The 72089-nt window shown below is 43.1% G+C and overlaps 2 protein-coding genes and 1 non-coding gene across 6 annotated transcripts; all 3 read left to right on the forward strand.

The window, feature by feature from the left end:
• The first annotated feature begins 10051 nt into the window (after positions 1-10051).
• On the forward strand, positions 10052-38124 carry LOC147444371 (uncharacterized). 4 transcript variants are annotated; one of them, XM_086527011.1, is made up of 5 exons: positions 10067-10410; positions 25765-25844; positions 25925-29295; positions 35611-35795; positions 37674-38124. In XM_086527011.1, the coding sequence occupies exons 2-3, from the start codon at positions 25782-25784 to the stop codon at positions 28196-28198; spliced, it is 2337 nt and encodes a 778-aa protein (XP_086383137.1). In that variant the 5' UTR covers positions 10067-10410; positions 25765-25781; the 3' UTR covers positions 28199-29295; positions 35611-35795; positions 37674-38124. The 4 variants fall into 4 exon arrangements, 3 of the variants coding, with proteins under 3 accessions (XP_086383138.1, XP_086383137.1, XP_086383136.1); XM_086527012.1 differs by lacking the exon at positions 37674-38124 and having other exon boundaries at positions 10066-10410; positions 25964-29295; positions 35611-35895; XM_086527010.1 differs by lacking the exon at positions 37674-38124 and having other exon boundaries at positions 35611-35895.
• Positions 38125-39156: 1032 nt separating this feature from the next.
• Positions 39157-39945, forward strand: LOC147444372 (uncharacterized). Its single transcript, XM_086527838.1, has 2 exons — positions 39157-39280; positions 39421-39945. Exon 2 carries the CDS (start codon positions 39436-39438, stop codon positions 39847-39849), a length of 414 nt encoding a protein of 137 aa, XP_086383964.1. The 5' UTR covers positions 39157-39280; positions 39421-39435; the 3' UTR covers positions 39850-39945.
• A 122-nt stretch (positions 39946-40067) lies between these two features.
• Positions 40068-40138, forward strand: TRNAG-GCC (transfer RNA glycine (anticodon GCC)). Its single transcript has one exon. It is a non-coding gene; the product is annotated as a tRNA-Gly (tRNA).
• Positions 40139-72089: the final 31951 nt, after the last annotated feature.

Here is a 72089-nt window from a genome sequence, read left to right on the forward strand (position 1 = left end):
AAGTGCCAAGGGAGAAAAAGCTAGAATATTGGTTAAGTTAGCAGACCGGCCACAGTAGGGATCCAAAGGAGGGAAAATAGGGATCCAAAGGGGGGGCCATCTGCAAAAGAGCCATGTGAAACAACGGGCTAAAAAGACCCTAAGGTTCAGCCCATTAAGACTTCCAAAATGCTAAGGTTCCAAAATTCAAAGGTTGTGTCCAAAGGTCAACCTTAGGGAAAATTGGATGCTTAGTGTGTGTGCCCAAAAAGTCTTTCTGCATCCCTACATGGGAGGGGGCGAGCCCCAAAGCTAGGGGATGAGAGAGAAAACCACACACACACACACAGGCTCCCTTTACACAAAGGGAATGAGGGACACATGTCAGCTCCCTAGGCCAGATGCCCACAAGGTGTGCCCAATTCCTATTGGAAGACCCTTGAAGTGGACCAATGAGAATTAAGCTAGAGTAAATCTAGTTTAATTAATTTAAAAACATTTAATAAAAGAAACCAATAAGAATTAAGTGTCCTAGAAGACTATTGGGCAGTCTCCCAAGGGTCCAATGAGCATTCAGGAGCCCCATGGCTTGCCTGATTCCTATTGGCCAGAAGGCAAAGGGGTCCAATGAGAGTTTAGTTTAATTATTTAATTACCTAAAGCTCTCACAAAAGGGGAAAGGGGGACACATGTCAGAAGGCTATCACTTATGCTGCTTAATCCCTATTGGCTTGACCTGGGGAGGTCCAATGAGGCAAAAGCCAGCCTAACTTAGCAGCTAGGGCTCGCCCAAGAGAGAGAGGGGGCTGATTTTTGCTTGGCATTGACACACACACTCTCACACTTGACCATGTGTGAAGGAAAAACACTCTATCTCCTCCCAAGCTTTAATGGAGAGCTCATCACCTACTCCAAGCTTGTGAGATAGAAGCCTACATCAACACTCTCTTGGCATGTGGATGCAAATCCAACCAAGAGCCAAGCTTCAATGCATGCTCATCTTCTCTACCAAGCTAATTACTAAGCTAAGCTATGCTAATATGAGTGATTATGTGAGGAGATGTACTTCTTTCTCGTAAGATACTTCTTTTTCCTCTCAATCTACTCTCATACCCTGCTAGCTCTCACCATCTTCGAAGGTGTGTGAGGTCTTGGGTCTGAGAACGGGGATAATTCAAGTTGTGTTTGATTAAGTGTTTTGCTTGGTGTATGAAGCTTCCATCTTCATTGCACTAGCTAGTCTTGAAGGAACACAAAGAATTGTATTGTACAATGTCTCTCTTGATGGGAGAAACCATAATACAAAGCCTTTTGGAGGGGGGACCGGCTCCATGCAAATCCGGTCCTCAACTGTTGTCAATAGTTTAATTGCTCTCTCTTTTGAAAGTATTGTCGATGCTATCTAACTAGGTGTTATGCTTTTTGTTGCTCTCTCCACCCAAGCACTCTTGTAATTATCATTAGGAATCTATTCTAATGAAATGCCCACTATGTTCATGCTAATTTCCGCTACAAATAAGATTCTAGGCCATTAAATGTTACATTGGTATCAGAGCTCAAGGTTTCTCTTTTCTTGCTCAAGAAGGGAGGTCCTCAAGCTAGCTACAAATGGTTGGTATTATTAATTGCCTGTGAGTAAGTAGAATAGGGATTTTTCAGCCTTGCAGTGCGCCTGCCTTTGTGCAGTTAACGGGGCATCACCGTCGAGAGCTATGGTCTTAATAGTGGAGTCCTACGGGGCTTGCCTACGGCTTAACCACTATTGAGCTATTAGAAGCTTGACAGGAGCCGGTGCTGTTTTGGTGTCGAAAGACCCTCTCTTCTATTCCTTGCAATTAATGGTATTCGAGCCGCGGGTACAGTAGCTTGAGTGCTTTTTCTAAAGGGGTAAAGAGGAGTAGCAACTAGGGCTTGAAGTGCCAAAGTACACCTAAAAAGTTTACACCTAAAAATTGTTAGAATGGCTGACAATATTAAAGAGAGTGAAGTTAATGTTGATAACTTTGATTTTGCTCATGAGCAAGCTACTAATGATGCTTCAATGCTTGTTAATTATCTTGTTTCTAGGCTTCAACAAGCCATGGGCAATCCATCTCTCCAAAGTGAAGTGCAACGGCAGCTCCGTGCTCACGGGATTCTCCAAGCTCATCACCATGACGAGAGAACACCTAGGAAGCCTCCTTGTGAGACTACCAAAAGAGGTCTCTCTCCGATTCGGGAAGAAGAAGAGAATCCATATGAAGGGCTCAAGAACTTACTTCTTGATGATGCATCTCCTTCCCAAAGGAGAACTCAAGAGCCTCCACCGAAGGAACGAGAAAGAAGCGAGTCTCCCGCCACCTCGGCGGAGATGGCTCCACGAAGACGGCGGGCTAAACGCTCTCCATCACCACCAAAGCGGAGAAGACCATCACACTCTTCTCCACGCCATAATTCAAAGAGGGATGATAAAAAGCAAGAGAAGAAAAAGGCGAGAAAGAGGACACCCTCTTCTCCATCTTCTTTATCCTCTTCCTCTTATGAAAGCTATGGTGAAGACGACAAAGATCAAGACAAGAAAAAGGCGAGAAAGAGGTCACCCTCTTCTCCACCTTCTTCAAATTCTTCATCTTCTGAAGAAAGTGATGGTGCAACTTTTGAACCATCAAAAAGAAGAGGCCATAGGAAATCCTATGCCGCATGGAAGAGGTCGTCCAAGCTGAAGAAATTCAAAGAGGGAGGGAAGAGCATCTCTTTCCTTACCTATGATGGTACCTTTGGTGCTACAGACAAAGTTTTGGCCTTTATCCAGCAATTCGATGCGGCGTTTGGAGATGAGGGCTTCACGGAGTCCTCTAAGCTACGCCATGTAGCTATGCACTTTCAAAAGTCCGCCAGACAATGGTGGTCTAGCCTACGAGCCAACGGTGAAGCTCCACGAACATGGAAGGCTTTAAGAGCTTCCATTATGAAGCAGTTTTTGGCCACCGATGCCAAAGACAAAGTACTCACCGAATGGCGAAGCTTAAAGCTCTCTCCCAATGAATCCATCCACAAATATGTAGACAAGTTTTGGGACTTACAACTCAAAGCCACTGTCTTCAAAAGGTTGGATTTTGGAGAGCAAAAGCAACAATTTTGTGCGGGCTTAACCGAAGAAATGGCGGAGTATGTCAACTCCCAAAGGCCACGTACCATATCGGCGGTAATACATCATACTATGGTGGCCTCGCGAATCAATTTCCAAACGGGGGGTAAAAGAAATAATAAGCCCCCGGAAAACAAGGGTTCCAATGAGCCTAAGGGGAAGGACAATGTCCAAAAGTCTCCTAAGGGCAATTCCAACAAAGCTAAAGAGAAGGGAGTTTACAAAGGAAAGAATAAACTCTCTCCTGAAGAGCTTGAGCGTTATCGTAAAGATAACCGGTGTTTCAAGTGCGGCGAACAAGGGCATGCGTACCGCGCTTGTCCCCAAAAGAACAACCGCCAAGATCCTCCTAGAGCTTCTTTGGTTGAAATCCAAGAGGAGGAGATTCATCAAACTCACCACAAAGGATCTCCTCTATGCCATGCTTGGGGAAAGGTAAGAGAACATGATGCTTTTATTCTCTTTGACCCTGGTTCTACTCACAATTTCATATCTATGGAGTTAGCCACCAAGCTAGGCATACAATCCTACGAGATGGGAGATATCCTACCCGCAGACAGTGCCTTCAAGGGGCAAGAAGCTTCAGTCACTCCCTTAATCGGGAAATTGAGGCTTCATGTCCAAGGCTATGTGGACAAAGAGGATTTCTTTATCTCTCCTCTCAAGCATGAGGATGTAATCCTAGGGGCACCATGGTTTGACCGTCTGGCTGCCCATGTTAAATTTCCTGAAAGGAGAATCTCCTTTAAGTTCAGGGAAAAGGACATGTATATAGATGCTAGGGAGATGGGTAACACCATCCCCATTGTACATACACCAGCTTTCAACAAGTCAATAAAGAGCTCTATTTCCGTGTACATGATTTTTGTTAAAGATTCTCAAAATGAACCTAATGCTTTAGCAAAAGAAAATAAAAGCAACCAAAAGGAATTAGAGTTATCCAATTTTCTCAAGGGGTTTCAAGATGTCTTTATTGACGACATCCCTTGTGAGCTACCTCCTAAACGAGGTAATGACGACCATGCAATTGAACTTCTTCCAGGAAGTTCACCGCCTAACAAACCTCCTTATAGAGTTTCTCAAGCTCAACAAGAGGAGATTATGCGGCAAGTGCATGAGTTAATTGAGAAGGGCATGGTTAGGCCTAGCTCATCTCCATTTTGCTCACCTGTGCTATTAGTGCAAAAGAAAGACGGCACATATCGTATGTGTGTCGACTATAGAGCACTAAATAGGATCACTATCAAGAATAGGTTTCCCGTTCCACGGGTAGAAGACCTATTTGATAAGCTACAAGGATCGACCTACTTCAGTAGGATTGACCTAAAAAGTGGCTATCATCAAATAAGGATAGTTGATCAAGACATTGTAAAGACCGCATTTCGTACTACATTTGGTCTTTACGAATACATTGTCATGCCTTTTGGCTTGACTAATGCACCAGCCACATTTAACCGCTTGATGGAGAAGCTGTTCAGACCTCATCGAACCTTCACTGGAGTGTTCTTTGATGATATTATCATCTACTCTAATTCATTAGAGGAACACAAGCAACACCTCCAGGTAATATTTCAAGTTTTAAGAGAGAATAAACTTTATGTTAATCGAAAGAAAAGTGAATTTTTCTTGCAAGAGATTCAATATTTAGGTCACATTATCTCTCAAGATGGAATCCAAATGGATCCATCCAAGTTAGAGGTAATAAAAGGATGGCCTAAACCAAGGAATCTTCATGAACTAAGAAGCTTTATAGGTATGTGTGCATACTATAGACGCTTCATAGAAAAGTTCTCACAAATTGCGGGACCATTACATGACCTAACAAAGAAAAATGTTAGGTATACGTGGTCTGCTAAGGAGAACAATGCTTTCGAAAAGCTTAAAGAAAAGCTTATCTCTCAACCTGTGCTTACACTACCGGATCTCTCAAAACCATTTGAGGTCCAATGTGATGCTTGTGGTGATTGCCTTGGGGCTGTTTTGCTCCAAGAAGGGCACGCCATAGGCTATGAGAGTCGAAGGCTCGACCCTGTTGAGCAAGCTCTAGGCATATACGAAAAAGAACTCCTTGCAGTTCTACATGCCTTAGACTCATGGAAGCACTATTTATTGGGGACTCCTTTCATTCTGCGAACGGATCACCAAAGTCTTAAGTACTTCATGACGCAGACCAAGCTCTCCGACAAACAAATGAGGTGGGCAAATTTCCTTTCGCAATTTCATTTTCATATTGCTCACATTGCTGGCAAGCATAATCAAGTAGCCGATGCACTCTCAAGACGACCGAGAGTGAATGCGGTTTCCATAGCAACTCACAATGATCTATCTTCAATGATAGATGAGTATGCTATTGATCCCGATTTTAGAGATGTGATTTCAGCCCTTGCATTAGGGAAGAAAGAAGAACCATTTACTTTACAAGATGGTTATCTTCTCTATGGCAATAGACTATGCGTTACTAACTCACTACGTGAGAAAGTAATGTATGAATCTCATGCTCCCCCATATGCGGGGCATAGAGGGATTCAGTCTACCCTAAAGGGAATTGAAACATATTTCTATTGGCCTACCATGAAAGTGAACATACATGAGTATGTTTCCAAATGTGTGGTATGTCAAAAGACAAAATTTGATAGAGGGAAGCAACTTGGATTGCTTCAACCCTTGCCAATCCCTAATTCACCGTGGGAGAGCATATCCATGGATTTTATCTTTGGATTGCCTAAGTCTATCCATGGGAATACGGGAATATGGACGATAGTAGACAGGTTTAGTAAACAAGCTCATTTTATACCTGTCAAAAAGACTATCAAAGCCCATCAAATGGCAACCCTCTTCATTTCACAAATTTTTAAGTACCATGGCTTGCCAATGTCCATAGTGTCGGATAGAGATCCTAGAATGACCAGTAATTTCTGGAAGGGTCTCTTTGAGAATTTAGGAACAAGGCTAAACTTCTCTTCGGCCTATCATCCACAAACTGATGGCCAAAGTGAAATAGCTAACCTAACTATTCTCGATCTACTAAAAGCCTATGTAACGGAAGTAGATCAAAGATCCCAATGGGAGAAGTACTTACCCTTAGTAGAGTATGCTTACAATAACACTGTACATACTTCTACAGGAAAAGCACCTTTCGAGGTAATTGAGGGAAGATCAAAAAGTCCCTTACTACTTAAGGTACATGGGAAGATCTTCGCTGCAGATGAGTATAGCCGAGACCTACAAGAATCTTTCCAAAAGATTAAGGATGCTATCTCTATCTCACAGCAAAGGCAAAAGGCTGCTGCTGACAAGCACAGAAGAGCCCAAGCCTTTAAAGAAAACGATTGGGTCTTGTTAAAGTTTCCCAAGGCTCGATTAAGGCACACGACGGGCAAGAATCCTACGGGCCACCAAAAGTACTATGCTAAACTAGCAAAAAGGTACTATGGTCCCTTCCAGATTCTTAGGCCAATTAATGAGATGGCCTATCAACTTAAGTTGCCCAATCATTGGCTCATACACAATGCTTTTCATGTGAGCCTTTTAAAGCCTTACAAAGGAGAGCCACCTCAAGAACCAACTATTGAAGACCCACCGGAGATCGAGGACCACGAGGAGGTGCTGCAGCCCGAGTCCATTCTCCGACAGGAAGACAAGGTATTAAGAGGCGGTAAGACTATCAGACGATATCTTATTAAGTTTAAGAATTATCCTTTTGAAGATGCTAGATGGATGCAAGGCATACAATTAAAGGATAACCTAAACCTTGTCAATGCTTACAATGCTTCCCAAGAGTAAGCAAATGTACAAAATGTTAAAAATGAACAAAAATTTTTGTCTTATAAGACTCTCTTTTTCTTGATTTGTGCACAAAAATGAAGTAGTATGCATGCTTAGATCAAGTTTGTGGGACGACGTCTCCCAAACACCAAGTAGAGCTTGTCACTCTACTATGGAAGACTGATAGGACTAATGTGCAGACATGCTTGCGGCAGCCTCAGGCTCTCAAGCACCAAATGGACTAGTCATCCATTATGGAATGATGTCGTAGGGTAACATAGGGATCCTCTACCCGCTAAGAAAAGGACTCATGCATATGCTTTATCTTCTCTATACCATAGTCGAGGACGACTATGATTTCAAGAGAGAGGTAATGTCATAATAATCAATATCTAATTCTCCTAAATGATTTTCTCATATTAAACTGATCATTTAATGTGGGGAAGTGCCAAGGGAGAAAAAGCTAGAATATTGGTTAAGTTAGCAGACCGGCCACAGTAGGGATCCAAAGGAGGGAAAATAGGGATCCAAAGGGGGGGCCATCTGCAAAAGAGCCATGTGAAACAACGGGCTAAAAAGACCCTAAGGTTCAGCCCATTAAGACTTCCAAAATGCTAAGGTTCCAAAATTCAAAGGTTGTGTCCAAAGGTCAACCTTAGGGAAAATTGGATGCTTAGTGTGTGTGCCCAAAAAGTCTTTCTGCATCCCTACATGGGAGGGGGCGAGCCCCAAAGCTAGGGGATGAGAGAGAAAACCACACACACACACACAGGCTCCCTTTACACAAAGGGAATGAGGGACACATGTCAGCTCCCTAGGCCAGATGCCCACAAGGTGTGCCCAATTCCTATTGGAAGACCCTTGAAGTGGACCAATGAGAATTAAGCTAGAGTAAATCTAGTTTAATTAATTTAAAAACATTTAATAAAAGAAACCAATAAGAATTAAGTGTCCTAGAAGACTATTGGGCAGTCTCCCAAGGGGTCCAATGAGCATTCAGGAGCCCCATGGCTTGCCTGATTCCTATTGGCCAGAAGGCAAAGGGGTCCAATGAGAGTTTAGTTTAATTATTTAATTACCTAAAGCTCTCACAAAAGGGGAAAGGGGGACACATGTCAGAAGGCTATCACTTATGCTGCTTAATCCCTATTGGCTTGACCTGGGGAGGTCCAATGAGGCAAAAGCCAGCCTAACTTAGCAGCTAGGGCTCGCCCAAGAGAGAGAGGGGGCTGATTTTTGCTTGGCATTGACACACACACTCTCACACTTGACCATGTGTGAAGGAAAAACACTCTATCTCCTCCCAAGCTTTAATGGAGAGCTCATCACCTACTCCAAGCTTGTGAGATAGAAGCCTACATCAACACTCTCTTGGCATGTGGATGCAAATCCAACCAAGAGCCAAGCTTCAATGCATGCTCATCTTCTCTACCAAGCTAATTACTAAGCTAAGCTATGCTAATATGAGTGATTATGTGAGGAGATGTACTTCTTTCTCGTAAGATACTTCTTTTTCCTCTCAATCTACTCTCATACCCTGCTAGCTCTCACCATCTTCGAAGGTGTGTGAGGTCTTGGGTCTGAGAACGGGGATAATTCAAGTTGTGTTTGATTAAGTGTTTTGCTTGGTGTATGAAGCTTCCATCTTCATTGCACTAGCTAGTCTTGAAGGAACACAAAGAATTGTATTGTACAATGTCTCTCTTGATGGGAGAAACCATAATACAAAGCCTTTTGGAGGGGGGACCGGCTCCATGCAAATCCGGTCCTCAACTGTTGTCAATAGTTTAATTGCTCTCTCTTTTGAAAGTATTGTCGATGCTATCTAACTAGGTGTTATGCTTTTTGTTGCTCTCTCCACCCAAGCACTCTTGTAATTATCATTAGGAATCTATTCTAATGAAATGCCCACTATGTTCATGCTAATTTCCGCTACAAATAAGATTCTAGGCCATTAAATGTTACAAGTTTGAACCTTTTGTCTTCCACGATCTCAAAGGTTTATACATGTCGTCTCCTCTAGGCTCCCCTCCTCAAACATGCATTAATTATGTGCTTTGATCGTATATATAGTCCAGGACTTTAGCAGACCATCGCGAGCCTTCATCACCTTGTTTTTGCTTTGAGTTCACCCTATTTTCACTTTGGGTTCACACTGTGTTCATTCAAATTCGGTTTAATTTGAGAAAGGACGATGCATACTGATGACACACCAATGTTAGACAAGGGTGGATGGGTGATGTCAAGCTACTGTGGATGCTCACCTTCAATTTTTGCTTTCAAGTGGAGGATAACATTATCTTTGTTGAGCTGGGAGGCCAAGTCATGTCCACAAAACTGTGCTTTGCATTTGAGGTGTGTCCAACTCCGCCTAGTTAAATTCTTGACGCTCTGATTGGGTTGCTATACTAAAGGTTTCGAGTGACTTGGAGCGTTGTGTTGCCTTGTGTGACTAGGACAACCAAGCTCCACTACATCAACTCCGTGTAATAGAGAAGTATGACAACACCCTCATAACGGGAGTGTCAATTAGTCTAAAGGTACAGTGTTGCAAAAGATGGGGGTTAAGTGTATTTTTCACTCACTAAAATTGCCAAATCCCAACTAGATTCCGAGCTTGCCTTCAAGAAAGCTGGTGAAATTTTACATGTTCCCAAGTAAACACAGGCAAAGGCTCCAAACTTTAACCTAAAAAAAACCAGGAGATTTTTTTCTTTGGTATGTTTTGCGCCATGGCTAGTGCTCTAAGAGCTAGTTCACATGCATGCCGGGTTTGCAACTGGTTGGCAACCAGTTGCAAACTTTTCTTGTTCTCATGAGAGGTTGCGGTGAAAATACTCGCAATTGGTTGGCAACCAGTTGCAGCCCTGCTCCAAGGGGAGGGGGTGGAGCGGGTAGGGAACCGTAGAAGCGACAAGTGCTTTGTTGACTTTCTCAAGCCTGCGAAGGGAAGACACCAACCAGGTCGTGCACTTTTCGAGGCTAGTGTACTGAGAATAGGAAATTCCTCAAGCTCACGTGAACACAGAAGTTGCCAACAGCTAGTTGCACAAAAGTTCGCAACCTCGCGTTCATATGAACAAGCACCTAAGTTCTTCAAATTTCAGGAGGACAATGTAGGCCCCTTACCCTTTTCGTGATATGAACACAATTCTCGGACGCCTTTTTACTCGCAGCAGAAGTAGCGTACTGGTTTGTCCACGCCATAGCCAAGGAAGAAAAGAAAAAAGATCAACGAAGATTCTCTCTCTCTCTCTCTCTCTCTCTCTCTCTCTCGCTCACACACACACACACACACACACTGCCGCCGCTTTGGTCTTGAAAGTACACAGAGATACTCTTGTACCATTGCACAGAGTTGCACGCACAAGACCTAACTTCTCTCTCTCTCTCTCTCTCTCTCTCTCGCGCGCGCGCGCGCGCGCACACACACACACACACACACACACACACACACACACTCACTAGGAGTCATTGAAACAACGTCTGTCTACAGCATTTAAACATTGTCCACACTTCGAGCCAGACAGCATCTTCAGGTAAGCAACTGCTGCATTCATTCTTTGCAAACGACAAAATTCTATTCAATTGGTGGCAGCTGTGGTAAGATAGCATATATATAAATGTGACACTGGGAGTTATGCGCAGAAAGTAGAGAGTATGTTCTAGAGATACTTGTCCATGAGGAGCATGGATGCTATTGTTATGCCGAGGGAGGAGAAAGGTTTGGGTATCATTGACCTGGAGATGTCCAAGCTCATTGTCAGAGGTGTGGATGCCCTTGAAGGCGGACTTTTTGATATAGTTTCATTGATGCTCCCCCATGTACAGCTCTTGCATCTACCTTCATCAATTCTGCGTAATTGAGATAAGATATGGTATGATTCGTCAGCAGGCCGTATGTTGGGAGGAGGTTGAGAGACAACCATTGCTCTGAAATGCTTATGAAAGAGCTCAGAATGGCCTTCAGCTACGTGAGAGGACTCATATTGATTGGGTTGATGGGATGCAAGCCTTGCTCTATCTATGTCTTACTTGTCCAAGGCTATGCTGATATATACTAAGTTTACTGGTTGGTAGTTTGAAGTTCGGAGAGGGATTGCTATTCGTATGGTTGAGATTGAGACAACTATCCCATATGATTGGCATGTAGCGATTCGTGGTGAGATGACTGTTGCTCTATGATGGCTGGTAGGGGTATGTTGATAGTCACAACCATCCTCCTCGACACGGTTTAGGGCTCCTTGGCCAACGCCACAACCATCCTATCTGACACGGTAGAGTTCCTTGGTCTTCTCAGCCTTCGAGGGTCGATGTCACTACAGATTGAGATTTTAGGGGTTGGAGCCTCCTTTACCATTCTTCTAAAAGATGAAAACGCCATCACGAAGTTGCACTACTTTTAAACTAACAAGAATACTGCAACAAACCAAGGTTTGTCATAGAAAATGTAGACATAGGTTGAGTTTTCACCACTCAACCAACAAGATCCTTGTCTTAACTTGAGACAACAATACTGTCCACATACAAGATAATGATTAAATTATCACTATCTAAAGAAGCATATAGAGGTTAGCATCAGCATCGAACAAATAGAATAGGATCAGCGACAGGACTTACAGGTTGATGTATAAATCCCCTATCCAATAATTTACCTAGTTGACGCTCTAGCCACAGTTATCGGGGAACAGAGTTTATAGGGCCTGGAACGCCGGAACAGGCTGCAGAAGTAGGGAACGTCCTGGAATGTCTGGGCGTTCCGACAGGCAGGCACTCACTGGAATGGCGGGTTCGGAACGGACCGGAACACCTCGGAACGGTTAGTTAACGGCCAGTTCTCAACGGGCAGAAACGGGCAGATTCTCAGAGTCTTCTTTCTGGTAGTCCTTATAAATTGCCCCCCCTCACCCCTTTCATTCACACGTGCAACAAGCTGTCAAGCTCTCTCTCTCCCCCTTGCTATCAAGTTCTCTCTCCCTTGAGACTTGCTCTCAAGCTTTACCCTCAAGCCTCAAGCTCTCAAGCTCTCTCCCTTGGGCTTGCCCTCAAGGCTTGAACGGAGTCAAGCCTCTCTCTCAACTTTCAAGCCCTCTCTCTCAAGCTCTCTCTCTGGTATATGTCACCTTCGGTTTTTATTGTAGCTCCTTGGGCCTTGCTGGCCAAAATTAATCGAAAAGTGTATTTTGCTCAACGTTATGGTTCAACTTTCAAGTCTTATCTTTGACTTCTACTCTTGCAATTATTTGAGAGCCCTAATCTGTAATTGCGTGTGTTATTGTGTATAGGCATTGTGTATGTACCATGACTGCGGCGCCGCACATCACATTCAACTTTTCAAATCATAATAAGGTCGAATTGTCTTCAAATCGTGTTTTTTGTGGGTACTAGAGTCAAAGGACTCTAGTACTACTTGTATTTAAACACATAACGCTAAAAATTGCATTATTTGGGTGTTTTTTAAGCCTCTTGTCCCGTGTTGTTCGCCTTCCGGGCCCGTTCCCGTTCCCCCGTTTCGTAGGGAGGCCCGACGGCGTTCCCGTTCGGCGTTCTGGGTAACTATGGCTCTAGCACCTCATTAACGATATGGAAACTTATTTACAAGTTGTGCTCCTTACACAAGGTCTATCACATGATCCTCATACTTCTCGAGAGAAAGTGTAGGTTGGAGATCATCCTTGAGAAACAAGTGCTCAAACTTAGCAAACAACTTACTATAAATATCCAAGTTCTTCGAGGTGGAGTTAACATAGATGATCGGCATTTAGACTTCTCGGTGTAGCTCTCTTTTTGACTTGATGTGGATTTGGGAGATGAGAGGGAGAGAGGAAATACCACTCTCAAGGACAAGTTGAGACACATTATCTTTGATGAAAAGCGTGAGCCTATCCCAATCGATAATGGGTTTAAACCTATGGGACCACTGTATGGCCAAAATGACATCGATTCTTGTAAGGTCTAAGACTACAAATTGAGGAGTAAATTGTGCTTGTCGAATGACTAAGTTTGACATCATTACATGAGCATGAGAGAGAGAGAGAGAGAGAGAGAGAGAGAGAGACGCCTAAAACCTTGCACCAGAAGAATGGGAATAAATATAGTGTAAAGACGTGCATGCTTCACCAGTCCTCTTGTTCCAAATTAATAAGCCGTCTACTATTTGCAAGACTTTCTAAAGCTTGACAAGTCGCCTTATCTTCCTGCACTTTATCTCTCAACTGGTACATGTACCAGGAACCATAATCCTTTATGACTGCTTAGATCCGCATGACAAAACGATACCAGGCCACATCCACATCGATAAACATATGGGAGACAAGTGGAGGAATCACGGCTTCAATCAAGTTTTGGAATGCCTTGTGTGAAAGATATGTTATTAATATGCAGCAACCGCTTACGGGGAAGCGAGGAATCTGCATCCAATGCCTCAAAATGGACCAAGAGCCAAAGAGGAAAATGATCAGATAGAGTAAAGAAACGATCAGTCCTCATATCACATGAAAACATATCATATTGCGGAGTGCCCAGTACATACCACTGATCCAATCGTGCTCTATATCCAAAGTGAGCATCATGATTAAAAGTATAACCCCGCTCCGAAGAGTAAGTACTCACCCACAAATCCAAAGCACGTGTGTTACTGACCATAGCATCCTAAGAACGTTCAGAGCTCAACATATGCGAGTGGCCAATTGTATTGTCCGTGTTTGCAGGTGCATTATTAAAATCCCCGCACCTAAATGCATGCGAACGCAAGGGGTATTTGACCAAATCTTGCCAAAGATAGTTCTTTGTGCCGAGGCAGTATAAGCATAAACACTAGCAAATTCTAGAATATCCCTTGCACGAGACATTGAACAACCGTCCAACGCCCCTCTGGGTCATTATGGGCCAAAACCGGCTGCAATTCATGTTGTACCATCATTAAAACACCCGAAAAACAGCTAGTACCAGCATAAGCTGTAAGGATTCTAGGTACTAATCCTTAATTAAGTACTTAAACTCATGATTAAGACTTAAGAAACTTGAACTGAACTCAGAAACAAGACTCAGAAGACTCTGTGTTTGATTGATTGAATGACTGCTTGAAACTGAATACAATAGGCTCCTTATATAGGAGACGAAGAGACACAAATGAAAAGACACGTCTCCTGGTGAAGAGGCATGACTTTATACGTAAAAACACATCCTTTCGGCGAAGAGCTACAACCATTGGGCGAAGAGTCGCACCCGTAGAGCGAAGGGACGTGACCAGTCATCGAAGGAGTGTGGCTTTTGGCGAAGAGACGTCTTTTGGGCGAAGGGGGGTGACCATCCAAGCGCAGGGGTTCTCCTTGGCATGGCACTTTGCGCAAATAGCCACATATTGAACAGGCTGCCCCTTCGAGCTCGCACCTCTTCCTGATGGCGTGCCCCTTTGTGCTCGCACCCTTGGGGGTATCAAGTAACACGTCTCCAGCAGCAGCAAACGGGAACGTTTTCTCTCTCAAGCGGCAACTCGTCAAATGCCTTACGCTGGACTGTTTTGGTTTACGTAAAGAAAACCCAGCAGCGTTTCAGTTTGTTTTCACGCTACTTGATAACCCCTAATTTAAGTGGCCATTAAACCCAATGTGGGTGCCCAACTTGGCTGGCCAACCCAATTAATAAAAAAAGACCATTTGAAAGCACCCCTTCAAATACACCAGCAAACGAGATGCAGCGCTAGAAACTTCTCCACGCCTGGCTGCTAAAATTTTACACACTGGCTACTGAAATGTCCCTTCGCGTGCATTCAGTATGTCAATACCAATACCCAACATTAGTAGCAACAGTACCGATTAGCATCAGCATTAGCATCATTGTAGTAGCATTGTGCAAGAATAAAGAAAGTACTTGCTCTGGCAACAGAGCAAGGGGCCCTTGAGGGTTGGGAACCGACATCCCTCTCTCTCTCTCTCTCTCTCTCTCTCTCTCTCTCTCTCTCTTTCTTTCTTTCAGTTCAGTTCAGTTCTTTCAAGTGAAGTAAAGTGTCGCTTGTGTTTGTGTGCGGAGTACTAGATCCGAGCAAATCCTTATTCTCTTCCGCTGCACGTGACACCTCATGATCATAAGTTGCTGGTTGAAGCGTGGGATAGAGTGGTTCACTCATATAAAGATGCCCTGCTTGGGTCGACATCTGTGTCGTTGCCGATGCATCAAAATCCACCCCAAGGAACGCATATGGAATCCGCTTTATTGATTGTTAAGTATGGAGGTGGATGTGCCTATGGGAAATTCTACTTGATGATTGTGCCTCGTGATTCTCTTGTAAATATTGTACAGATGCATTCTCCTCTTAGATGTTTTACGCGTAATCTGGCATTATGTACATACATATAAGGCAGATATAGTGGTATTATAGGAGCATAATCAGCATAACATCGTTGGTCAATCATCGTATTATGCAGGATTCTGGATTGCTTATGTCACGATTGTGACTATGTTGCAGTATTACATACACTCCTAGTTGCAGATACGCAAAGTGTAATGCCAAGGAGAACCCCTGTGCTTTGATGGTCACACCCCTTCGCCCAAAAGACGTGTCTCTTCGCCAAAAACCACACTCCTTGGACGACTGGTCACACCCCTACGCTCTACGGGTGTTGCTAATTGGACTATTTTCTTATTTTTAATGATTAAATCTCTTTTTTAGGATATTTTATTATGTGCACTAAGAACTGTTAAAAAGATTGTAGCTACAGGAACTGCCATCAGGAACGGACAATTCTGATGTGTCATTTGATGGGTGACGGTAAACATCGCGAAGGAGTTTCCGTAAGTTCGGTGGAAAGGGCCGGGTTACGAGTGCCTCTGATGCGTCACATGATGGGTGACGGGTGCATCAGTAAGGGGGCATCGCGTAGGCTAAGGAGGAAATCCGAACTGAGTAAGAAAGTACGCGTAAGAACGCAAGCACAAGAATAAAGATGGGTTCAATGAAGCTTTTTGCGAAAAGCAGGAACAGTCGCGGGAGGACAGATGTTTTCCCGCGAGGAGTCTGTGTCTGCATTGCATCTGTGTCGTGTCCTGCACCCGGAGACGCTTGGAATGTGTCCGTGTAGCATTGTTTCCATTAACTAAGTGAGTTTTTAAAGTTTGAACAGGTTCACACTTTATTTTATTAAAGTGGCCAGTCACTTTTAAGTGACCAGGCCTTTATTAATAAAATAAAGCAAGTCTCTAAAAAGCGAGCGCTAATAGCTATGCAGGGGGCTGAAAGCTGCGATTTTTCTCTCTCCTCTCTCTAAAAAGCGCCAGCTGCAGCGATCCTTCTCTCTCCTCTCTCTAGGGCGCCAGGGCCCTGCTTTTTCGGCCCTATTGCCGCCGGGTGTCAGACCCTATAAAAAGGGTAGCCAGCGTTTCAGTTTGGAGAAGCCGGAAGCAGCAAGAAGTGCAAGCGTTGGGATTCTGGACCAGAGATTGGCGACGGAATTTGCAAGTGCTCGTGTGACGACTGAGTACGGAGGTTGATTCTTCGAGCAAGGAGCGACAGGTATAAGGTGTTGATACGCATTGAGAATTGCTGCTTTGTGTGGTTTGTTTTGCAGGAATCTCCCGTCTCACGGGAAGGCCCTTCATGGGAAGTACGGCTTCACGCCTAAGTTCCTTACGGGAAAGTACGGCTTCGCGCCTAAGTCCCTCACGGGAAGGAACGGCCTTGGGCGCACGACCTTCGGGTCTAAGACTACAGAACGGAGGGGTTTCCTCGGGTTCTCGTGCTTGTATAAGAATTCTCCCTGAATAAAAGAATACTCTTAACGGGGGGGGGGGGGGGGGGGGGGGGGGGGACCAGCCCATCTTCTGGTCCCCAATACTGTGTCGATCTTCTCCCTTCTCTCATGTTTTCAAAGAATTGTAATTTTCAGATTTTCTAAGTGCTCGTGTACGCTCCCGTTTTGTGACAGTGGTATCAGAGCTCGGACTCCTCTCTTTCTCTGAAAAGAAGGACGATTCCGGGAAGAACGGGAAGAACCATGTTGAGCCAAGGGAGAAGCGTTGAAGAGGAACTTCAACAAATGCAAGCTCAGCTTGCGGAGTTGCAACAAATTTTACTGTTGCCGGACGTCCAAAAGCTCTTGGGCGGAATGAAGAAAACGAATGGAACTGATGCAGTCAAGCATCCAGACAACATTGTTGGCGTGAGACCACAGGAGGCAAGAGAAGAAGAACGTGCCGAGGTGCACAAAGGATCTTCGGATCGGAATGAACAGCCTACTTCAAGGAAAGGCTAGGAAAAAGCGCTCTCTCTGCTAAACGAGAGCAAGGACATCTCTATCTCATCTCCATCTTACTCTCCTGATTATACTTCTACTTCTTGATCATCTCGTCAGAAGAAGGAAGCAGCTACTACCGCCATTACCATACATCAACCTAAAGATAAGCCTCGATTCAAGAAGCAAGGTTGCAAGTCTCAACATCGCATGAGAGTCTTCAAATCAGGCGACAAGGACATCAAGTTCGAAACCTACAACGGACGGAGAGACATCTCCAAAGCACTGTCCTTCATTAGACAGTTTGAAGTCGCCTTTACCAATGGGCACTTCACAGAAAAATCCAAATTACGCCATGTGGGGATGCACCTCAAGGAAACGGCAAGTAATTGGTGGTTAGCCAAGATTCTGGAAGGTTCTCAGGCCAGAACTTGGGAGAGCTTCAAATCTGAATTTTATGAACAATTTCTTCCGCCTGACTTCAAGCAGGACATATGGAAGGAATGGGACTGACTTGCCCAGAAGGAACATGAAAGAGTAACGACTTATGTGGACAAGTATTGGTGGGTTCTTCTGAAGGTCACTCCCTTCATGAAGATTGCCGACGAGGAAAAGAAAAGAAAGTTCGAAGCGGGTCTCCAACCGCAGCTTCGAAAGAGTATGAAGGTGTATCCGCATGATACTCTTTAGAGGATGATGGAGTCAGCAATCATTGCTGAGGATTTGCACTCAACTGGGACGCCCAGAAAGATGGAGCATAGCACTTACCGTGCAAGACAAAGAGGGGTCTACGATGACCAAGGGGGCCAAGGAAGAAAACGTCCTCCATTGAGGGACGATGATCATTCTAAGAAGCCAGAGGGCACTGGCAAGCAAACTAAGTACCTTTCTCCTACTCAACTTCAAACTTTCAGAGAGGAAGGAAGATGCTTCTACTGTGGCGAGAAAGGACATATGAAACCGGATTGCCCGCTAAAGCAGCAACGGCAAGAACTAGCCTCTACAAGGCAAGAGAAAGCAAGGAAGGAACCCGCACCACCAAGCTCGAACTCAATTCCAGATGTTCAAGGAAACACAGAAACAGAGAAAGGGAAGCGTCAACTTCTGAAGGGCTGGGGGTCTTTGAACAACCAACGAGTACTGATTCTTGATGATCCAGGATCCACGGATAACTTCATCTCCCTGGATACTGCAGAACGTTTGTGCCTTACACCGGCTCAGCTTGGCACACCGGTTACATCCGGATCGGCATTTGAGGGGTTGACAACCAATGCAACTCCCGTGCAAGGACAACTCAATCTTCGGATTGGCGAGTACAAGGACCGCGAATCATTTTTGATGGCATCCATCGAGGGATGTGATATCATCTTGGGAATGCCATGGCACTTCCACATGACACCTATTCCCGATTATGTGGAAAAGACCCTCACTTTTGATCATGGGGGTAAGAAAATAAAGATTCATGCTGATGCAGGAGATTGGCAGTTCCCAATTGTAAGCCATATCTCCATTAAGAAAGAAATGAAGAAGTGTGTTTCTGCTTACTTGATTTTTGCACGTGAGAAGAGTAGGGACTCTCTCTCTAGTTTGGAAATTAAGCGTCTTCAGTTTATTGAAAAGTACAAGGATTGTTTCACGGAAACACTTCCTGATGAACTCCCTCCGGTACGCCTGGAAGATCACCGCATAGATCTCATACCGGGTAGCTCGCCTCCCAATCAACCCCCTTATCGGGTGAGTCTTGCTCAGCAAGAGGAAATTTTGAAGCAAGTCAACGAGCTTCTAAAGAAAGGGTTAGTACGGCCAAGTGCTTCACCCTACTGCTCTCCAGTTCTAATGGTGCAGAAGAAAGATGGCACGTTTCGAATGTGCATAGACTATCGGTCTTTAAACAAGATCACAATCAAGAATCGCTTTCCAATCCCTCGGATTGATGATATACTTGATAAGTTGCAGGGTGCAAGTGTCTTTAGTCGCATAGACTTAAAGAGTGGGTATCATCAGATACGGATCGCCCCTGAGGATGTCCATAAGACTGCTTCCGCACAACCTTCGGACTATATGAATTCTTGGTAATGCCTTTCGGCTTGACCAATGCTCCTGCGACGTTCAATCGCATGATGGATTGCATTTTTAGCCCGTATCGAGCTTTTACGGGAGTATTCTTTGACGACTTACTCATCTTCTCTAAGTCAGAAGAGGAACATCGGAAGCACTTGGACTTAGTGTTTCAAGAATTGCGAAAGTATGAGTTGCATGTGAATGCAAAGAAGAGCGAGTTCTTTCTCTCAGAGATACACTATCTCGGCCATATAGTCTCTCACAATCAAGTGAGTATGGATCCTGCCAAGATCAGAGTGGTAGAAGATTGGCCTATTCCCACTACGGTACATGATGTACGTAGCTTTCTGGGATTATGTTCATATTATCGAAGGTTTGTCTGAGGATTTGCTCATGTAGCAGGACCACTTCATGACTTGACAAAGAAGAAGATTCCTTTCAGATGGGGATCGAGACAACAAGGAGCTCTTGATCGGCTCAAGTACTTGCTAAGCCATGGACCTATTTTGATAGTGCCTGACTTAAGGAAACCATTTGAGGTTCACTGCGATGCTTCAGGTGATTGCATCGGAGCAGTGTTAAACCAAGAAGGCCATGCAGTGGCTTATGAAAGCAGACGGCTTAAGGATGCAGAGTTGCATGCATCAATCTACGAAAAGGAACTCACGGCTGTGATTCACGCCTTATCCAACTGGAAGCACTATCTTCTAGGAGCGGATTTTGTGATCAAGACTGATCACCAGAGTTTGCGGTATTTTCTTACGCAAAGGAAACTATCTGAGAAGCAGATGAGGTGGGCAAACTTTTTGTCTATGTTTCACTTCCAGATCCTTCACACGGTTGGGAGTAAGAATGTGGTCGCAGACGCATTGTCTTGGCGGCCAAGGGTGAACGCTATCACTTCGGTGTATCACCAAGAATTAGAAGCACTACCGGATTTGTATCCGAATGATCCAGACTTCTCCACCGTTTGGGGAAAGCTACATCGTGGAGAGAATGAGTTTCCCTGTTCCATCCGGGACGGTTATCTCTACCACCATCAGGCCCTATGTGTGGCGGAACCATTAAGAAAGAAGATCATGGATGAAGCACACGCTTCGCCTTAGGCGGGTCATCGGGGTATTCTCCCTACGACCTTAGCAATGGAAAGATATTTCTTTTGGCCTAGCCTTAAAGCAGACATTGATAAGTATGTCAGGGAATGCTAGGTTTGCCAAAAAGTGAAGTATGATCGGCATAAGACGCTTGGGTTGCTACAACCTTTGCCTGTGCCTAATGAACCTTGGGAAAGTATTGCCATGGACTTTATCATGGACCTCCCTAGAACTCAGACTGGAAATGACGCGATCTGGACCATTGTGGACAGGTTTAGCAAGCAAGCACACTTTATACCAGTCAAGAAAACGATAAAAGCAGACCATATGGCTAGGGTCTTCCTGGCACAGATCTTTAAGCATCATGGAATGCCTAAGTCAATTGTGAGTGATCGAGATCCTCGCATGACGGGAAATTTTTGGCGTGCCCTGATGGATAATCTTGGTACAAAGCTGAATTTTTCATCTGTCTACCATCCTCAAACTGACGGGCAAAGTGAGATAGCCAATTCCACAGTATTGGATATGTTAAAAGCTTACGTGTCAGACTGGCAATCTGATTGGGAGAAATATTTGCCTCTTGTCGAGTATGCGTATAACAATACCATACACTCATTGACGGGGAAAGCACCTTTTGAGATTCTCTATGGTAAGCCTTTGCTTCCACCCATCCTTTTAACTAAGGATAAGATCTTTGCAGCAGATGAATTTGTCCGGGATTTGGACACCGCCTACGGGCAAGTTAGGAGAGCTATTCTACGCTCTCAAGAAAAGCATAAGAAAGCTGCAGACAAGCACAAAAGGAATCTAGACTTAACAGTCGGACAGTTAGTCTTACTCAAGTTTGAGAAGGCAAGACTTAAGAAACAAGCGTCTTATAAGGGGAAAGTGGTAAAACTTTCTACCTGTTATTATGGGCCGTTTAAGATTACTGAGCGAGTGAATGATGTCGCTTTCCGATTAGAGCTACCGCCTAATTGGAAGATCCATAATGCTTTCCATGTGAGTTTACTCCGGCCGCATGTGGGACCGCCTCCGAGCCAGCCTAGCGCTGAGGAACCTCCTGAGGTTGAGGAAACAGAAGAAATACTCCAATCGGAGCAGATAGTAAGTCATCAGGAGTGGTCTCTCAAATCCGGAAAGATAACACGGAAGTATTTGGTTACGTTTAAGAACTATTCGAATCTAGATGCTCATTGGATGACGCAGGAGGAATTAGCAGCTTATCCCCAGAAACTGGAGGTATATGTCCAAGCACTACAGTTGACCTCAACTGTTTAGAAGCCAGAGGGATGTTGCTAATTGGACTATTTTCTTATTTTTAATGATTAAATCTCTTTTTTAGGATATTTTATTATGTGCACTAAGAACTGTTAAAAAGATTGTAGCTACATGAACTGCCATCAGGAACGGACAACTCTGATGTGTCATTTGATGGGTGACGGTAAACATCGTGAAGGAGTTTCCGTAAGTTCTGTGGAAAGGGCCGGGTTACGAGTGCCTCTGATGCGTCACATGATGGGTGACGGGTGCATCAGTAAGGGGGCATCCCGTAGGCTAAGGAGGAAATCCGAACTGAGTAAGAAAGTACGCGTAAGAACGCAAGCACAAGAATAAAGATGGGTTCAATGAAGCTTTTTGCGAAAAGCAGGAACAGTCGCGGGAGGACAGATGTTTTCCCGCGAGGAGTCTGTGTCTGCATTGCATCTGTGTCGTGTCCTGCACCCAGGGATACCTGGAATGTGTCCGTGTAGCATTGTTTCCATTAACTAAGTGAGTTTTTAAAGTTTGAACAGGTTCACACTTTATTTTATTAAAGTGGCCGGTCACTTTTAAGTGACCAGGCCTTTATTAATAAAATAAAGCAAGTCTCTAAAAAGCTAGGGCTAATAGCTACACAGAGGGCTGAAAGCTGCGATCTTTCTCTCTCCTCTCTCTAAAAAGCGCCAGCTGCAGCGATCCTTCTCTCTCCTCTCTCTAGGGCGCCAGGGCCCTGCTTTTTCGGCCCTATTCTCGCCGGGTGTCAGACCCTATAAAAAGGGTAGCCAGCGTTTCAGTTTGGAGAAGCCGGAAGCAGCAGGAAGTGCAAGCGCTGGGATTCTGGAGCAGAGACTGGTGACGGAATTTGCAAGTGCTCGCGTGATGACTGAGTACGGAGGTTGATTCTCCGAGCAAGGAGCGATAGGTATAAGGTGTTGATACGCATCGAGAATTGCTACTTTGTGTGGTTTGTTTTGCAGGAATCTCGCGTCTCACGGGAAGGCCCTTCACGGGAAGTACTGCTTCACGCCTAAGTTCCTTACGGGAAAGTACGGCTTCGTGCCTAAGTCCCTCACGGGAAGGAACGGCCTTGTGCCCAAGCCCTTTACGGGAAAGCACGACCTTCGGGTCTAAGACTACAGAACGGAGGGGTTTCCTCGGGTTCTCGTGCTTGTATAAGAATTCTCCCTGAATAAAAGAATACTCTTAACGGAGGGGGACTAGCCCATCTTCTGGTCCCCAATACTGTGTCGATCTTCTCCCTTCTCTCATGTTTTCAAAGAATTATAATTTTCAGATTTTCTAAGTGCTCGTGTACGCTCCCGTTTTGTGACAATGGGTGCGACTCTTCGCCCAATGGTTGTAGCTCTTCGCCGAAAGGATGTGTCTTTATGTCTAAAGTCATGTCTCTTCACCAAGAGACGCGTTTTTTCATTTGTGTCTCTTCGTCTCCTATATAAGGAGCTTATTGTATTGTGTTTCAAGCAGTCATTCAATCAATCAAACACAGAGTCTTCTAAGTCTTGTTTCTGAGTGCAATTCAAGTTTCTTAAGTCTTAATCATGAGTTTAAGTACTTAATTAAGGATTAGTACCTAGAATCCTTACAATGGTATCAGAGCAAATTTTTTTCCCGGGACCCAAAGGTTGTGAGCCTCTCACCCTCGCCGCTACCCTCTCCCCCCCTTCCCGGAGTTACATGGAAGCAGAAGAAAGATGGAAAATACACAACCCAGCATGAGGTAACCCGAAACCTTCTCTTCTAAATAAATAAGTAAAGCAAGAGTAGGAGATGTGTGTTGAGGCATACCGGCTGCAATTCTGGAGTATGCCTCTCCATCAAGTGGGGCCTCTTCGCGTGGGGGACTATGTTGAAGACGATGATGTCGACGACTGGGTTGTATGTCGAAGATGGGGAGGTCGACGACGAGGTCTATGTCGAAGACGATGAAGTCGACGACGAGGTACTAAGGGTCTTTGTGGTGACGATAAATTTGATGACGGTACTTTGTCGAAGACGGTGAAGTTGACGACGGTTCTGTGTCGAAGATGGTGATGTCTACGACGGGTACTGTTGGTTTATGTCGACAATGACGACGATGGTGATTGACGATGACGACGATGGTGTCCTCGTCAAGTCCGGGACTGCGATGACGATGACGAAGGTGTTGTCGTCAAGATAGGGATCTGCGATGATGATAACGAAGGTGTCGTTGTCAAGATAGGGACTTCGATGACGATGACGATGTCGATAACGACGATGGTGTCGACGACGACGGAGTCAAGGCTGAAAACTGAAAACGCTAGCTAGATTCTCTGCTACAAATCTGCTACTGTGGCGGTACTGCGGGGCTGATCTACAACCGCTTCGCTGGGTGGGGCTGAAATGCAAAAATGCGAGCTGATCTGCCTGAAATCTGAAAATGCTAGGCTGATCCTGTACTAGATGGGGAATTTGGTGAGGATCTGCAACCAAAGGATGCGGGTTCTCACGAGGCTAAGGCTTAAAACTGAAAACACCACGCTGATCTGGGTCTTCTTCTTCTTGAGAAAACACTAGGGCTCCTATTGAGGTGCTGCCTGCCTGTTGGGTGCTTGCCTCCTTGTGTCCCTGCTTCTTCCGAGTGCCCAATAGGTTTCTTTTATAGATCTTTAGCAATTTGCCCTACCTACTTTTCCAACAAACTTACAAAAAGAATTCCAAAATCACTTTTAATAAAATGACTTATAAGAGGTGGTTCATGCGGTAAAATGCTTGCATGATGAAATGAATGTTCTTGTGCAAGAGAGGGTATGCAAGTGTGACTGGCATGGGTATGCACGTCCTGCTAGAGGCTCAGAAAGGTGTCGGGCTCAATCCTAAGCTAAGACTCATGCTAGACTATGGTAGAAGTGTGTCCACGTGGTGCAAGTGAAGTGCGCACGTGACATGAGATGCAGATGCTTCCACGACTTCTCCCATCCAAAGCAGGTACATAATTTCTTGAGACAAGTGAAACACGAGACTTGCAGTCTTCTTTGGAGTTTTCCAACCATCAGTGGAATCTCCCATTTTGGCTTTACCTTTGGTATCAGCCTTTGCAGCAGGATGCACATTAGCCAAGCTCTTAATTTGGTCTTTACCTTGTTTGACGTGCATGTTTTCATTAGAATCCCCCATGGTTGGCCTCACAGATGAAGAGAAGGGAAAGGCAACACGAGTTCCAACTGTAGGAATAGCAGAGGGTGGCAATTTCAACAAAGACTCTCGGCATTCGGATTGCATACGGCCAAATTAAAACATGCACCTACAAACTTTCCCATTTGAGTTTAAATGGCCTTTTGCCTTCCATTAGATCACCAAGAGTCAACCGTAATTCCTGACAGCGTCAGCTTATGCATATCCCACAACACACAAAATCAATTGGAATTAGTATCCAAGTTTGGGGGGGATATCACTTTGGACAACTGAGCAGCCAAAAGAGGCAAGAAATGCTTCCAAGTCCGTGGAAATCCGACTATTTCCACCCAAACTGGGCACCTATGTCGAATTAAACTATGATGATCTTTAGTAAGCGCCTATGGCAATAAATGTGTCATTTGCATGTAACAAAGGCGACATTTCCAAAATCGCGAACGAGCGTCCATGTCTGCCAGTAACACCTCATAAAACCCACAGGCACCAAAATACACCCCTCGGACTGCTTGTCTTTTCAACAAGAAATCAACCCATTGACCTACATCTTTTGCCGAGAGCATTTTGCCAAGGAAAGACAGAATAACTGCATTCAACGCGTATTGTGCAACAGGATCCATAAGCTGCTGAAGTGGTTATTGCTAACCTTCCCGGGCATTCCGAGCATCCGCAAAATCCTCCGACAAGCACTTTTTACTGATGCAACACACACACACACACACACACACACACACACACACACACACACACACACACACACACAAACCCTAGCTGGCGCACGCAACCTGCAGCAGCAGCGTGAGATGCAAACTGGCAGACGAAGGCGAATCTGCAGGTCAGGCAGGGCTACAACAGAAAGCAGCACGTGCAGAAGCTGAAAAGGGCTGCTCCCCGGCGATAGGAGGCTCAGCAGAGGAGCTTGCTGGCGACAGGAAGCTTGCGCAGAGTCCCCCCGCCCCCCCCCCCCCCCCCCCCCCCCCCCCCAACACACACACACACACACACACACACACACACACACAGAGAGAGAGAGAGAGAGAGAGAGAGAGAGTTGTTGCAATTTATGGCTGGGTAGGGTCCTCTGTAATCACCATGTTTAGAGACGCAACTTTCAAGCAAGATGGGGGGAGTTCTGAAACAGCATCTGTTCTTGAGGTATATGTTTACCTTTGTGTTTTATTATTCAAATTGAAAACCAAAGCAGTCTTCAGTGAATCAGATGGTCTAATCCGCAGAAGCAATCAAGAAGTGATGTCGAACTCCATTTTACTCAGGATGAACTGGCAAAGAGATCAGATGAATTTGCAGAAATGGCAAACGCACAGGCTAAAGGTGAATTGAAGTATTTCCAAAGGCTTGTAGATGACCTGAACTTTAGACTGAAGGAGGCTATAGAAGCTTCCAAGAAAGACAGGCTACGAGCAAATAGAATGGAGATTGCAAGCTTTACAGCTGCAGAGGATTGGAAAGTGGAGCTGGAAGCTATGCAAAGACAGTATGAAGAAGAAAATTCACGCCTACAAAAGGAAAACAAAGTCTTGAAATACGAGATGTTTGAAGCAAACAAAGCAAAAGAAGTAGCATTGAGAATGGCTAGAGATGCTTTGCTGGCAGGTGAAGATGCAACCAAACAAATGGAGTCTTTGTCTGTTGAGCTTGAGAAAGCCATGGAAGCTACAGCAGTATCGAGACAGGAGACAATGGAATGTAGGCAAGTTCTTGATGAGCTTGCAAAGCAGAAATCAGATTTGTCAGAAGCATATGCAGCTTGTCAAAAATCTGCTCAGGCAGGGGTTGCGATCTTGACAGAGAAAGAGGCAGAGCTGAAAAAACATATGGCAGCTTTATTTCAAGCTAAACAACAAGCAGAGCTGCTCAGGTGGGAACTTTTTGAATCCAGAAAAATCGAGACGACGCTGTGTGAGGTGAGTAATGAACTAGAGGTGCTCAAAAATCAACATTTAATGGCTAAGCAGATAGAAGAGCAACAGGCCAAGGTTGTCGTGGATGCAGACGCTAAGCTTCAGGAAGCCCAGCTTGAAGTCGGCAAGGCAAGAGCGGCTAAGAATGATGTTGCTACTTTGTTAACCTCAGCACAGACTGAGCTTCAGGAGAATCGACAAAAGTGGATGATGGCAAGCACAGAGGTTAGTGCTCTGACTGCAAACATCGAGTCTATGAAGAAAGAAATAGAAGCTCAACAGATGCAAATAAGGACATTGCAAAGAAGGGATGCGGAATCAGAAGCGAAGCTTTTGGAGGTTTCAGAGAAGCTTGCGGATTCCCTAGCCAGAGAACAAAAGAAAAACGAGGCTCTGAATCATCTTGCCTGCTCTTCAACAGCAGCAAAATTAGAATCCCAATTGCTTAGGCAGCACATCTATGAGGCAGTTTTTGAAGCTCAATTTAGTGAAGTGGAGATAATCAAGGAATTGATGTCTTTACACACAATACTGCAAAGTTCCGAGTGTATAGCTTCAAAAGCACGAGTTGATCTTCAAGATATTTTTAATGAGCTTTGCTCTGAAAGGGAGCTTGCCGTTTTGGGTTTGTCCCTTAAAGACAGCAGTACAGAGTGTGCTTCAGGATCAAAAATTATGATGGTGATCACCGAAAATGGCATGGCGGAATCTCATGAGTCAATTGAAGTGGAAGCCCTACCTGCCTCATTAGAAGTAGCTTTGGCTGCCTGCAAGCCAGCTGCCTTTAGAATTGCATTAAATCTGAAGGTGATTGGAGCACAACTTGACAGGATTAGAGAAGAGGCTGAAGTTATTTTAGCAGCAACAAGCGAGCCTAGTTATTACCATCATGAAAAAGAACAAGCTAGACAGGAGGCTCTCGCTCAACCAGATCATGGAAGGGGAGAAAATTTAACTACTGCAAAAACTAATCAGTTTCAAGGTAATCTCAACCAAGAGAAAGCATGGGATGAAAATGGTGAGGTCCAGGGGAAATTTCGTGAGTTGTCTGAACCGTGGGAGATTGTAGATTCAGGCTCTGAAGCGACCGTGACAATCAAGAAAGAGGAATTCGATGCTTTAAAACTCAGGTTGCATGAATTCATGGAATTGACGTCTTGCAATGAATCCCACTTACTCTCTCTTAGGACCTCAAACCAGAGGCTGTCAACACAGTTGGATGCAACGAACATGGAAATCAAGGCTCTAAGGCTATCTGAACAGAGCACGTTCCAGCAATATGATAAATTACAACAACGGAACATGTTTTTAGAAGCAGAAATGCGGAGCCTTAAGGGCAAGGGCGAGAAACGTTTGAAATCTTGGGAAGTCGGACACAAGGCATTTGGGGTTGATGCAAATACACTTCACAACCCACAGCTTCAAAGGAAGCAGCACACATCTTCACAGCTTTCAGTAAGCAAGGATTTATCGTCATCTGAAAAGGAGGAAGAAGAGAGCACTGAGTTCCTCTCTCTCTCTTCCAAGAAGAAGAAGAAGGCTCTATATCTTCGAATTGGTACCTTCTTAACAAAGAAGATGAATTGACTTTGTAGCATTGTGTTACTATCACCTGTAGGCTACACTTCCGTGTTTACGGAATCAAGTATGTTCTCCTAGCACGCCAATCTTGGGCATCAAAGTCAAACTAATCTTAAGCCAGGCATGCACTTGTATATACCTCAAAGGAAGTTTTGAATGTAGGTTCAATCAGAGGACTGAGGGCCATTTAGAACATTAGTAATGAATCTTGAGCATGCCTTTTTACAGTGCCAAGTTATGAATCAAACCAAGAAACTCTAGTAACTGAAAAATATTCATATATTTTGTATGGTGTTGGTGCCGTTTTGTGCAGATAAGCTGGCTCTAGAACGATAGTAGACTTGCAATAAACCTTCCCTGTTTAATGCAAGTTTTAGATGAGTTATGCAGGCCCAGCCAGAACGTATATATGGTAATTTATTTTGAGAGTTGATGCTCATGATAAGCCTGGTCACACCTTAAAGTGCTGCCCCCTATGGTTTAGAATCTAGATGCAGAAATGGGCAGCCTTGCACATCAAAAGCCCACAAAGAATTATTTAAATCTACCTCTCTAGCTGTTGGGGCATGTGTGCCAAGCTAGGGCACCTAGCCCATGTGAAGCACCATGTGAAGCCAAGTAAAGTGCCGTAAACACCACCTACCCACTTTGACTAGGCTAATCATGATTTGTATTAACCACAAGAATCTAGTGATGGATGAGTAACTAGCCCCTTGACTCTCAACAAAAGCTGTTTATTCATGCATGAAGTTACAACAACTGCACTTTTTTCTTGGACTCTTGAGTCATGATATCAAAGATGGAGTCTCGCCCCTCAATCTATGCCACATCTTCATAAAGAATAGGGAACAAGGAGATTGAGGGTGCCGGGTGTTCAGCCTCGCTGACTAGATTGGATGATTGGACGGTCAAGATCGTTCCCACTGGCGACTCGCAAGTCCGTAATACCTATTTTCAACCGTAGATCCTCCATTTGCTCAACCAAATTTACTTGCAACTTCTGTGCAGCAACAAGCATCTGACTCTTCTACCTCGATTATTGACAAGCCTCTTTCTCTCATCAGCTCCTCATTGAGTAGCTTGTGCATCCAGGAGCACAACAGGTAAGTCCTCCACTGCTCTGGTATGTTCATTTTATCATGACTGGATGTATTTTTGGCCATTCTGTCTTTCTTTTTCTCTGCTATGTTGTGTCTTTTTCACTCAGGTGTTACTTAGCAAGCCCTTGCGAACTGCTTTGTTAGCTCTAGTCTTTCTTGGAAAAAGAAGATATGCACTTTTGTATTATTTACCTTTCAGTCCGTGAGTGTGTGAGAGTATTGAGTATTTCACATTAGGTAGAGGAACCCATAAGAAATACTAAATGTATTTGATCCAAAGATAAATAGTTGTTGGATGGCTTGCTGCTGCTGACCTGCTTCACCTGCGCGCGCCCCAACCCCCCCCCCCCCCCCTCTTCCCCTTCGCCCGCTGCCCATCAGCCCGCTTCCCCGTCCTCTCGCCAGCGCTGCCCCCTGCCTCCACTCCCGCGCGCCCTCCCAGCCCCACCCCCCCCCAAGCCCCCAGCCCGCGTGTGTTATCTGCAAGATCATCGGCACCCGACCTAGCAGAGGGGAAGTGCGTGATCTCCTTCAGGCAAGCCTTTTAGTAGAGGTGGGAAAGATCATCGATGTTTAGCTTCTCAGGCACGGCTATTACCAGATTGAGTTTGAGACTTCCGAGATGGCATCCAACTTCCAAGTCATTGCGATGAGCCCCTTGGCCATTCAAGCAGTCAAAGCTCATTTTCGACAGTGGCGCCATGGCTTCGATCTGGCTACCGATGCTGTTGTCGAGGAGGCAGACCTACCCATCTCAATCTACTCCCTGGTAGTACCTCCCGCTACTTTCTAGGGTAGGCTCCGACATTGGGACTGTCTTGGAGTCACGTCACACGGCAGCTTCTATCACTGCCAAGGCAACAGACATACCTACAGTACGCGTTCTGGCTCGAGACACCCACACCCTCCCGAAGTTCGTTTTACTACCTTGGGTGAGTGGTGGTTGGCTCTATGAGAATGTGGAGTATTCGGGCCTCCCAAATCAGTGCCTCATTTGTCAATAGATGGGCTATCTTGCGAAGGCCTATCCACGGAGGAGGCCCGACCTATGGCACAGACCCATACCCAGCCTCCTAAGGCTGGCCAGGCCCAGTAGGCAGAGACACAAGGAGTTCAGGCAGATTCTTCCTCCGAGACTGGTGCACAGGCGAAGGAGGGCTGGCAGCAGGTTCGTGGTAGGCGTCGTAAGGGACCACCACGTCAATTCGGCGCCCCTTGTGGTCGACCTACACTAGGCGAGCAACAGTGGGTTCCCATAGGAAACTGTTTCGACCCCTTGCAGCAAGACGAGTCCACGTATACCCCTTCCACCTCAGTTTCGCCACCGACAACCCCTCGTCCCACTCCGCCCACCACCCCTACCCCCCTGCCTCCATCATCTCTACCTCCCCTCATTCCCTCACTTAGCGTCCCCTCCCCTCCCATTCCACCCACTAGCCCCCTTGCTCAGTCATCCACTCCCTCTCCTGCCTCAAAGCCGGCTCAGGGGACAGGACCTTCATCGACAGCTAGGAGGTCTCTTGGCAACACTTTTGCCACGTGCCGCCTGGCGAGAGAGGAGCAACTATTCCTGTGGACGCCCCTATTGGTGCAGACATTACCTTTTGCAGCAGTCCCTCGAGGACTGACTAGTTTCGACATCCGTCGCCGGTGGGACTTCTTCGCTTACGACTTCACAGATTCCTTAACAATTCCTCTCCCGACTTTGAGGCGGCTTGCTTCAGAGTCCACGGACTGTTTCTAGCAGCTAGAGGGGCAAAAGTCCTGAACACAGCGGTTGGTTTCTCCTTCCCACTGTGTGGCAGGGATGAGACTGAGTGGACTCTAGACTCAGTGATGGACTAGCTGCAGGCTCAGGCTCTTGAGTTCTCTCATCACACGGGAGATTTGGGGGTGACAGATTTGATGTAGACTTTGTGGCCGTTGGCCAAGTTCTTTGTGACACCACTGGATACAACAGGTTGTAGGCACATTGTGGTACACTTTTTTGCTGACACGCAAAGTACACCCTGCTATATATATGTACATGAGGACTCCTGGACAGAGGATGTAGCCCGACGGATGGCACGCTCTTCCTGGGCCTTGGTTGTGGACAGACTCTGCAATCACGACTATCTCGGGGTCGCTTGGATTACTCCCCAATTAACCCAACCTGGAAGATAGCGAGGTTGGCTGCTGTTGCAACATCGTTTTATCTCACTGACTCCATGAGTAGGTGGATCCTAGTTTTAGCGTTAGAGGGGTCGCTTACGTCAGGAGCTTCAGCGATGCTGTGTGGGCGGTATGATTGATATTCTTATGCTTCAGGAGCACCATCTTTGTGAGAGCCGCATTCGGCGATGTGGTCAGATTTTGCGTGGCCGTTGTGAGACATTTTGGTCCGTTTCTTTTGAGCCTGGAGGCATTCAGGGAGGGGTATAATGACTATTGCGAACTCATGGCAGCAGGCCATTGTGGGTAGAGGTATTATTGTGCCAGGCAAGGCCTAGTGGATTACTATGGAGGTTCATGGTTGCCTCGTGGGCTTCCTGAACATTTATGCGCCCAATGTGGCAAGTGCACGAGCTGAGTTTTGGTCACATATTGTAGAGTCCTTGCTGCATGGAGAGCAGTGGTGTGTCGGGGGAGACTTCAACATGTTGGAGGACCCCTCAGATAGGATTGGAGGTAGCCATGCTACAATGCATGGGGCAGAGTTGGCAGCATGGGAGTGTTTATGTATGACCTTGAGGATTTCAAATGTTTGGCATCATGCATGCTTTCTGCGGTCCCCAAACAACTTGTCTTTCTCTCGCTCTGACCGTAGAGTAGGAGGAGTGAATCTATCTCGGATAGATTGCTTCTATGCCAATGATCACATCTGTGGCATGGGAGCGTTTATGTATGACCTTGAGGATTTCAAATGTTTGGCATCATGCATGCTTTCTGCGGTCCCCAAACAACTTGTCTTTCTCTCGGTCTGACAGCAGAGTAGGAGAAGTGAATCTATCTTGGATAGATTGCTTCTATGCCAGTGATCACATCTGTGACATGGGAGGATCTGTTCACCTTCTGGCAGGGACTACATTTTCAGATCATGCGTCCGTTATTCTTACCGTGACTTACAGACAAAGGAGTGGGAGCACGATGCTGCACATCCCTGAGAGGATCTTGTTGGATCCAAAGCTCAGAGAGGGGGTGGTGGCACTTTGGACAGAGAGTTTGGGCACCGAGGGAACCCCTATTGGTAGAGTGGCCTCTCGACTTGCTGAGCTTAGTCGCTTCTTCCTCCAAGAGTCCGCAGCTCGCTTGGCTGCAGCCAGGGAGGAGGAGAAGCGTCTCCAATGGGGCATTGATTCCTTACAACAGATGCAATTGGAGGAGCACATGCAATAGGCTCAACAAGAGCTGACCACCATTGAGGAGCGGCGTTTCCCTTTCATCGGCAGGTATCTCAATGGACCCAAGTGGTGCGACAGAGTTACTAGGAGGTGGGCGACAGAGTTACTAGGGAGTTCATTGAGACTATGGGGCCCCACCATGCGCACACCAGTGTCAGCCAGTTGAGGAGACCCGATCGGTCAGTTGCGTCAGAGTCTGAGGATATGCGTGCAATTGGTACTGACTTTTACCGTTATTTGCTGTCAGCTGAGCCACAGTTAAAGCATCAGGATGCATGTAGAGAGCAGGTTCGGGCACATATGCCTTGCCTAGTTACTGAGGAGATGCGTCAGAGACTAGAGCTGCCTCTCCAGCCAGAGGAGCTCCATGAGGACCTCAGGGCACTCCCCTGAGGTAGCTGTCTAGGGGAGGATGGTTTGACTCCCGAGTCCCAGCTTCTTTTGGGAGTACTGGGACATGCTTTGTTCGGATCTTTGTAGCGCATGGAGAGATGCATGATAGCATGAGTGGGGGCTTGATATACCTTATTCCCAAGAAGGGAGGCTCCTTGGATGAGATTCGGCAGTGGCGACCCATTGCCATTTCAACTCAGCCTACAAAATCTTAGCCAAGGCTCTGAGTTTGAGGATTCAACCGTTACTTGAGAGCGTTATACATGGGACCCAGATAGGTTTTGTCAAGAAGTGTAGTATCCTTGACAACATTTTCATCGTTTGGGGGGCGTCTACCCTCGTGCATCTCCGAGGAGAGGATCTGGTGATACTCTTTCTCGATTTTGAGAAGGCTTACATTAGTGTTGACTGGGATTTCTTGGAGAGCACTCTACATAGGATGGGGTTCTTATATGCTTGGATCAAAGGTGTGTCAGTCCTCTACAGATGTGCGCACAGTCAGGTGCTCTTGGTAGGGGGAAGAGGGGCACGCTTCATACTCACGCGCTCGGTTAGACAGGGTTGCCTTGTTGCTCCCTTCCTCTTTCTCTTCTATGATGAGGTGATGAGCAGATTTTTGACTTCACAGGAGCTTGGCTTGCGTGGTTTAGAGCTCCCTATTAGGGGAGAAGAGCTACTTGACACTGAGTTTGGTGACGACTCAGCCATGTACATGGAGGGCCATGAGGCCAATTTGCAGAGGTGTGAGCAGGCTCCTGAGGTGTTTTATTGTGCACCAGGAGCACTGATCAACTGGAGGAAGACGGTGCTGGAGGAAGACGGTGGCTTTCTGGGTTGGCAGTGCTCCTACGCGAAGGCAGAGAAGTTCAATCGCTATGTGGCTCCGATCAATTACTGGGTGGTCAAAACGACCAATATGTCAACTTTTTGGCCGACACAGGTAAACTTATGGAGGTAGATGGAAAAGCCATTCAGAGTGATGGTTATATTGTCTTGTGGGTGACTACCATGGGTCTATACCTTGCTCTTTCCTTTAAGGGTGAATCTGGGCTTATCCTGGATTCATCTAGGTATATTGCAGAAGCGCTCACATTACAGGGTATTCACGGCTTACAAAAGGAGGTTCGTAGCCACATTCAGAGATCAATGGACAGGAACATATTCATTGCATAGACCTAGGATCGCATGAGAATTCAAAACAGAAAGGTGCAAGATCTCAAAAGTGTGGTCAAAATTTTACATGTGCAGCTTAAAGAGGCCAATGATCTTGCATATGTTCATGAGCTTCCCTGAGTAGTCGATCAAGTGTGTCCCTCCTGCGCACACATGCGGATCCCAAAGCGGTTTCGCAGTCAGATTCCTTACCCACTACTGGCACTGTCACTACGAGTACTTTTAGTGTTACTGCTGTGGCAGTTCCAGAATAGGCATTGATAGATACTCACTTGGTTTCCCAGCTACAAAGAAGCCCGCAACCACAGAGTTTCCACATTTCGCTTCGGCTCATCTTAGTTTGGGGGATCATTAATAGCCTCGTTCTCCCAGCCACCCTCGTCCCATTATGCTTTGTTTTATGGCAGTTTTCTAGGCTATCCGCCACCCGCTCCACTTGCCCCTCACATTGCCTCTCCTTCACCTGCTGCTCACGGGGTCAGCGTGCCGTATCCGATGTACCCTCATCTAGGGTTTGGCCACTATCCTCCACCATATGCGTGGCTCCCATCCCCGTACCCGCCGTTCTATTCGCCCTGCCACGATCAGAGCATCAACAGTTCAACGAGCTCAACACTACTACATCATTCTCGAGTGTACATATCACCAAGGTTGTTGCAGAGTCACTAGATAGCTATACCACCACTCTTCGGGACGGTGAGTGTTCTTGTGGCGGGGGGCAACTTGTAGCAAGCTACATTGTCACTTGCATGGGACAGGCAGTTACAATTGTTCTTGGGTTCGGTGGACTCTAGCATGGGCAGTGGCACGTGGTTGACACAGGAAGTGGTGGTCTAGAGGACACTGTGGCCAATTTACCACCACACCTTAGTTCGGCGATAGGCGCAGCAGGACTGTGAGATATTTGTGTTAGCCATTGGCTGGCCTTTATGGTCGTATATATGCTCAGTTGGTTTTAGTCGTTGTATGCATCCTAGATGTCTTATGAGTCAATGAGTCTAGAATATCGTGCTAAGTCTAGCACTTGCACATCTGCACTCTTCCTGCACAATTGGAGCCTTGACAACTCCATTGTACCTATGAATCGTGGGCTTGGAGCTGAGTGTGCTGCCAGCCAGAGTCTGGACTCTGTAGTGGTTCCGTGAGTTAGTCGAGTTCCATCAAATTTGGAGTCTACTGTTGCGTCATTTGGGTTTGCTTTGTTCCATTCCTCTATATAGTTTTCATTCTGTTGGAGTGAGGTTTCTTGCACATGGCACTGAGGAGCACCCACAGTAGTGAGCATAACACACTTTCCTTGATACAACACAAAATAGCACGCGAAATAGAATGGATGAAATTACAACCACCACCCCTTTCTGATTTCTTGCAGTTGGAGACTCAGGCACAGCAGGACAGCTTGCTGGAAGTAGTAGCTATATGTGATAGTAAGAGGCAGCGAGACAACCCAGCTCAGAAAAAGCAGCACTTGTTGAAGTTGTTGCTTGTGGTCCTGACTTGATAGATAAAGATTTACAACAACAGCAGTATAGATCAAATAAGTCTACATTCATTTGGGTAGTATCTCAGTTTTCTTGTTTCTTGATTGCATACTGGAAGCACGTTGTCTCATTTTTGTAATTGAACTCCTTTAATGTGAAAGATTTTGTCTGTGTCATCAGGAAATTTTATCCTTGTTGCATCCTGGAAGCAAGTTGACTGGCTGTTGTGATTGAAATGTAATGTGAATCACTTTAATTTGCTGTCGGTATTCGTTAGCTTTGCATTTGCAGCTGCTGGTGATGGTGAGACACTATTTTGTAGTCGTTAATATTATGGTCGCTTCCTCAGTGAAAACCTGTCTTGCTCTAGCTTGTGGTTGTGCACATGCTGGCTTGTCATACTCATTTAAGTTCCAGGTCTCGCATTTCTGGTTTCAGAAGATCAGAGAGAGTTTGCCAATTGACCATGTGCTGATGTTACACAGAAAAATGATGCGTGAAATGTCCCACAATCTCCGAAGGCTTTCTTATTTTGCAGCAGGCTTACGAAGTCCTTATCTAACTTCCAAGAGATGCAGGTTTTGCACATGGGGGGTTGAATCTGCGACCAGCTCTCAACAGCATCCAAAAGCTTAATACCGATGAAGGATGATGCAAAAAGTGCTCTCTGAGAAAGTAGCTTTTGCGCTAACCATTGCAGTTGGCTTATTGTAGAAAAATGACTACTAGGTTTGTGAAATGTTACTCAGTCGTAGTTCATTGCCACCGCTGTCTAAAGGTACGCTTTTTCTTACTGCGGTCTCATCCAGATCAAGAAATTTGGGTTTGCACTTGAGGGCACCTTCCAAAAGGAATCAAGCCTCCAAGAGTGCCTGTTGTAGTAATAAGGACATTGTTGAAAATGCCAACCGAGGCGGCAGGGGCAGGTGTGTGGAGGCTGTACCCCCCGACGGTTTTGATTTTCCAGTCTCAAAAGAAGTAGGATGAAGATTTGCTGCTGGAAATGTGAGTATGGGATTCAAGGATCATTTTGTTACATGTCTCTTTTCTTTATGCAGCAAAAGGTTCAATACAAGTGGGGTGCAAAAATGTCTTTTGATAACCAGCTCTTTGTCTAAATATTACTGTTGATGTGTCACAGCAGATGACTAATCGATTGTAGTTCAATGCAACAACCATCTAAAGGTAGCACAGTAGGCTCAAGTTATCCAGGGACCAGAACAAAGAGATCCAATTCTTGCACATGTGGGACTAAACCCATGCCCAGGCCCAACAGGAATCCAATCTAGTATAGTGATGAGGATTTTTTTGAAAGGCGAAGCCCCAGCAGCATAGATGCAAGAGCAGGTGAGGTATCTAATGAAAATTTACCAATGGAGAAGTGATGTTCCATGCTTCTCCCTTATCAACAAAAAATCTCAGTACTCATGAAACACCAAAAACTTGTTCTCTGATAAAGCAGCTCTTTGTCCAGCCTTCATTATTTACATGGAACGGAAACAGGAATGAGACTGGCAAGACCATCAAAGACGGAAACGGCTTGCTCTTTGCCATGGAATGGATTAGAAACAGCTTCTTATAGCTATGTTTTGGATGTAACCTTGTTGTTCATTAAGAAATGGCTGAAAGGGAGAAATCGGTGATTTTGGAAACAGAGTTTCCGATCCGATAGGCCCCGGAAGCTGTGTTACCTTGGTATCATGTATTTGGTGTATAACAGACGTACGAATGATCCCAATGTAACATAAATGGAAAGCCAGCTGGTGAAATAATTTGCTGCTCGAAATGTGAATAATTGATGTAAAATCGTGAATACTCCTGAAACATAAGAAAGATGTTTCTTGATAAACCAACTCTTTATCTAATCATTTCGTCGAACCATTACTGTTGGTTTATTACATTTAGATGGGACAGCTTGCACTGCAATGTAATATGGCTTTTTTTTTGTCGACAGATGCCAAGCAATGGAGCATGGAGTTGTTTTGGTGAAGGATGGGCAAGGAAATCAATACAAATGCTCCTCTTCCTTGAATCCTGTGAACAAGAGCTAGGTAGAAGAAAAAAGAGGAGAAAGGTGATGAGCAGAAAAGAATAGAAGATGTAACATACTGCTCGATCACAGTCGATTGCCACAACCATCTAAAGGCATTCTTCATTTCACAGTAATCATCAGAGCTGCCACATAGGGCTATGTAGTAGTCTGCGAGCACATAACAAAAATGCAGCAATTTTGAGGGAACATTTCTAGTCAACACAAATTTTACATCTAAAGATATATCGGGTTTTGTCTTTCCATTGGGCTTTTTGGCATGGTATAACATGCCTCACAGGAGAAGGGAGAAAGGCATACAATTATTTGTTTGCAATTGGTTATTAGTGAATGTGTCCCTTAATAAAGGGCCTTATTTGACTTCCTTTGCACTCAATTTAGAATGCCTTCGTGAAGCTTCACCTTGTTGCAAGGCTATCATTGATAATGTTTTGGAAATTTGTACCAAGTTGTTGCTTCAAAATTTGAATCTAAAGAAGCACTTGTGTCAGAAAGTTAATCCATTAACCAATAGGTCTTACGCTTCTTTTGGATCGGAATGTGCACTAAAATGGGTCAAATGTTCTTGCCTACTAATCTGCGCCTCCGTACTTTCAAACCAACCCTCCTATAATGTAACAGAGCATATGCAGCACCTATCCTAGAAAGAAATGTAAAGGTCTAGTTTGCTGTTCTATGATGCCAACCAAATCCTATTTCCAAGGATGATTTTTATAACCTTCAGGTAAGTGACAAAAAATTGTAGTAGAATTACTACTGAAAGAAGTGTGCTTGTCTCTATTATAGCCTAGAGCCATTATGTATTTAAATCGACAACATTGTAGTCACCCTACAGTATGGCAAATGTAGAAACATCATTTGAATGATCAAGAAAGATTTGTTGATTGGATCTTTGTGATTTCTCCTTTTCTTGAACTCACATGCTAAGCCACAATCATATCCTTAACCAAAGATATGCAATAAAAGTTGATGGTCGGTGGCACGAATGTCCAACACGCATATGGAAAATTCATCTTCCTATTTGTTGCAGTGCCTCCAATAGTAGCTTGCCAAACGCAAGATTCCAGATGCACAGTGTCCATGTTGTCGACGAGTGGAGGATACTAATGCGCGTTTGCCATTAGTTCTGTCCTTCTCGGGCATTGCCTCAAGTTGCCTTCCATATCGGATTCCTCATTTGCTCTGTTTTGGGAAGTGGTACCATCTGTGTTTGTTGGTCTTTCTGCTTGTTATAAGTTATAATTCCCTTCTGCTTGTTCAATCTAGCATATTGGTTTTGAGACAACCCAGGGCTCAGATTATGTATGATGGATTGCGTTGGATTTCATGTATGTGCGGGTGCATCGGCGAGAGGTGGGTTTTTTGTCTGCATGGATTAGCTTTGAGAGAATTTTCTGTGTGGATTATTGCAGCCTGTTTTAAAAATTCAGGGCTGTCAACGGCTTCTATCCGAAACCGAGCTGTTATGTTGGGCAACTCGTCTGTTGGCAGAGTTACCAAAGGAGTTGAAGGTATTGTAAGGATTGGAACTTTGATGAAGATTGATTTGGTTTGTTTCAGTGTGCTTACGGTTTTAGATCTGTTGTGTGTGTGCGCGCGTTGCTTGGACTCGACTCTGCCGAATTAGCCCTTCTTCTTTTTGTCGTGGTAGGGACCGATATACTTCATGTGGGGTACCGATTGGGAAGACCAGCCGATCGTCAATGCCAAAGGTCTGAATGCAAAGCTAGCAGACATGGCGTTTGACTGGAAGGCAGTGCAGCAGCTTACAGCCCCTAAAAGCGTGCTGGAAACCTATTTTTTGAGCCTAGTGTCGAAAAGTGAGGAGGGTACCGGTGTTGTCTCGAAGCATGCTTGCGGTACGGAAAGGAGCAACCTGAGGAATGACGAAAGGTTAAGCTGCTGCCAGACAACTGAAGATCCTGTGATGGCAATCATGGCTTCAAATAAGAAGCACCGTGAAGATGCTTCTGCACTTTTGAGCAGTGCCAAAAAACCCAAATGTGCTGGCAAGCAGAAGCCAATTTCATGCACGAGGAAAACCTCTTCTTCCATTACTGCATATTTTGGGAGGTCATAAGGCGGCAGGAATAGTTGTGGTTTGGAACTTGCATACAGAGATGTATTTGGACAACTCTTGCATATTAATTTATTCTCCCTCTTATCTGTCACAAGAATGAAAATGTTGGTGTCATTGTTTGTTGTCTGGTATGAGGAGGAGACGAATGCTATGTGGAAGGGAGGTGGAGGTGAAGATACTATATGGGTTAATAAAATAGAAGCCTTTCAATCACAAGCGCACTGGTGGTCTAGTGGTAGAATAGTACCCTGCCACGGTACAGACCCGGGTTCGATTCCCGGCCAGTGCATGGGTTTTTTTCGCTGTTGCAGCCTGCGCATTGCATTTTTGCTCACGCGTCTTCGCTTCTTCCATCGTGCCTCTTTGCTCTAGGGATATGATACTTTATCAGCCTCGATTTCTAATCTCTCTTACGAACCTCTAAAATTAAAGACAAAAGTAGTGCCAGTTAGTCTCCATTTAGAGAATGCAAATTCAAGATTAGTGAGAATTTGGAACAACGATCAATCAAAATGGAGCCAAAATCAACGATTTTTGTGCAGCGATTACTTTTACACGCACCTTAACTAAATTTAGGGAAAAAATGTTAACATCACACACATGAATCGAGCCTCATGGTCTCATGCCATAATTTCAAGCGCTCGTCTCTACTTCCCCTGAACCTCTTGCAATGTTTTGCCTCATACACATCGTATGAAATGAAATCCCATTGGCAACCCTGAAATTTTAATAAGCCTCACTCAATAGCCGATCGCATAAGGATGCCGCTTCCCCCTTTGAGAATATCAACCGCTTCTTGCATTAATGTCTTCTCCTTCTTCCACTCTTTCACTTTGGTATCCCACGCTTGTGCTTCGACTTCTACATTGGCTTGGTGTTCGTTTCTTTATCTATTCTTTGTTTCCGCTTTGGTGATAAATGCTCCTAAGCACCATTGATGTTGTTATCCATGATATACTTGTTTGGGTTGTGATATGCTTTAATGAATTTTTAAGTTGGGCAAGGTTTGTGTCCCGTGATCTATCATATTGGCCTACATATTCGATCAAATCACAGTGCATGCATAAAATGTACAATGGATCTATCACCAAAATTTAGTCATCAACCCGCATTGTAGAAACTAGCATAGAATAGTCCTGCATACTCGGTGCTCCCCCCCCCCCCCCCACACACACACGTGCTATGCACCTATAAATGCATTCGTTTTATTATTAACGATGCTTCATGGAATAGTATACACCACAATCTTCACATGTTGAGCTACATTTGTAACTTGGGGTACGTGCAATTATGATCCAATGCATTGTGTAGATCTGCTTCAGCCAGCACCAGTTGGTTAATAAACACATATATTCTTGCACTCAAGGCACAACCTCTTCTTTGCCGATGAAATCTAGGCATCAACTATTGGATTCATTTTCACACCTCATTTGTTCCAATTTGACCATCATCCCCATGCATCTTGATTTTAGAAATTTCATGCTTGTGCTCTACCCCGACACCTCCCTTATGGAACTCTCCCTCTCAAGGATATTGCAAGGCCAATCTTTTTGGCTACCTTAACTAAGATGGTTGTTCGAAACTTTGTTTACACTCCAATGCATATCATTGATCTATCACTCTTCCTTGATGTTGGCATGAGGATTTTGATGATACTTGTGCTTGCAGTATTCATTGGCATAGCGATATCTTTTCTTCTCTCTATTTGAATCTGCTAGATTTGGACATCCTTCAAATGATGATGCTAAACCCCTTAGCTTGAACTAGCTATAAATTGTACACATCTACGATTGATATTCAATGTACGCTACACGTGGCCTTGTTGTTGACATTTGTGCATCAGATTAATCATATTGCGTTGTTACTTTTTCGTTCAATCACCACTGATTCTCTTTGAAACACTAGTACATGAGTTTGAAGGGTGTGACTACTATGCTCATCCTTAAAAATGGAACCTTTCTTGGCCTCTATTCTTGCTTGCAATTGCATTTTACTCAGAGATGCTACGTGGATCTTTCTTCCATGTCCGTCACTTTTCCATGATACCTTTTGCGTTCATATACATTTACTTATCAGTGGGGAGTGGTGTGAGTGCCTTACAACAAAGGGTTCCACTTCTTCACAATTCTTGTCCCTTGGGCCGATTTGTCAATGCTTCAACCTCTCTAACAAGGACCTTTGGCAAGGTGACTTCCTTGTCCATAAGACATTTCCTTGTGCTTTGAAAAATGGGATTTCCCATATATGTGGCTTCTATGAGCCAGCTTCCATGCTTACACTCTTTTAGATTTGTCCTTGGGGTGTTTATGCCATTGTTGCTTCCACACGTGCCATTACAGTACCCATAGTGTGATGCTCACCTCCCACCAACTAAAGTGTGAGACCATTGTAGGAATGTTCTTGTCCATCTAATTACCCTTTTGCCACTATTGTTAAATAGGTGAGCCTCTAATGTTGCAGCTTCCTTTGATGGAGCCAAGCACCATTTCTTACAAATTCTCTTGTGGGTTTCTTGAGGGGATCACTCTTAAATATTTTTATATGTGGCCCAACATAATTTTCTTCCAATCAAAGAGTCACAATTGCACCCATTCGACAAGAACACTATTTTCTCACCACCATTTACATGTCTCATTGTATCCCAATTGACTTGGGCCTTCTTAACCATGAATCCAAAAAAAGTTGGCTTCTCATAGACATGCTTCCCCATCACTTTGTTATGGCACCCCAAACAACAATTGTGCAACCATGTCCTTCTCCATTGTACACGTGGCAATGGTGAGATGGTCTTGCATGTTATGTTGTGTGCATCAAAGAATCCATTGTTGTGATTTACATTTAAGCGGCAAGAACATCAAAGGATTTTACATGGATATGTTTTGAATATTAAGGACATATGTGAAATTCTTGCATCTATTGGTGTCATGATTGATGACGATTTTGAGAGAGAGAGAGAGAGAGAGAGAGAGAGAGAGAGAGAGAGAGAGAGAGAGAGAGGTGAAGGAAGTAACTCAATAACTCTAGAGGAAAATGATACAAGATGATCAGTGAGTGAACCTTCACTGCATTGATATAGTGTGCCAAGTATAGGCATGGAAACACCTCAAAAAATACTCAATACAAAAGATCCTCAAATCTAGGAACAAGTAATAAAAGGGGAAAAATGTATTGTGCAAACCCTATATGTGCCTAGAATCCCTACCATAAGGGTGAAAGGGCGGCCACCCCGCAAAAAGGGTCTGTATGCACATGAGCAAAGACATGATCAAGAGTGAAATCATATGGAAGGTGAACACAAATCTCAAATTATAGATCTGGTAGAGTAAGGAGTCATGTGCAAAAATTGACTTAAAATAGTTACGTCGCTTGCCATTGTGCATACATGATAAAAATTGTGAAAATGAAGAGCCTACTTACTTTGAGGATGCTATTGGGGATGCATCTGGGATCAAGCTATGGATATGGATGAGGTGGTGGATGCCCTTGATGCTAATGAGACATGGATTTGGTTCCATAGTCAATGGAAACAATGTGATTGGATGTAAATGGGTTTACAAGGTGAAACATAATGCAAATGGCTCAGCGAGTAGGTACAAGGCTAGATTGGTAGCAAAGGGATATTCTCATACTTACGAGATCCATCATAAGGGGACATTCAATTCCATGGCCAAGATAGATGCTATATGTATCGTTATTGCAGAGAATGTAGCAAAAGGTTTGGTTTTGCGGTGGAATATCTTAACTCTAGGTGTACATGGACAAATCGTAGGGAGATGAAGGTGATATGAGGTATCATGTATATGTAAAGTGAAGAAATCACTTTACACGTTGAAGCAAGCACCTAGAGTTTAGCACGGGAGGAATATTGAATACCTGGTAACTATTGGCTTTTGTATGGATGATGTGAATCACTCTTTCTATATGAGGGAGAATGAGGTAGATATTTTGATCATATGCATTAGTGTCTATGATTTGATTGTTAGTGGCAACCATGAGCATGAAATTGAGCATTAAAAATCATGAGTTTGACATGAAGGATTTGGAAGAGATGCACTACTTTTTGCAATCATATGCATTGATGTGGATGATTTGATTGTTAGTGGCAATCACGAGGTTGAAATTGAGCATAAAAAATCATGAATGACATGAAGGATTTGGGAGAGATGCACTACTTCTTGGGCACTGAAATACAAAAAAGGAGGGCATATGGGTGTCGCAAAGAAATCATGAGTGTCATGAAGGATTTGGGAGAGATGCACTACTTCTTGGGCACTGAAATTATACAAAAGAAGGAGGGATCATGAGGTTGAAATTGGGCATAAAAAATCATGAGTGACGTGAAGGATTTGGGAGAGATGCACTACTTCTTGGGCACTGAAATACAAAAAAGGAGGGCATATGGGTGTCGCAAAGAAATCATGAGTGACGTGAAGGATTTGGGAGAGATGCACTACTTCTTGGGCAGTGAAATTATACAAAAGAAGGAGGGCATATGGGTGTTGCAAAAAGAAGTATACCCTTAGATTAGAATTTGAAGGTGTAAGTTGATGTGGGTAATGTGCTTGGAAATGCAACCATGTACAAGAAGATTTTGGGTAGCCTAGTCTACTTGACATGCTCATGACAAGATTTTAAGTTATAGTTTTGGGCTTGAGAACTAGTTTATGTAGCTTCCTAGGAAGCCAGTTTGGATGTGGTATGGTGCAAATTGTGGTATGTAAGTAGTACTTCTTTAATTATGCTTTCACAAAGGTGCATCTTTATGGTTACAAAAGGATAGATTGGGCTCCTAGACTATTTGGTGGGTGATCTATCATCACGTTTTCACTTGGGAGTGTTCCTATCATATGGAGTAGCAAGAAGAAACCCACAATTGCTTTGTCAGGTACAAAGGCTGACTATAGGGGTGATGGAGTGGTAGCATATATATAGATGCTACTCAAAGAGTTGAAAATATAGGTTCAAAGGTCAATTTCATATACAGAGACAACCTTAGCAGCATAAAATTGGCATGGAATCCAATATTCAATGCAAGGACAAAGCACATTAAAGTGCACTACCACGTCATCAGAGGCAAGGTCTTGGTTGTTGAGATAGACATTAACACATGAGGACGGATGAGTAGGTTGCATCTTCAAGAAGGCCTTGGGAGTAGAGAAGCTCAAGCAGTTTGAAGCCAAGCTTGGAGTACAAGAGATGGAGTTGACCTTGAGGGGGAGGTTGAGATATCAAGCTAAAAAAATGGTACACCTTGATGACTTCTTGCCAATAGTTATCCATATCATGAGGTAGAGGACATGAGGATTATTGTCAGTGGTACTTCATCTGAACTTCACTCACTTGGTCTACCTATTGAAACTGATGGCCACTTAACTTGCCAACTCATTCACTTGCGATTTCACATTGACCATGGTACATGGTTTATGATTATGTTGTATTGTCCACTTATGTCTTCTATAGACCTTGTCAAAATTTTGTATAATGAAGAATAAGAAGAAGTAGCTTTTAGACCCTATCTCCATTGTGTGCTCTCTTGATTGTGTGTGTGTGTTCTTGTTGCAAGATCTCAAGCTCTCTCCTTGTTATAGTGAAAATCTGGTTGTTTCATTTTTTTAAATTTCCCTTGAATATAAAGTTAGATTTTAAGGGTTCTCCCCTTGAGTTGATTGCAACATATACTCAAAGTTAAGTTGTTATTCATGCACGATTATCATACAAGTTGTTTAGTCCTCTCTTGCACTTTTTTTTCTTTACACACATACACACGCATGGGGACACCTCACTCAAGAGTGGAGCTCAGTTCTTGACTTAAAAATCTCTCCCCGAAGCATTGAGCATACCTAGAGTCTAGATTGGATTCCATCTTTGCCATAGAACACATACTCATACGGCTCTTAGTCATTAGTATCCAATCCAAGTCAATGTGAGCCATCACTACTTTGACACTCGATGCGGCAAACGCATAACTAACGCCATATCTCCGTTGCATAAGGGTATAGGGCCTAAACAGGTGCCTTCACTTGCCAATAACACACCTATTTTTGCATCTTTGCCATCTCCTCATTTCATACACTCCGTTTGAGATCGCTATTCTTGTGGAGCCCACTATGCAAAAGACACCTCGAGAGATCCCTACAGAGACCCTTGAATAGACCACTAGCCATTATAACAAAGATGTGCTAGAGGGGTATTCAGGTATAAATAAGCACAATGGTGCCATATTCATGGACGAGAATGGAAAACAAATTGTTTCTTGCATGCATGAGCTTGTACAACACATCTTTTGGCATAGCATTATGGAACACCAAAAGAATCAAGTCAAGTGAAAGAAGAAGGAAATTAATGCTATACTTTACACTATGAGTGTCCTATACCTATCCACCTTTGATTGCTTTTCCACCAAGATGATGTTTGAGAGGATGTGATAGCACTTAAAGCACATGCATTCAAATTCTCATCAAGCCCAATAAGAGGGATTAGGCAAGCCAAATTGGCTTGACAAAGATGATTGGTGGACCATCAAAGATGAGGCATGTGACTCCCTTGCATCATGCATTAGCTTTTACAATATATCTTTTTGAATATGATTATGGAGCATTGAAAGAATCAAGACAAGTCAAAGAAGAAGCAAGTTATTGCTATCCTTCACTCCGAGTTCGTTTTTCCTTACCCCTTTTGATTGCTTCTCCACCAAGATGATGATGGGGTTGATGCAAGAGCAATTAAATCACAAGCATTTGGATGCTCAATACCCTGAATAAGAGTGAATGGTCAAGACAAATTGGCTCAAAAAAGAGGATTGGAGGACCATCAAAGAGGTATGTGACTCCCTTGATAGATAGAGCCAGTAGAGGATGCCATGAGGGTGCAAGTGGAAGTGAGTTCTTTGAATCACCTTGAGAGTGATGATTGGTCAACATTTAAGGAGGATTTTGTAAGCACCTCTCCATAACTTTTAAAATTTGTGAATTTTGTAACTATTCGTTCTAATTTTTAATACTTACATAACAGTAATCCATTAATGGGAGACAAAGATCAAAGCTTGAATGAGTGTAAGGCACCAAGAAATAGAGGCCTCCATCTGCTCTTCTATAAGTTGGTATCATGGGGTGGATTAGTGAGTTATTTGATCTTATAAATTATTCTATTTTAATGCCCATTTCTTTATCAGTGTTGCTTGCTAATTGTTGTTTGTTATCACTTGTTTATTTGCAAGAAGCGTTCATGGCCAAGCTGATGTGCGATGAGCTATCATCACCCAAGTAGCGCTTTGATAGCTATTAGGTTTTGTATTTATATGTAGATATAATTATTAGGGATTACATTATCTTCACACAACACATTCACATTTTCAAAGTATTGAAACATACTAAGTGTTTGAAGTCTCATTCTTGTAGTCCTCTTGGTGTTTCATTGTTAAGTTGTGGTGTTTCAAAAGTGTACAATTGCAAAACGTTTCATTTTGCTCAATGAGGGGTGGCCTCTTGTGCTCTACATTTTATGAGTTTAAGCTCTACCTCCCCTAAGAATGATAATGACGCTCATACCCTTTGTGATACCAAAACGACCATATAGATGGCTTGACAACAATTCTAATTTGATGCTCTTACTAATGAAGGGGAAAATTTTGATCGAATTTTAATAAAAAATGGTAGCATCATAATGTAGAAGCCCCCCAATGTAGGGAAGGAGTGGATGGCCACCATACCCAGCCACAAGTGTAAGAGGACCTTATACAAGAAACGAAAGAAAGCAGTGCCAAGGAGGGGGCAATGTGTTGCAGCACCTCATCTAAGGCATGCTCAATGAGCAAGTCACTATACTAAGGAATTTGTATAGATCAAGCACTTCCAAAAGAGTACATAGCTCCTTATTTTTGAATTTGTGTTTGCTTGTACAATCAAAGAATTTCTACAAATCTATTGTTTAGAGTTTAGAATGTAGTCGTGGCACCCCAAGCCATCCAAGAAGCTGTAGAGGCATACCTAGTTGGGCCTTTTTGAAGAATAAAATCTTTGCATTATCCATGCAAAGAAAATCACCATAATGGCCAAGGATATGTAGCTAGCATAATGGTTGCATTAGCGGAGAGACTAGATCCTGACTCATATTTTTTTGTAAATAATCCTTTCTATTGAAGATTGTATATATTTTTGTATGTGTCCATCTTTGTAGTCAATACAACAAGTGGTTAGAACCCATTTGCAAGTCTCAATCTCTAGTCAAAATTGTTTTAATAAATGTTTGAAGTGAATGTCACATTAGTGTTAATGAGTTAAATGAGTTGTTAATGTTGGTTGTGGATGACTTTTTAAGGATATTGTTGGTTCACCAGATGCCAAAAAACCTGCAACTAGCTGCATGTAGTATATGTGAATGCAGTGTTAGAATGTTAGGTAGACACATACAAACACAACTTGGGCAAAAACCAAGATGAGTATAATGATGAAATGCACAACTACTTTGATACAATAACTCTCAAGATATACAATCTCTAGACTAGCTCACGATATGAGTGACAATATGGCTAATTACACAAGGTATGTAGCCATGAGATAGGGTAGATAAAGTCAAGAATCTTGTCTCTATAGCCCAAAGTTTTTGCGTATGTGTATGTTCTTTTGGTCTTGTGTATTGTACCCATTGTGTGATGCTGTTAAGTTCTTTGTTTAATGTCTCGACATGACATGCAATTAATAGCATCCTTCTTTGGTGTCACCACTACTGCGGATACCTACTTTGAATTTTCCACTATGTAGATGAAACCTACAGATAGTAGCTTTTTGACCTCCTTCAAAAGTGCCACCTCCTTTACAACACCCAACCTTCATAGCTTTGAGAGAGAGAGAGAGAGAGAGAGAGAGAGAGAGAGAGAGAGAGAGAGAGAGAGAGAGAGAGAGAGAGAGAGAGAGAGAGAGGGTATTCCCATAGCATACCATGGCTAGGGAAATCCCAACATAGCACAACACACAACTCTACCAAACAAACAACAACTCATCCAAACGCCACACACACAATTTGGAAAATATAGGGGCACCACTTAGTTTTGTGGGTCATGAAAAGAACGTGGAGAGAGAGAGGGAGAGAGAGGGAGAGAGAGAGAGAGAAATGAGAGTGAGAAGAAACTATGCCAATTTAGACCAAACCAACAAGTGTGTTTTCCACTACAAGGAAAAACGAAAAAGAGAAGGAGATATCACACTTCTTTTCTTAACATACACATCTCAAAGCTCAAACCTAGCAAAAACAATGATTCAATCTCCTTAACACAAGACCACAAAACACATGTAGAAGGGATGAAGATGATAAAAAGGATGTTTGGTCCCAAAATGAATAAGAAGAAGAAGGGTAGTGCAAAGTCCCAAAGTAGGGATAAAGAATCAAAAACCAAAGCCAAAGGATGCAGGCAATAAAAGTGACATCAAGAAACTGATTTTGGAAAAATTGAACGAGATTGGTGCACCTAGTTTTCAACTCCACCAAAATCTTATTATCATTCTATATGCTTGAACATGATTATGATAATTGTTATCATCCTAATTATATGCGAAAAACTCCAACCCTTATTTTGGCAAAGATGAATGTTGGTGCTAATATGGTAGCTCCTCAGTAAATCAGGGTTAGATTTCAAGAATTGGGGCCACTAAGAAGGTTTCATAGTAGTAATTGGACGAATGCATAGGGGATTCCATAACAATTAGGCCAAGTGTTTCCTTGTATATTGTGGTACAATGGGGCATAGACAAGGGCCAACATGTAAAGCAAGGTGTAAACATAATGGCTAAAAGAGCGGAGCTTAATTGTTTGGATCATTGGAACCTGATAAAAATGAACTTTGTAATTAGATCTTTGAGAGACAAGGACTAAGTTCTTGATTCAAAGTTGTCTATGGGGAAGGGAACAAGCAATCAATCCTTGCATGCATTATTATCCAATGAACTATTTCAAGCATTATTGGATACACCCATATTCATTGAAGTTGGGCAACTATTGCGATTCATACTTGAATTTGCACAAAATATTTGGAATAAACTGATGGATCGTTATAAGGACAATCAATATGTTTAGGATACTACAGTTATTGATGCGCAAGTGGATTTACCTCAAGTACATTGCGAGGATGTTTCCCTTGTAGATGTTGCCTACAAAATTCAAGCAATCAACATCTTTGTTGGGAAAATATTTTTACTCGCTAAAGTAGTATGTAGGAAATTGAAGATATCAAAATGGAAGCTTGCACCTTACCCTAAAAATTGAGTGACCACAAAAGAGTTCAACCATTGAGAATTGTGAAAGATCGAGAAATTGGTGTTTTAGGGTTAATGTTTTTGGTGAAATTTGTTCTTATCCCATGATTTTGGGGAGACAATTGCTTGCATGTCTTAGACATCTTAATTTTTCCGGTTTATTGAATGTGTGGAAATATGACATGGTTGCTTCACTGTCATCCTTGGAGGAACCAGCTAATGCATACATGTGAACACTATATTTTGGCCATTCTAAGTTTCCAAAGGATGGTTCCAGGCGTAGCTACTTGCAAATTGTGGGCGCCCTCTATTTTGATAGAGGGAGAAAGTTGATGGCAAAAGAGCTTGACTATGTTTTGACTTGTCATGGGATACAAAACCAATCTACGGATACCTTGAGGATAATGTGGTTTCTAAAAGGAAAATAGGTCCTCTATTGAGACAACGGCATGCTATATTGTCAAAACTATAGCTAGCCACATGCATTTTGGAGAGAGGCTATCATATGTGTTGCATATGTTTAAATAGTTTCCACTATGGCCTTGCACTATCACTTTATCTTCCTCTCTCTTTCCACTCTTTCACTCTCTCCTCATTCTCCTCCTTGTGGACTCTGCTCTCTCCCCTTTTCTCTCTTGCTCTTTGCTCTATCTCTCCATCTTTGCTCTATCTCTCCATTATCTCTTGCTCTTCACTCTATCTTTCCATCCTCTCTTGCTCCTTCTCTTGTTCTATTTCTACAAATCACGCTTGTAAACGAAAACTATTTTTGAGAAAAAAATACTTTTGTGAAACTCTTTGAAACTTTTAGAGAAAAAAATTTATTGTAACTCATTGCTAAAACAATCATAATACCACAAAACCTAACTTATCGATACTTACAAGTGGTGGTTTCATATCATTGTGCATTTTAATGTAATGTGTAAGTTTGACTCTGGAGTGATGAAGTAGTGTGGCAAGGAGTAGAATAAAAAGCAAAGGAGAAGGAAGCTCACTCGTTCTCTCTCTCTCTCTCTCTCTCTCTCTCTCTCTCTCTCTCTCTCTCTCTCTCTCTCTCTCTCTCTCTCTCTCTCTCTCTCTCTCTCTCCATAAAGAAGCAAGATAAGGAGAAAAATCTCGGCATCGAGACTGCTCTCGTTCTCTACCCAAAACATGGAAGAAGGCTATGGGCAACAAGGGATCTTGAGCTCTCTTTCTCTTGATCTAGGCAAAGGAACACCAGTTTTAAAGCTCTAATAGTTGGCATACTAAAGTGGACAAGCTTTCAAGGTGTAATCATGGTTGATTTTTTCTCTCTTAGGACAATTTTTGGGAGGATTAAGCTCTCACAAGCTAGAGAATTGCTTTAGTTGTGGCACTAACGACCTACATTTGTAATTGAATTCCACTTTGGTTAATCACTAGCAACTTAAGGCTTTCAGTGTACCAATTTTAAGTAATCTAACCGTCATTCTAGATTTTTGCTTGGTGGCGTGCATCTTGTCTCTCTTGTTTCCCACAATGAGTAGCCCAATGCTTACTCGACTCACCTGGCGAACCCATTATCCCCGAAATCTTTGGTGAACTTGACGTGAAACTGAGCCGGGGTGGGAAAATTTTGCAGAGAAAGATGACTACATTGTAAGAGGCGACGATGTAGCAGATGATGAAACAATTTACTGCTTACATGCAACAACAAGAGAGTGCACAACAACAATTTTATTTTTATGAGCAGATACAAAAATCTCGACAAGCAATTACAAAAAAATTATAGCGGTTGAAGGTCAAGATGTTTCAAAATTCTGTCAAGTTTTTGAACAATCTATGGAGAAAAATGGGATTGATAATCATGAATCAATTGAAGGGTTTCACTTGATTTTTGTGCCACAGCTTAGGTCTTGAATTGGGGAGATACAAACTGCATAAGAAGCAAATTGGCAGGGTTTTAAAAAGCATTATAGGAGGAGTATTTCCTTGAAGATTCTCAGAAGGTAACTAAACAAAGTTCTATAAAATGGATCCACTAGAAAAACAAGGACTTATCTGCATGAAAATTGCTACAAGAATTTGAATTGAAATTTGAGCAGTTATCTATGGAAGAGCAACAGACATTGAAACGGGAACGGGTAGAGCTATTTGTCCAAGCTGTTGATCCATGACTTCAAAAGAGCTTGGTGCAGCTACTTGAAGATTCAACAGGTGAGTTGGGCTTAACATCTGATTGGAAGTTGGTTTTTGAAGTAGTCAACATGATTGTGAAGCGGTAGATGAGGGTGGATAACCTAATTGTGTCAATCCCATAAAGACAACTGATGAATAAATTAAGGAGGAGTTGGGCGGCCTTTGGGAAACAAAAAATAGAGGAGCCAGTTCTTGATGAGTTGATCAAAGGTATACAAGAACTAAATTTGAATTCAAAAACAATAAAACTTGAAGGGATAAGCACAAAGGGTTCCATTTGAAAGCCCAGGCTACGTCCTTCTTGCAAGGATTGGGATGACCATTGCACGTGGTGTGATAGTAAAGATCATGAATGCAAAGACTATGAGTATTATGATGAAGCTTAAAGAAAAATGTGGTCTTTTGGACAGACAAGAGCCCACACTCATTTGGGAGTGTGTAGCCTCTTTCGGAGTGGCCTCATACACACACATAGAGTGGGAGTTTGACGGCATTGTCTTCTTCGACTACTACAGGTACAAGTACAAGTATAGGTACATAGAGCGGCTTGGTTAGATTTCTTTGTGCTTCTCAACCTCAATTTCGGCTTTGGCTATGATATCGGCATCGGCTCACAGGCTACAGGTTTGAGTGCTTACAATATTATGGTTCTAGTGGGAGCAGTTGTTTATGCGTACATGCATATGTTGACACTTTTGACAGTGTTTGAGCTCTTTTGAGAGCCGTTTGACTCTCCGTAGGGATGTTTATTTGCATGCATATGTTTTTGATGCCTGTTTGAGCGTCTTGACAGACTTGTATGTCTTTGTGGATACTGCCATTGTACGCTTTTGTGGAGCCATCTTTTGGCTAGTATGACAGTCCCAGCCATTTTTGAGACTTGGTCCAGAAGATAGCCATTTTTGAGACTTGGCTATACGTTTTGCTGCATAACCTACATTGTTGAGGGTCGATAGCGTGAGGTTTTCATTGAGATGGGGTATTCTCAAATGTGGAGATACCTTCGGTGAAACAGGTAGCTGGATCATCCCTTACGAGGCCTCGCCATAGGACATGTATAGAGTGGTATAGGTGCTTTTGACTCCGAGTTGGTGGTTTATGGTCATTTTGACAATTTATGCGCCTCAGTTGATCTCTATACAATGTGCTTTTGAGAGGCATTGCTCTCTTTTGTGCTTTGTGAGTGACATACTTGGTCATTTTGTCTCGTATTTTGGTTGACATAGTCCCAAATACAAAGGAGACTCTACCGGAATTTTCCCAAATCTTTTGGTAGTTTTGTCACCATGTCTACTAGCAAAGACCGTGACATTTATGACATAAAGAAGTTTGATGGCACTAATTTTCAGCTTTGGAAGAACCAAAAGCATGATGTGCTGTCCAAAAGAAGCAAAAGTTGCTTATTACCTATGCGGTTAGAACTGAAGATATGCACATGGCTCAATTTCAATGGAAGGAGCTTGATGAGCTATGCAAGTCTACGATAGACTGCACCTTGGTGAGTCGGTATACTTTTCAGTGTTAGAATGCGAGACTGCTCATGCTTTATGGCAAACATTATGCGACACTTACAAAAAGGATACGGCTAGCAATAAGGTTTTCTTGATGCAAAAACTTTTCAACCTTCGTATGAAGGATTTAGCTAGGGTTGCCAACCATATTAATGATTTTGATTCTCTTTTTGCTCAGATTCGTGCAAAGGGCATGACCATTGATGATGAGATGAAAGCAATCTTTTTGCTTTGTTTGTTGCCACCCTCTTGGGATATCTTTTTCACACATGTTAGTAATTTTGCTCCTAATGGCATGCTAAAGTACGATGATATTACTAGTGTACTTTTGTTAGAGGAGATGCGTGCGGAAGACCATGACTAACTTGCATCATGGCGAAGCTCATTATGTGCAAGGGATGATAAGCAACGTAAGGGCCGCTCTTCGCAACGTAAGTCCAAGAAAGAGGGCAATAGAGATGCATCAAAGGATAGATCAAAGTCTTGTTGTCGCCGCAATGTTCAATGCCATTATTGTGATAAGTTTGGTCACATAAAGAAGGATTGTTATGCTTGGAAGTGTGACAAAGAGAAGAGCAAAGGTAAAGGAAAATATCATGATGATAAAGAGGAGAAACCAAAGAGTTCGGTTAAGATTGAAGAACTGAACATAGTTCAAGATGACAGTGATGCGTAAGAAATTAATATGTTGACTAAAAATAATGATGTCTTTTATGATGCACAAGAAACTCTATCTTTGCAGAGTTCTATACCAGCTGAAATCCTTGTTACTGGTGAAGTATCCCATACATGGATTCTTAATTTGGGTGCTTCTTTGCATGTCACACCTCATAGGCATCGGTTTACTACATACGAGGATACCATTGGCTCTGTTACACTTGGGTGACAGTTACTCTTGTGACATTGTTTGCGTAGGTGATATTGCCATGGTTATGGAAAATGGGGTGAAGTTTATCATCCATAATGTGCGTCATGTTCCAACCTTGACACGCAATCCGATTTCGGTTTAACATCTTGATGACTTGGGTTACAAAGTCAATTTTCTTCAGTAGTCTTGGCGTATTGCGAAGGGTCATCTTATTATAGCCCATGGTTCTAAATTTGGTTCTCTTTATCCTCTTTATGTATCTGATAAAAATAGTGTTCTTTCTATAACCGAGTTGCCAATTGTTGCTTTGTGGCATAGTCGGTTAGGACATATGTCAAAGAAGGGAATGGAGACACTCTCTTGTTTAGGCTACTTACCGTCTTTGTCATTTTGAGATTTTCCCTTTTGTGAGCACTGTCAATATGGAAAGCAAACACGGACACATCGTACACATTCTTTTGACAAAGAAAGAAAACCCTTAGAGCTTGTGCACAGTGATTTATGTGGGCATATGCCTTCTAAATCCCATGGTGGTGCACCCAATTATGTTGCATTCATTGACGATGCAACACGACATGTTTGGGTCTATTCCATGAAGTCTAAAGATGAGACATTTTCTTGCTTCAAGAAGTTCTTATCTAGTGTTGAAACTCAGTTTGAACATAAGTTGAAAGCTTTGCGCTTAGACAATGGTGGAGAGTATGTCTCGAAAGAGTTTAAAGACTTCTGTTCAAGTAGGGGAATTAAGCGTGAGTTTACAGCTCCTTATACCCCTGCACAAAATGGTGTTGTAGAATGAATGAATAGGACCATCTAAGAGAGGATTATGTCTATGCTATCACAGGCTAATTTATCGCAAGCATTTTGGGCTGAAGCATTATACATAGCCGTGTACTTGATCAATAGATCACCACATGCTTCATTACAGATTCGTGCACCTTTGGAGTTATGGTTATGAAAAACTCCACACATTTGGTTGTGAAGCTTATGCACATGTACCCAAGGAGTTGCATGCTAAGCTAGATCCTAAGTCCAGGAAATGCATCTACATTGGCTATGGTGTAGATGGTCAATTTGGCTATCGTTTATGGGATCCGAAAAGTCGATCAGTGATCCGTAGCACTGATGTTGTCTTTAATGAGACTAGATGCATAGACAACAAGTGAAAGAGGTTGAATTCCAAAAAGTGATATTTTTTTATGTATCATCTCCTATTCAGACATCTCCCAAGCCAATTACTACACATGCAGTACGAGTTCTGATCAGCCACGGAGATTTCAAAGAGTCTCACATCCGCCAGAACGTTTTGTTCGAGGTGTGGATTTTGTTTTGCTGACAGATAGTGGTGAGCCTTCTTGTTACAAAGAGGCTATGCTAGCCAATGATAAGGTTCAATGGGAACATGCTATGAAGAGGGAGATGTCCAGTATTGCAAAGAACAAAACATGGGAACTTGTTCCATTGCCAAAAGGTAGGAAAGCATTGCCTTGAAAATGGCTCTACAAGAAGAAGATTGACAATTACAAAGCTCGTTTAGTGGCCAAAGGTTTCAAGCAAGAATATGGTGTCAATTTCCAGAAAATCTTTTCTCCAGTGGTGGTCAAGATGACCACACTGAGAATGTTGCTTGCTTTGGTTGCCGCTGAAGATATGGAGCTTGATCAAATGGATGTCATTACAACTTTTACGTGGTGATCTTGAGGAAGAGATCTATATGCAGCAACCTGAAGGGTTTGTGATAAAGGGCAAGGAACATTTGGTCTGTAAGCTTCTGAAAAGTCTCTATGGCTTGAAGTAATCATCCAGACAATGGTATCCAAAATTTGATGCATTTATGCGTTCCCTAGGCTATAAGCGCAGTAATGAGGATCCATGTCTTTACATGAAAAGACAACCAAATGGACAGCTTATTATGCTTATCCTTTATGTAGATGACATGATTATTGCTGGTCATTCCAAGAAGGACATTGCTGACTTGAAAACCAAGCTAAAAAGTCAATTTGACATGAAAGATTTGGGTGAAGCCAATCACATTTTGGGTATGCGCATTACTTATGACCGTAAGAAGAGGTATTGTACCTTTCTCAAAAAGAGTATGTGCACAAGGTTCTTGATCGTTTCAACATGCAGAAGGGGAAGGCCTTGAGTACTCCATTGCCTGAATATTTGAAACTTAGCAAGAACGATTGTCCCAAATTTGCTGAGGAAAAAGCTGCGATGGCTAAGGTTCCTTATGCTTCAGCTTGTGGTAGTCTCATGTATGCCATGGTGGCTACAAGACCTGACATTGCACATGCAGTGGGAGTTGTCAGCAGATTTATGTCTAACCCTGGTAAAATGCATTGGGATGTTGTCAAGTCGATTCTCAGATACTTGAGTGGCACTGCAGATAGACAGTTATGCTATGGTCATGGAGAGTCATCCATTCAGGGATTTGTAGACAGTGATTATGCAAGTTGTGTTTACATTCGTAAATCAACAACAGGTTGGATTTACATATTTGCTAGTTCTGCTATTTCTTGGAGATCTGTTCTTCAAGATTGTACATCCATTTCTACCACAGAGGCAAAGTATGTTGCATTGAGTGAAGCATGCCTCGCCTAGTGAAAGATCTTGGATTGGAGCAATGTACATCAGTTCTTCATTGTGACAGACAAAGCGCTATTGCCTTGGCTAACAATCCAGTGTTTCATTCCAGAAAAAAACACATTGATGTGCGTTACCGCTTCAGTTGCGGATGCTTGGCAAACAAGAGCCTTGATTTAGTGAAGATTCCTACGTCGGAGAACACAACGGATGCACTCACTAAAAGTCTTTCCAACCATCAATTTCAGCACTATCGTGAGTTGATGGGCATTGGGTGAAGAGTGGTTCTCTTCCATTCATGGTCTCGCACATTGGCCATCAAGTGGGAGAATGTTAGGTTTAATGGCCATGTGGCCGACCGCCCATCACTAACTGCTACTAACCCTAAGTGTACAGCTATACACTTGTGTGAGCCACTAACACTAAGAACAATGTGTATTGTGCCTTAGTGCATAAGATAGAGAAGAAAGAAAGGGAGCATACAGTACGTTGGCTCTTCCCCTTCAACCTGTGTGTGTGTGTGTGTCTATGGTGGTGTGTGTGAGTGTGTGTCTATGGTGGTGTGTGAGTGAGTGTGGATTCGTGTGTATTCCTCTTCCGTTGTGCTCCCGGCTCCTCCCCTTCAGATTGTAGGGCATACGTGTGGTCCAAATGCAAGACGGCCAAGTCAGCTGAAATTGAAGCTATACAAAAGATGAAAGAGACATGCACATTAGTTACTGCAGTTCGAAGGTTTTTGGGTGTTTCTGTAATTATTTGGTTGCCACACTTTGCTCATGCTGCAAAGGTGCAAAGGTGCTTTATCAATTGCTAAGGAAGGATAAAAGGTTTGTATGGGAAGAAGCTCATACGAAGGCCATAAAAAAATTGAAGAAGATGCTTCTCAAGGATCCTACCTTGAGAAAGATTGACTATAAGTGTGCAAGGCCAGTGATCTTAACCATTGACACTAACCTGACAAGTATTGGGTGGGTCTATAGGTCAAGATGATGAAGATGGTCACATGTATGCAGTCCGGGTTGGGGAAAAAGTGCTTAATGCTCATCAAAGAGGTTACCCACAGGCTAAGGGAGAACTTTGGGGGGTTGCTATTGCCCTAAGGTCTAATAAAGAATATTTCATAGGTGTTTTAGTTGTAGTAGAGACATATTTTTTTCCATTGATAGGGATGATAGCAAACTTCTCTACTCCAAAAATTGCAATGTTGTGATGGATAGCCTTTATTAAGTCCCTTAATCCTGAGTTTTTTCATATTGCAGGTAGAGATAACCTTGTCACAGATATGTTGTCAAGGGCCAGGTATGAAGATGAAGAGGATATTCTTACCACTAGTGATGATGTGGGCTTAAAGTTCTACACCTCTTCTCATTTACATGCAAGATGTTATACTCTTGTTTGTGTTCTAGAAGTCTTTTATGAAGAGATGTAAGATGGATAATGGCTTTTGATAGGCCGCTACCTGAGCACTTTTACCATCATTTGTGGAAGCAACCAAAGCATTCAAGAGGGGTACCACAATGGGTTGTTTGTGATAAAGCAACTCAACAGTAGGTGATTAAAGCGTTTCATGAAAGATTATGGGCTAGACACAGAGGGGTATGGGAAAATTTTGTCAAAATCAAGGACCGCTACCAGTGGAACGCAATGTAGAAAGATGCTGCTCAGTTTGTGGAGACTTGTTTAGTATGCCAACAGTATTCTAAAGTATAGCATTGAGATGGATTACATCCTACTAATCCATTGGATATGCACTGTTGGGGTATAAAGCCCAATGTGGTCGCCCAGGTAAGTGGGCGGGCCGCCAGGTATGTACACATATTCTTTTGTAAAAACCTAATAAGAACTCACTATGCTCTACACATTACAATAGAGCGAGTTCACCATATCGTCGTGCTCTTCTTCTCGCACTCTCTCTCGCGTCACACTTCCGCTCGTACTCCTTCAACTGGTATCAGAGCTCAGATTGAGGCTCGGGGCAGCACTGCAGGAGGCTAGAGTCACCAACTCAGATTGGAGTGAAATTCGACAGGTGAAGACACGGCCCCAAATCTTGTGGGAGAGCCCGAAGGCTTTGGTGTTCTCAGAATTTCATTCTGAGGTCATCTCGGCCACCGTTCGGCTTCGACAAAGTTCTGCGCAGGCCATTTTCGACTACGTGGTCTCGGCGGGTGCAGATCCGACTCTGCAAATTTGGGGTTTTCGGCCTACGACTGCAAGTGCTGAGGATATCGACACTCCCAGAGTGTTGATTTGTGGCTGTCTACACATCGAAGGACGGCTCACAGTTCTTGGAGGCGTGTCACATACGACACGGGCGCATCTACACACAGACTGTAGGCGACATCCACTAGTTCATCAGGTAGCTTGTGTTTGCTGCTTGATATTCCAGATTTCATCCTGACATTGCAGGTACGTCCACATGGGATGTATTGTCAGAGATGATGTATGTTTGTTGAGGGTTTGCTGGCTGTGAGTCACGCAGCAAACAACCGCCGCAGCGGTTACAGCATATAGTGGGAAATTTGTGGATGTATGACTTTGTGGGAAGTCTATGTACTGTCAGATTTACTGCAGCCTTTGTTGAGGGTCGAGTGAGGTTTTATTCAGCTGGGGGATTCTCGAATGTTGAGATCCTTTCGATGATACAGGTCTTGGAGCGATCCCTCGAGCACCCTTAGATAGGCAGCTAGGATGTATTGACTGTGAGTTAGACAGTTGGGATTGCATCTTTGCTTTACTGCCGTTGAGGCATTGTCGCAATCTATGCTTATAGGACAGTGACAGGACAGTCAGAGACAGTACAGGTGCAGGACAGGTTTACCCACAACTTACAGTGTTAGAGAGACAGTGGTTTTTTGAGCTGTTTTTTGGTCTGTTTTTAGTACACCAGAGCCATTTTACAAACGAGACATATGTAATCAATGTAACCGAGCAGCCGAACGTTTCTTTGTGGCATAGCCGGTTAGGACATATGTCCAAGAAGGGAATGGAAATCTTGTCTCGTTCTGGTTATTTGCATGGCTTTTCATTTAATGATTTTGAATTCTGTGAACATTGTCTGTATGGTAAGCAAACACAGCAACCACATAAGCATAGAAGCAGTAGAAGAGATACACAGTTGGCACTTGTTCATAGTGATTTGTGTGGACCTATGCCTAACCTATCTCTAGGGGGAGCTTCTTACTTTATGACATTTATAGATGATTACTCAAGGAAAGTATGGGTTTACTTTCTCAAGCACAAGGATGAAGCGTTTAGTGTTTTCAAAACATTTGTGACACTTGTGGAGAACCAGAGTGGCAAGAAGCTTAAAGGCTTACGCACTGACAATGGTGGAGAGTATGTTTCAAAGGCCTTTCAGGACTTTTGTGAGTCAAAAGGTATAAAACGTGAACTTACTGCTCCTTACAATCCTCCTCAAAATGGTGTTGCTGAGAGGATGAATAGGACCATACAAGAGAAGGTCAGAAGTATGTTGTCTAATGCACAGCTGCCAAATGGGTTTTGGGCTGAAGCTGTATCAAAAACTGTTCATCTTGTAAATAGATCTCCTAGCAAGGTTTTGCAGAAGGATTCAGTGCCAGAGATGGTATGGTCAGGCAAAATGCCCTCATACAAACATCTCAGAGTCTTTGGCTGTGAGGCATATACTCACGTTCCAAAGGAATTTAGGAACAAACTTGAGCCAAAGAGTAGAAAGTGCATCTTTCTAGGCTATGGTAATTCTGGTGAGATGGGGTACAGACTTTGGGATCCCGAATCCAGAAAGGTTGTCCGCAACAATGATGTTCACTTTAATGAATCCAAATATCATTCTAAACCAGAGAGGGTTGAGGAGATTAGAAGAGTTGTCTTCCAAGAAGATGACCCTGCACGTGCAAGAAAAATTGTCAGGGCTCAAGAGGAGCAAGGACAGGATAGAGTGGAACCACAGGTTGTGGCTGAGCCTGAGCCACCTATTGTGCGTAGATCTGGACGTGTCACGCGACCTCCTGATAGGTTTGTTCCATCTATGAACTATGTCATGTTGACTGATTGCAATGAGCCTTCATGTTACAAGGAAGCAGTGCAAATGAAGGACTCCGGAAATTGGCAATTGGCCATGCAATCAGAGATGACAGATCTGCATAAAAACAAGACATGGAAGCTAGTTAAATTACCACAGGGCAAAAAGGCTCTACCTTGTAAATGGGTTTACAGGTATAAGATCACCGCTCATGATAGTCAGCCAAAGTACAAAAAAGCAAGGCTTGTTGCCAAGGGCTTTAAGCAAGAACAAGGCATTGACTTTGATGAAGTCTTCTCTCCGGTGGTCAAGATGACTACATTGAGATGCTTTCTTGCATTGGTTGCCATATTAGATTTGGTGTTGCACCAAATGGATGTCAAGACAGCGTTCTTGCATGGTGATTTAGATGTGGAAATTTACATGCAGCAGCCAGAAGGGTTTGTTGAGAAAGGCAAGGAAGATTGGGTATGCCAGTTGTTAAAGAGTCTTTATGGCTTAAAACAATCACCGAGGGCATGGTACCATAAATTCCACAAGTTTATGCTTTCTCAAGGCTACAAACGTAGTGAGTTCGATCACTATCTATATACAAAGAAGGCTAAGGATGGTAGTTGGCTGATCCTAATTTTGTATGTGGATGACATGTTGATTGCTGGCAAGCACTTGGAAGAAATTTCAGCTTTGAAGTCAAAGATGGCAAAATCGTTTGACATGAAAGACATGGGTGAGGCAAGTCATATACTTGGTATGCGCATTGAGAGAGACAGATCAAAGAAGTTGGTTTGGTTATCTCAAACAAAGTATATTGACAAGGTTTTGCAACGTTTCAATATGGAGAAGGGAAAGGCATTGAGTGTTCCATTGCCACCATATGTGAAACTTAGCAAACAAGATTGTCCTGTGTCTGAGGAAGAAAAGGCTGAAACGGATAAGATTCCATATGCATCTACAGTGGGTAGTTTGATGTATGCAATGATTGCTACTCGCCCAGACATTGCATTTGCAGTGGGAGTAGTAAGTCGATACATGTCAAACCTAGGCAAGAAACATTGGGAGGCAGTGAAAGGAATATTGAGATACCTGAAAGCTACAAATAGTATGCGTATATGCTATGGGAGTCAGGAGCTAAGTGTAAAGGGTTTTACAGACTCAGATTATGCAGGTGACTTAGACAACCGAAGGTCTACGTCAGGGTATGTCTTTACATTGGCTGGTGGAGCAGTATCATGGCGTTCTAGATTACAAGATTGTGTTACTCAGTCTACTACAGAGGCTGAATATGTTGCAGCATCAGAGGCATGCAAAGAATCAATTTGGCTTAATTGACTAGTAACAGATTTGGGAATCAAAGAAGAGATGCCTGTGTTATATTGTGATAGTCAAAGTGCTATACAATTGGCTCGCAATCCAATTTATCACTCAAAGACAAAGCATGTGGATGTGAAGTATCATTTCATCAGGGAAATGCTCGAGGATAAGCAACTTCAGCTTGTCAAAGTTCACACCACAGAAAGTCCTGTTGATCTACTTACAAAAGGACTTCCCTCAGAGAGCTTTGCGCATTTTCGCAAGCAGTTAGGTGTAGGGTAGTACATCACTTCTCTACATCTCTTGTATATTAGCTTGTATAGTAGCTTCTCTCACACTTAAAGTACCACATTGGACTTTAAGTGGGAGGTTGTTGGGGTATAAAGCCCAATGTGGTCGCCCAGGTAAGTGGGCGGGCCGCCAGGTATGTACACATATTCTTTTGTAAAAACCTAATAAGAACTCACTATGCTCTACACATTACAGTAGAGCGAGTTCACCATATCTTCATGCTCTTCTTCTCGCACTCTCTCTCGCGTCGCACTTCCGCTCGTACTCCTTCATGCACTACAAGTGGGTAGTAGATTTGATTACAATGCTAGTGGGGATTTAGCAGATGAGGTATATTGTTCTTGCTAGAGAGGATCTCACTAACCAAGTTGAAGAGAGAGCTTGTTGGAATTAGGGTTGCAAGAAAACACACACATCTTGGAGAAGACAAAGGAAGCTCGAGCGTATTACTTAGTGTGAAATGGAAAGATGGATATCCCTAGAATGATGGGCATATATACAATGCACGGGGGAGAAAACCTCCTAGTGAGGGAAAAAATGCCCAGGCGGTCCTAAGTGTGTTCACACACATCACTACTACATGTCTATGGTAAAAAATACCCCCTGGAGTGATGCGGTGTACGAGAGCTGGAACATGACTAAGGGGAAGTGCCATGCCCTGAGGACATGATCAATCCACAAAGGGGAGTAAGCCCAAAGCTTTGATTCTCATGAGACAATGCCTTTGTGAAAATATCTGTAAGGCTTTCCTGTGTTGGCACATAAGCCAAGCTGATCTCTCCTACTGAGAGCCTCTCTCTGACATAGTGGTTTTGTGCAAGCATGAAAAATTGGGTTCCTCACAATTGCCAATGCGCACTGACTGTGAGTGTAGATAGTGTTGGGAGTATCCTGTCCAACACCCAAATCAGCCATAAGGCATCTGAGCCATACACACTTAACCGTAGTTGTGAAGACTACCCTGTACTTAGCCTCACAACTAGAAGTGGCCACAATAGGTTTCTTCTTGCTCAACCATGATATACATAAACTGCCAAGCATGAAACAAAAACCACTTGTGGACACTCGCGTGTCAAAACAACCAGCCCAATCTGAGTCCAAAAAAGCATGTAATTCTGGTGGCAATAATCCCCCCTTGGGATAAAAAAAGCCAATATGTAAAGTGCCACTCAAGTAGCAGAAAATCCTCTTGACAGCTTGCCAATGCTTAGACCTTGGGCTATGCATAAATATGCTAACCTGTAACACTGCAAACTGAATATACGGCCTCATGTTGCATACATAAATGAGGCATCCTTGGTAAAAAGTGACATCTGCAGGATCACCAGCATCATGAAGACTCAATTTCAAACTTGTTCTAATGGGAGTGGCAATAGGTTTGCAATCCACAAGTCCAAACTTACATAGCAATGTCTCTATGTAACTTTTTTGACACAAGGCAATACCACCATCACACCGCTTAAACTCTATTTCATCTTGAAGGTAGCATTCAAATGAGCCTTAAATTCAGTAATATGTCTCTCATTTGGTCCAGTGATCAGCAAATCATCCACATAAAGAACCACAATGAGAAGTATATCACCCTCACACTCTACATACAATGTGCTTTATGCTGGACTGTTACGAAAGCCTCGTTTGACCAAATGAGTGTCAGCCTTCTCATACCAAGCATGAGGAGATTGCTTCAACCCATAAAAAGCTTTGTTACATTTGCACACCTTATCCTCTTGTCCTTTTTGTGGGAGAAAAAGTCTCTTCATATCTATGCCTTTTTGTTGTGCATAACCCTTTGCAATAAGTCGAGCCTTATAGCGATCAATCTCACCATCCGGCTTGCGTTTCAACTTGTAAACCCACTTTGTACCAAATGGCCTTTTTGCCAGGTCATAAAGTCCATGTCATTTTCTATAAGGGCATCATATTTTGATTGCATGGTAGCCATCCAAATTTTCTAAATTTTGTGCTTCATTAAAAGACAGAGGTTGCTCAACATCATGTAAGCTAGACATAGCCATAGCATAACAATCTGATGCATAAGATGCATGGCGAGAGCCTGAACGAGTACGAATAGACAAAGGTGCATCCAATTTACTGTCACGCAATGTATGCACCAGCCATTTTGTCATACCTCTAGCATGCTCATTTTCAGCCTTTCCTCATCAAGTACATCATGTACATCTACATCAGTAATAGGATGATTGTAACATTTTCAAAAACCCCCATAGGCTGTACATTTGTCTCATTGGAATTTATATTCAAACTTCTACCACTGAAAAGAGGCAACAATGTGTCATAAATGTCTTGTGAGCTTACATTACTATCTCTAGTACATGACAACAAGGGCTGAACATAATCTTCAACAAACACAAACATCCCATGAAACCTATATGCTTTGTTTGTGGATGATACAACCTGTAACCTTTGCTTTTAGCACTATAACCAACAAAAATATGTTTGATAGCCTTATCATCCAATTTTTTGCGTTGTGTTTGTGGCACCAAAGCATATGCCAAACAACCAAAAACATGCACGTGCTTAATAGAAGGCTTTCTATCATGCCATTCTTAATATGGAGTAATAGACTGCAAAGCTTTTGTAGGACATCTGTTTAGTACCTACGTGGCATACATGATGGCCTCAAGCCAAAACGGATGCGGTAAAGCTTGACTTTTGACCATACATCATGCCATTTTCTTAAGTGACCTATTTTTCCTCTCAGCAACACCATTTTACTGAGGTGTATAAGGCACTGTACATTGCTGTTTTATCCCACGACTAGCGAGAAATGCATTAAATTCATGAGACATATTCTCCCCCCCTCGATCGGAACGGAGGGTGTCCATAGTACATTTCAAGACATTTTTAGCCATAGCCAGAAATTGTTTGAAGCACATAAACACTTCGGACTTCGCTTTAAGAGGAAATACCCATGCATGCCTAGAGTAATCATCAATGAAAGTCACAAAGTAGAGGTAATTGCCCAAGGACTGAGTTTGCATGAGCCCACAAACATCACTATGCACAAGTTGCAACCTGCATTTGGCCCTAAACATCCTTTGGAAACTTAGAACGTACATCTTACCCAAAATGCAGCCGTCACAAACATGTTTGACAACTGCTTCAAGAGGTGGCAAAGAAGCAGCCATATCAAATTTCTGCAAACACAGCAAACTGGCAAAACTTAGATGATCAAAACGTGCATGCCAAAGTTTTGTATTTGAATAGCCTTTGAATCCACAACTGCATTTTCAAACACACTTGCCATACAAAGTGAGCTTATACAACCCACAACATAAACTTCCAAATGTAACAATTTTATCACCAAAACTGAGATCATGTACTATACATCTGTCATCCACAAATTTGACTACAAGACCAAGTCTAGCAAGTGCAAATACATACAAAAGACTCTTCTTGATCCCAGGTAAATAAAGTGCATCAACAAGTGTGAAAGAACCACCATTTGCAGCAGTAATCACAATCTTTCCAACTCCCTAAATCGGGTAAGAGGTATTGTTGACACAAGTGATTGTATTCCCATGAGGGACAGACTCAAGAGAGGTGAACAAATCACGATGTGAGGTAATGTGCTTTGTAGCACCACTATCAAATAACCACACATGTGAATCTGTAGCAACTAACATGCATGCATCATGGACAACATGATTATGGGTACACTCTGCACTAAAAGCCCATTCTGCATCAACATCAGCATCATAGTCTCCTTTCACTGAAGACTCAACAATAGCTGTATTTGTAGTGGAACCACTCTCTTTCTTCTTTGCCTCTTTAGTCTTCAACTTCGGACACTGCTTGATCAAGTGATCATTCGCTTTACAATAATGGCAATGCATCTTCTTTTTTCCCTTATCACCAGAATTTCCAGACAAATTGCTGCCAGAAGAAGCACTAGGAACATGTGATTTTCCACTTGCAGAAGGACCATGAGAAGTGACTGCATTACTGTTACCACCTTTTCTTTGAGCATCAATAAAAACGTGTTCAAATGCACGTTGTCTTGTCCTATTTTTTTTGGAAAGTGACTCTTGCAACAGCAATGTGCATAATGCATCAAACTTGACAACTTCACAGTTTCCTTGGGTCATAAGTCTCCAGGTACTAGCAAAAGCCTGGTAAGAATCTGGCAAGGCATCAAGAACAATCTGCACAAGGGAACTGTCTGAAATGACTTCACCTGCAGAAATAAGTTGCTCATTGATACCCTTGTCACCAGCAAGGAAAGTGTCCATATCATCTTGCTCATGCATAATCTTCGATTCCAGCTCTTTAAGCAGCAGTGCAATTTTAGCCTCATTGCGACTGCATAAAGACCAGCCAAAATATCCCAAGCCTATTTGGTAGATTTTGTTGAACAAATGTGGGGAGTAATAGTACGCTTCATAGACAACGCAATCAATGTATGAGCATGTGCATCTTTTACATCCCAACGAGCTTGCTCAGTTGTAGGCAAAACAACTCTAACAACAGCAATCCTTGCAGCAAGACCTGCAATATCCTCAACATCGCCTACATCCTCTGAACCAGGACGTATATCAATGCCCTGCACAATATTCTAGACACCCTTTGACACAAGAACATGTTGCATCATATAAGCCCACATAGAATAATTGTCCCATCCAATCTGTCCTCATCAGCAAACATCTTGAACACATTGGTCTTGTTGTCAGCCATGTTAAATGTTGCACTTGATGAGAAAATTGCCCAAAAAAAGGAGAAACAAAGCGAGAACAACATGTGCTATATAGCACAAACCGTAGAAGACTATAAGGGACCTGTTATGGAAAAAAAGGTACTGACAAAAATTCTGCACAAAATGACAAAATAGCTTGTGCAATACTACATGAAGTGTAAACGGAGGCCGAAATGAGCCCGAATCAAAATCTGAGCAGACTATGCTCTTCGAGCTCTCCAAAAATTTTGTCGATCTACGAACGCTCACCAAAGCTCACTAAAATTGGAGAAAGTGAGCAGGCGTGTGTTGGACCTGCTGGCGCCTAAGCCTGGGAGGATGCAACCTGCTCTGATACCAATTGTTAGAATTAGGGTTGCAAGAAAACACACACAGCTTGGAGAAGACAAAGGAAGCTCAAGGCACACAACAAAGAGTGTATTACTTATTGTGCAATGGAAAGATGGATAGCCCTAGAATGATGGGCGTATATACGGGGAAAAAAAACCTCCTAATCAGGGAAAAAATGCCCCAACGGTCCTAAGTGTATTCATACATATCACTACCACATGTATATGGTAACAGAGCCTTGCGTACAAAGGCTATGAGTTTTTTGTCAAAATTTTTGCTTGAAGACGTAATTTCTAGGTATGGTTGGGTTGGTAAAATCACTGCTGATAGAGGAGAGTTGGATGTAGAGGAAGTTCATGAGTTTTTTGCTTGTTTGGGTATCAAATTGGCTCTTACTACAATGTACAATCCAGAAGGTAATGGAAAAAGTGAAAGAGGGCATCCACCTATTGTTAAGGATTTAGCAAAGGCATGCGAGGACATATTAGTGATTGACCTAATCCACTACCTTATGCTTTATGGACTAATAGTAGTACGCATAGTTTTGTTATAGGTTTTATGCCATTTGAATTGATGCATGGACAAAAACCCATTATGTCCACAGAGGAGGCAGTTATATCTTGGACTATAATGCCATGGGAAATAGGTATGTCTACATAAGATTTACTTGCTTTGCATATTTGCCAACTTGAGAGGCGTCAAGAAGATATTGAGCAAGCCAAAGAAAAGCTCAAGGATGCAACTTTGAAGAATAAAGCAACATTTGATGAGAAGCATAGGCTACGGCATTATGCTATCAAAGATGGAGATTGGGTACTCATTTATGATAGTAGCTTGGAAAACCAATACCCCTCTATGCAAAAGATGGTCAAACATTGGTTTGGGCCGTATGTTGTACTTCATGCTTATGACAATGCAACATATAAATTATGTGAGCTCAATGGCACTGAGCTTAGAGTGCCTATTACTACAGGGAAAAGGATCAAGTTGTTCAAGGAATGGGAAGGTGAGTTCAATTTTGAGGATCAAATCTTAGATCGGCAACCAAGGGATGATGATGATATGTATGCATCAGACGATGTGTTTGATGAAAATTTTGATGATGCAAATTAATAAAGAAGATGGTTGGCACACGCTGGAGGATGTGGAAGTTCAGAGGGGCTGGATGTCGTGATGTTGTGCATCCAAAGGGGGAACTCAGAGAATAAACCTATTCTTGGGTGTTATTAGCTTTCAGATAGATTGTTGGGAATTGTTATTGAACTACCATGGTTGATATGTATGTCATATGTTGAGTATCCATGAAAAATATAGTGTACTTTAGAGGGCAATAATTGCTTAAGGATCATCTTCTCCGGCTTGTCATCTCTTGCAGTGCATTGATAGTAGGGTATGCTGGTAGACTTGTGCTCAATACTACTGTGTCAAGATATATGCCTAATGTGGTGATTTGGCAATGCTTGTTTGGCAACATAATTGAGCTCAACAACTATGCTTTGATTGATATGCAAGCCATGCTTGGCAATACCTTAGTTGATATGTGTGCCAAATATTGTGCTTGGAAATGTTTGAGTAGGTATAAAGTTGAGCTCGGCAATGGGTTAGTGGATATATGGGCCAAATATGGCGCATTGGCAATGCCTTGATTGGTATGCATAAAAAGTGTTGTGGTTGGCGATGATTTGGTTGATATGTAATCAAATGTGGTGCCCTTACAAAAGCGCATAAAGTTATTGATGAGATTTTATGCAAAATGTCATATATTGGAACACAGTGATTGTTGGATAAGCCCACTATGGTGGTGAGGAAGCTACGGGCAGTTTTAACTGAATGCGATTTGAAGGCCTTTGCAAAATGCGATCACTTATGCTTGCACCTTAAAGGCAAGTGGCTTAATACAATTCCTCGAGGAAAATCATGGTGTTATTGCTAGTCAATGACTGTGGAGAAAGATGTCGTGCTTGACAGTGCCTTGATTGAATGCAAATGCTGGCGAGCGGCTATTGGAGAAACATGTTGTAGAGTGCATTTCTTTGGTCGACATATAACCAAGAGCAAAGGGGTGTGGCCACCCAATAAAATTGGCAGTCCAAACTGACTCCAAATTTTATGGGGTTATTGGTTGTGAATGGGGGGGAGGGAAAATAAAGCATGGCATAGTGGAACAATGGCACAACAACAAGCAGAGCATAGGGAGAAGAAGTGAAGCTCATGTTGGTCAATAGAGGGGTCAGATGAGCTTGAGCATGAAGATGAATTTGCTCACCATACAAGGGTGCATCATTCTGGTCCTACTCTCGACAGGTTTCATGCAGGTCGAGGCCTTGGTTGCCACATCATCAAAGCAGTGTCATATGCCACATCAATCACAACACCGAGGCCGATGGGCAGAGACCCCAACAAAGTCCCATTGAAAGGCGACCTACTAGTATGTAAAAGAAAATAGGTGGGAGACTCTTTCAGGCTACGCCTACTGACTCGCTCACTCAATCTACATGCATACGTATCAAGTCTAATGATAGGCGAGCATGTGAATCCATGCTAGAGCCTACACACAAATCCATAGACATCTGTGTATGGTCTACATGACTCCACTAAGCGTCATAGTATGAGCGATCATAGAACTGACAATCCCTGCTGCAAATGCTTCCATTGCAACTGCTAAATCGTGCCTCAATAATAACAGGTCAAACATGAAATTCCCGAATGCTAACAAAATTTGTGCAAGCCTACTGGCTTTGCTAGCCTCTTCAATGCTATATGCATAGTCTATATCATTAGGACTATTGATCACATATGGATGTGTTGACTCCTAGAGGACCACCTCCCCCTCATCCATAGGGACTTGACACCTATGTCCAGCATAACCTCATTAGCCTCTAGCACGAGCATATCAAAGACATCCATATCATTCATCTTTGTCTGTGTCTCTAGGAAGGAGACCCGTTCTATGTCCATGTTGTGTCTCACCGGAGTAATCCCGCTCCACCTCTGCCTTTGCACTCACATGTCCTACACAGCTACATATGCTCTCTCTCTTGAGTATACTAGAGCTCACCCGCGAATGATGCATGTCCTAGACAACTACATATGCTCTCTCTCTTGAGTATACTAGAGCTCACCCACGAATGATGCATGTCCTAGACAACTACATATGCTCTCTCTCTTGAGTATACTAGAGCTCACCCGCGAATGATAACACGTCTCGTCTCTCACTCCTCACACATTAGTGTCATCACTGAGACTGTGTCGTCTAGCACCTAAGAAACCTGTAGTGGTGGGTAACGATGTAGGGCCTAGCTCCTCATGCAATGACTAGGCAATCCAACTGCATCTAGAAAGATTACTCTCAAAGTAGTACCTAAGAACCATTGTCTCTCAATCATCTCATTGAAATCAAGCTTTGTGCAATCTCATAATGTACATATTGTAGTATACAAGATGCAACATTGGGTAATGATAAGCGTGCATCTCCACACCCTCTATGTCATATGTTGTTGCGCCAACAAGATGCACACGACTAAGGCTCCCACTAGAAAAAGTGCTAAACCACTCATGAAATTAAGTGACGTGGAACGTTGCATACTCATCTAGCCGCTGTCGGGAGTGTTTCATCTCTATCAGACATAAAAGCAAGAGGAACACCAAAGGTTGAAAAATGTTTGTGTAAAAAACATCTCTGCATCACACATACATCTTTGTCATTGCCTCATACGTCTAAAACAATGACTTATAATGTGTCTTGAATGACCACAATGCCAACAATGCATGTATCGGTAGAAGCAAGACCACTGTCTTTCATGAATCGTCATTGTCGACTCTGATCTCATACATAATGGATGACATATCTGGGGAAAAAATGCATATGCGCAAAGTGGGAGCTCATTTGACCACTATGCTAATCAATCATAAAAGTGCATCAATCCAATGCTTTCATATGCAATACATAGCTCGACTAAGATCTACCACAAGATGTACAGAAGCGATGTCCACTCTATGTCTGCTCTACCAAGTAGAATCCATGCATAAGCAGACGCTAAGTGATAGTGCAAGCACAACAAGTATCACTATAGTAAAGTAAACTCAAAACGTGGGATAAATAGCTCTCAATAGAGAATAAAGTGCATAATCATATATGCAAGTAGTGAGCAAGCATGATGCTTAACACACATCCCACAAATATGCTTGCAAAATCAAAAATTGCGTAAATCTACACATG

Source organism: Adiantum capillus-veneris, chromosome 13 (assembly GCF_014529385.1).
Source record: "Adiantum capillus-veneris isolate H3 chromosome 13, ASM1452938v2, whole genome shotgun sequence".
Classification (NCBI taxonomy): domain Eukaryota; kingdom Viridiplantae; phylum Streptophyta; class Polypodiopsida; order Polypodiales; family Pteridaceae; genus Adiantum; species Adiantum capillus-veneris.

What these genes read in the sequence shown, in the direction of transcription:
- LOC147444371 (XM_086527011.1), top strand. Translation starts at nt 25,782, where the DNA reads ATGTTTAGAGACGCAACTTTCAAGCAAGATGGGGGGAGTTCTGAAACA. An exon ending in AAACAGCATCTGTTCTTGAG is followed by an intron (nt 25,845 to 25,924) that starts GTATATGTTTAC and finishes TCTAATCCGCAG; the next exon opens with AAGCAATCAAGAAGTGATGT.
- LOC147444372 (XM_086527838.1), top strand. Translation starts at nt 39,436, where the DNA reads ATGTGGGGTACCGATTGGGAAGACCAGCCGATCGTCAATGCCAAAGGT.